At 38.3% G+C, this 72,089-nt stretch overlaps 1 long non-coding RNA gene across 1 annotated transcript; it reads left to right on the forward strand.

Annotated features, from left to right (window-relative positions):
* The first annotated feature begins 11,054 nt into the window (after positions 1 to 11,054).
* Positions 11,055 to 29,040, forward strand: LOC125459626 (uncharacterized). The gene is made up of 3 exons (XR_007249064.1): positions 11,055 to 11,155; positions 18,028 to 18,051; positions 28,995 to 29,040. It is a non-coding gene; the product is annotated as an uncharacterized LOC125459626 (long non-coding RNA).
* Positions 29,041 to 72,089: the final 43,049 nt, after the last annotated feature.

A 72,089-nucleotide genomic window follows, 5' to 3' on the forward strand; every position in this document is an offset into this window, starting at 1 on the left:
AATAAGGATTTTTCAGAATTATCACGTAAGTCAAAATAATGTGTACAAAGCAATTTCTATCAATTGCTTTCAAATTCTGTTGCAGCTCTTTTCTTGGTCCTACCCTCACAAATCAAAAGGTTAATTACTTATTTGGATAGTGAATTATTATTTAAATTAGAAGGATGTGCGTTACTACATATACTAATGGAAAATAAATGTAAGGGTCTATAGTATTATTTTATCAATATAAATCAAAGGATGCAATATTATTTTTTCCTTCCTAGGTTTAAAACTATACACCCAAATCATCGTAATGTTACTACAAAAACGAACAGTTTTCCAAAAATAATCTCTCTATTAACAAAACAATTTTGTGCTTGACTTTGTGATTTCTACATTGAAATTGTTTTTTTAACAGAGGTTGCTATCTTCATAATGGGCCCTCTGTAATAGCTAATGAAGGTAATGAAATATGACATGCAGTTTGGCCCCTGACCATGGAATGCTCCCCCCTCCCTCAGTATCTTGAACAAAGCCGAAACAGATGTAGCTACTTTGCGGTTTAGCGCTGACGTATGCTACTAGGCCAGGTCATTAAGTTCCGAGATATTAAAATCTGCACAGTGCAAATGTGCAATTCTCTGACAAGAGACTGTCCCAATAGTTTCTCAATACAGAGGAAAATCAAGTTAATGACATGTCATGGCCAAATCAAGAGGCCTATAATGACGCACAATTCTGGGGGTTTGTTATTAACACAGCTGCATTGGTAGTCTCAGAATGGCTTGAGCATATACTGCATCTACATTAAAAGATACCAATAAGACATGACATAGATATTCAATTGATAAGGTTCATGATACATGAAAAATACAACAAAACACAGTGTTTTAAGGCACTACCTTTTAATTTCATTCAGTACTGCAACACAAATATACTTTTGTGCACTGGAATGAAAAAGGTTCTAAATGTTTAATGTTACACACCATGCTTCAACTCAACCCTTCTGCTGGAGGATAAAAAATATCATACCTCTAATCACAACACACACGCAGTATTGCTCGCGTACCTATGTGGGTTTCTGCATGCACTTGTTCTTCTGCAATGTACATGACACATCTCATAAATAAATTATGATAAGACATTGCATGGTAAACCATCAATTTACATTTTTGCTAATTTAAACTGTACTTTAAAGTACGATGGATACTCGCTGAAAGAATTGAATGCTGCACAGGGGATGACCACAAAGCAGGATATAAAACAGTTAGAAGACTGTATATAAATTATTTCATGTTTCTGTCACCTCCTCAGCTCCTGGAGCACAAGGCCACATTAAATTTATTCTTTCAAGTGCTTTTTGGGCCCCAGAAAGGCCTGCTATGAAATAATCAATCTATTAAATAAATCATTCCATGTGTTAGTGATTGACATTATTGCAAGAACATTAGAAAATCTCAGGATTTATTCTTTTTTGAAACTGTTTATTGCTAAAGAGATGATTTACTGATCCTAAAATGATGCATTATGAATGAAATCATAAACAGGTTGAAAGGCAAGATAGTCTGTGCAAGCATTTTTAAGTTGCTTTGATATATTTTTGCAGAAATGCATATCAGTACCAATGAAATAATAGCTAAATGACTATGCAAGTAATATGCCAACTTTATTCCATTCCCACTAACAGTTTCTTTATAAATTCTTCACTTTAATTGTGGTCATTTAAGGCTTACATTTTAAAGGCTCTTTAACCTGCAGCAACAAACATTGTAAAGATATGATACTGAAATATCAGCCCGAGAACTGCAAAACATTTTTCAATTCAGTCAATTTTACTTAATGGAAAAGCTGAATGTTGCAACTGTATTACTAGAAGTGCAAGTTCCAACCAAAATTACATATTTTACTCTTTGACTAGATTGTATTAATCATAACCACACAAAACATCATGCACCCTGTGGCTGTTGTGGTAGTTTTAACTTTCTCACAAGAGAAGCAGCCATCAACAGTATTTTAAGTTTATATTTTGTGAAGTGAGCCAAGAACTTCATTACCATCAAGATACCAATGTATATCCTTTTTCATAAATATATATCCTGTGGAAAAAAGCTCCTCTAATTGGACGAGATTTGACTGCTTGATGAAACAAAATCACAGCTATTACATTGAGGTTTTCTGCACAGTTTTCAAATACTGAATGCTGTAAATAACAAAAGGTTGCTATTTCGCTATGAATGCTGTCTGAGGCTATTGCAGCATCAGAGCTGTAATAATATAGAACCAAGAATCCTCCACCAACCCCTTACAGTGAGAAAGCCCCAATCTTCCAGAATTAACCATATTTTTGGCTGCTCACGAGTGTCACATCATTCGTAGGATGTACCAAAAAGTCAGATTACATTTCAATACAAGGATTTTTTTTCATATCTTCTTGCCATTTCTATAGTTTGATTTTTCTTGCTAGAATTTTATGTTTATTTTGAATCGCTCTTTGCCTGAATAATTACATCCTGATTTTAAGCAAATTTGTTTTTCTTCAGATACATCTGAAGTGTCCAGATATCTTTTGATTTTTCATCCATATTAGAATGTACTAATCCTGTAACTTTGATAAATAAAATAAAAAAATGCATCTTCGCAAAGCCTAAAGGATAAATCACCATCATATCAAAATATTAATTTTGTGGTATTTGGTCTATAAATTGTTCAAACACAGAACATTATAATTCAGCATGCTGAGAGTAAGACAGCAGTTTTGTGCATTGTGATCTTAACGCATGCATATTTGATGTATGCTTGTATCCAACAGCTATCCTTTCCATTTTTGGTTGTGCACTAATATTGAACGGATACAGCCAGAAATGTGACAGCCAATGTTTTTCAGAGAGAAGTTTATTCCATTCTGATGCTGGTACTTTTACACATTTAAACTGTGGTTTACTGCATTTCTGAGTAGAAAATTGCTTGGTATTTAAAGCCTCTGACCTATAACCTGCATAGTATACAATCTCACATCCATACTAATATCAGAGGGCATGATATTCAGCGAAGATATTGCTTGCAAGCTTAAAAAAAGTAAAAACATATACAAACCTGTAATAGCTTCAGATCAGGAAGGAAACTGCTAACAATGTAATACATAGCTGGATAATAAAACAGGCAAAGGAGATAAATATCTCAACCAAATGCTGGCATTAAAAATAAGCAGTTCAATTGTACAATTTAAATCAGCACTCATTAGTTTGCATTCTATTTGTTTAAATTCTGCATGTGATAATTTATTTACAGTCATCTACTTTTGTAAATTTAAAAAAAAACTGTTGTTTTGCTTGTGAATATAAAAGAATTACTCAGGGAAATGAGGATTTCTTTTATAATAAGGTCAGTCTTCACCATAATTCCTGCAAGTATACACTAATGATAGTGCAAATATGCATGAAACGGAGAGATCACATTTTTTTTAAAATGTGATAAGCTTATTCAGAAGAAATAGTTTTGTTTATTCAACTAATATTTGTATATATTTACACACAAATAAAATACATATATCTAAAATGTGTGTTTGTGTATATTAGTTGCTTCTGCACACCAGTTCTATTTTGCATAATAACGAACAAGAGTACGAAAAGGGTTTGGAAATCAAATCATGAAAATGGCCCTAAGGGTGGCACAAACTATTTCTAATTGTTTGCTTATTGACACCAATTTATCACAGGGCACTTACTGAATAAAGGTTTCTGCAATACATGACACTTCGTTATGTCAGTTTTTACCTCCTGTTACAGCCCACATTCGAAAGAAGTGCTGAAAACTCTCAGACCAGAAATGAGCAGCCTATTAAGATTTGAAAAGCTGTCATCCAAACAGAAAAGACTTGCGTCAGCCACAGAGGATATATTTTAACTGCCTGTCCACAAAACTTTAATAATGCTGTCTTGCTCTAATCTGTGCGAGAAAGACAATTTTACTTCTTCTATTAACCTGAAGTGATTACAATGACTTGATGGTGTTGCCTTATTTCATGGAATATTAAGTTCAAATTCTGCTCACTGTAAGAATGATAAAAGTAACTAGTACACTGTGCCCCTTCCCAAGAAAAGAATAGCCCCAAGCGACAGAAATATTTTATTCTCGTTGCGAGTATGATGTAGTCAAATTAGCTTTAATGAATTAGGAGAAGTACATCTGGTTACTGTATACTTTTATATCAGATACAATATTTAACGCTTTGTTTGGAAATCCACATTCAAATGGAAAGGAGTCATTTCAATGCTGCAAATTTCATGCATCGCATTAAGACACTGCTTCAAATAAAAGGACATATAGTAAAATTGACCACTAGTGTCACTACTGCTTCGATTCACACTTACTTTGCAGAACTACAGGCTTGTAGTGTAATGCATTTGCATTTTACTGGTGTTGTTTTTGTGAAATGTACTTTAATGGCTTTTTTCAGAGAAGAAGCTGGTACCTATAATAAACAAACAAAATGATGCTACATGTTAATTATTGCACGAAAGAGTAATACCTTAATATATAAAATAAAGGCAATATTATTTTGGTGATAATATGCACATTAAACTGATGATTTGATATTTCTTAATCATTTACAAAGCTAATTTCTCTTACTGACCAAATAGACAATTGGAGCCTACTGTAAATAGGTGCATTCTTTGAATGCAATAATGTCCAGGACTCAACCGCAGTTACATTTCTGAGGCAACCTCTAACCAATTACAGCATTTATTTTAAGAAATATATCAATGTGCAATATAAAAAAGCAGGGTGCTTTTAGACATACACATTAAGCAACGCGCATTCAATACAGCATCCTACATTCTACTGGGTGTGCTTCATATTGAACAAAATAGTTCAAAAACTGTATTTCAATTACTAAACAAAATGAATTGGAGAAAAATTAAGGGCAGAATCTGGCAAATATAAGATTAATATAGAATTATAAAAACAACTGAAAGAAAGAGATAGATTGAGTGTTGGAATTCTTTGATGTCTGGATTCCAATTATACCCCTGACTGAGTTCAAAGAAAATATGAAGAAGGTATATTTTAGAAGGCACTATACGCATGTTTGGTCTCAGCACTAGTCTTTTTTACCCTCATTTCTTTATGATTCCTAGGGCTGGCACTTCTTCCTCCAAATACTCTAATTTGATCCACTCTTTAGAAAAAAAATACAAATGCTTTTTCAGCTGTCATATTTTCTTCACAGGCCATTCTCTAGATCCATGAAAAAAAATGGGATGAATGCGACCACTGTATACAAACTTATTAATTTTCAGACTAATTAGAACGAGCGCAACAAATGTGAGCCATTAAATACAGTGCAATTTATTCCATCCACAATGAAATTTTTGTAACTTCAGTCCTGAAATGAAGTATATAAATTAAAATGTAAAAATTACTTTGATTAAAATATATTTTTTCAATTTAGAGTGCACATTGCATCAATAAAAAAAATCAAACTAAATCGATGAGTGATTAAATAGTCTCACAAAATATAAAACTGAAGAACTAAAATGTTGTATCAAATACCCATGTTATAAATGTCACATTACAGCACAATACACAAAGCTTTTAACAGAAATGTTTTATCTCGTGATGTCCACTTTAATTTTTAAGTATTATAACTTAGCAAAAATTAGACTTTAAATATATTTTACCTAAAAATAAATACTATGCAACACCAATTCTAAAGCGAATCTGTAGTTGTCAGATAATAAACCACTATTCTGCTGCAAAGACACTATTGTACTTCTTTTCTTAAAATTGCTAAATTAATTTATTTTTGCCAGTCGATGTCTAGTATAACAAACAATTTAATACAAGTAAAAATTTGAATATTCTTAAATGATATAGATGCACTATAACCATTTAGGAACAAATGTCAGTGCCTCCATTTTGTAAGATGCCTCTCTATTGCAAGTTAAATAAAGGAAACATTATTTTATATTCATTGTTAAAGATAGCCTTTCCTTAAATATTTATTAGGGTTTGCCTGATTGTTTACAAAAAAACCCTGCCAACTAGAATAAAACCTCATGCAGGTAGTGAGAAATATATCAGATAGGCATTAAACAAAAGAATGATTGCAGCAGCCAAGTTTAGTAACAAGAGAAGTAGAAAAAAGCACTGCGGAGTAGATAACAAGAACATGCGTTTTCTTTGAGAATAAAGCATGCCATGCAGAAGCAAGTGATGAAATTATTGCTAGGTAAATAGGACAATTCCTACTAATACCAAAGACATCCAGTGTATATCGCAAAATGCTAACTGACCGTTTATCGAGAATTTCTGATTTAATGATGGAAAAACTTAGACAGAAAAATCTATCACATAAAAATTACTTTAACTTAACGAGTGGGAAAGATAGATGCTTTTTTACCCTCATCCCATAATCCAGTAACACATTCTGTACATAGATTGTTTGAAATCGTATACATACCAAAATAAAATTAACAGCAACCTCAACTATGATAGAATTCTTTATTTTCATTGTATATGCCAGATATTTTTAGTACTTTCATTTAGAAATAAATCAACACATTAGGTGAATGTGAAAAATGTTAATCTAAATTCTACAAACCTAAGTGTCACGACAAGCATATATGCTGCATTGAGCATAACAAGACGAAAGGGGTTATTGACACTCTGTTGTCTCAAACCACTCTGAATACATTTCACATTTCATCAGTTTTGTCTTTCCTGCCACGGGTGAAGGCGATCAGAGCAGACACCCATTAGATTTTTCATACAATTTTTTCATGACACGTTGGCAGGATGATGGCAATTTTGAAATCTTACCAAATGAGAAAATGTCAAGAATTGAACTGACATCAATAGTCGTCAAGGAGACAGGCAATATAAAAATAAAGCTTACTTAATTCATAAGTAATCAACATTTCTTTTATAGTAGTAAAAAAATTAGAGATTATTTTGAAAAAAAAATCTATCTTCATTTACCAAAATGCAGCACATTAACTGAGCTATTCTTTGTTTCATTTACATCTAATGTAAATATGATTCTTCAGGGATTCGATAACCAAACGTAATGCTCGCAAAAATGCATAGTATAGGACATTAGACAAAAAGGCATTGCTTTTCCGGGTTAAGCAAATCTAAATTTGTGATTCTGTTTAAAAAATCTGAAAAGAATTAAAAGTAATGCCTGCATATTACCATAAAAACCATTAAATAAAAGGTTGTAATAGCAAGAAAAAAGGCACAAATTTTGAACACAAACACAATTAGCTGGACCCTGGGAAAAAAATAAACCTCATAAAAATGTATTGGAAAAACAGTTAATTTCTGAAAAAGTCAAAGGCACTATGAAGCTGTCTCTGTATTTGAAATAATAGTCTAATGTATGTATCATACATATGCATTGATACATTCAACTACAAAATCTTTCAAGGATAATAGTCAGAATGCTCCTTTGTTTGCATGAGTCAAATACAATATCCTTCTGTATTTATTGCTGTTTTAGGATTAAAACTATAAACAAAGAACATTTACAATAGAGCAAATATGCCACTGCCTTCTTCTGGTTTAAAAACTAAGAAAAATACCAATATATCACTAGATTCCAATAAAAAAATCCTTTGTCTAAAAAGCTCTCATTTTACACAATAGTGAGATACTCAAAGCCTTAAAATCAGATTTGACAAAGCAGAGAAGATAGACTGCAATGCCATCTACAGGCATTAACTTGCAAAAGCAGCCGTTTAAAATCATGAACTCAGGTCTTTGAAAATTTAATCTTATTTGCTCACAAAACAAAAGTGTGGGATGTAGTTATTTATAATTATATGGTAAAGACATCCATTAATTATATGCAATTTAATATTTCCTTATATTGTATTTCTTACTTCTCGGAAATGTGAACAGAATGGTTTCAATGGGAGTGTAGTTGTTAGTTGAACACTGTTTATGATGGAAATACAAAGCATTGTATATATCAATGTTTGATAAATAAATTGATTTCGCATTTAACAGTCTGCTGAAATTTATTATTTAGCACAAAATATTATGAGCCTAAATCAAGCTCATTGATTCAACTGAAGGAACAGGATTTTGTGCATTCATTTTCAACATTGCTGGTGCTCTTCAGCTTTGAAACAATCATTAAATACGAATTTCCAAAGGCATACAAGTACCTTACAAATATATGTTAACGTTCACTGACAAAACCCAGGGTCAAAAGAGTTAAGTCATTATACTGTAACTGAGGAAGGCAAAGAGGTTGCAGGAAGAAAAATCTGGAAGGTATTCAGTTGGGGTTGGCCGAGCCAGACTAGTAGTCAGTATTAATTTCCTTTCAGTTATTTTTTACGTAGTACCATTTTTGTACTCAAGAAAAGGCTTATCCTATGTTATTCCATGGTAATATAGTAATCATGGTCATGGAAACGCAAGTGACTACTAGTGTGCAAGATGCAGAGTTTAATAAAACTCAAAAGCTATGAGAAACATTAATGATCCAGGAAGCCACTTCTGCTACATCCATCATTGACACAGACAAATGAAGACTTTGACAGCATTAAGGAATTACTTCTGATCTTGTCAGTAATTTGTAAGTTATAATTAATATTATAAAAATCTATGAAAACTGCACAGTATGAGTTGATTTTTTATACAGCCATATTAAAAAGAAAATTACTATATACTCCACGAATTGTTCATGGTTAAAGCATGCATGAACATGTACTAAACATGCAAAACAATGGAATAAAATTTGAAACTAGTCTAGGAATATATTTTAGTTGACAACTGTGCTCCAATATACAACTGAATGATATTGAAAGGTTTGTTCATTTAAATGTTAATGATTACAGGTGATTAGATTTAGAAATAAGCTCCTGAAAGGGGAAATGAATAGGTTTACATGTGCATATGTGGCATATTGTAAATGAAGAGGCATCAGGTTTATTAAAGTTGCCTCTGTTTTTCTAGAAGTTATTCCTCCTGCTATTTTTGTGCATCTGTTTACATTAATGCTCTTGCAGACAATTTTTTTTGTCACTAACCTGAATTGTTTAGTCAAGATGTAACTTTAAACTTTCTGCAGTAGCATGTTTTCAGTTCAGCCCAATTTTACAGTAAAAATGGTCCACCCCATGGGTGATCAACAATAAACGTGTGGAACTTCCAATCTTATTGACAAAGAGTAAAAATAAGAAACAAAACAGCAATTTGCGTTAAGCAGCTTAACTTCAAAAATATTCATTGAAGATTGTGGAGAAGACAAAGCTTTAGAAAGCAAATAAGGATCTTTCAGCCTGACCAAAACCAACAAACTCTAATGTTGTAATTATTGAAAAAAACTTACCAAAACATAGCAACTACATATCAATGCTGGATAGTCTGAAATACTATTTTTCTGTGCGCACGATGCATACAGCTGCTGAAAATTATCAAGCCATTCTGTCAGTTGAAAATGTCACACACATAAGTAATAAATTTAAAAACGATGTACAGGTGAACTACAACATTGTCTTAATACAAGTCAGTGGCTTGATTAGCCATTAAAGATAACACACAACAGAAACACTCTGATTTTCTGTTTATGCTCAAATCAATGCTTCATGCATTTTGTCATAAATAAACATCAAGCAAAATTGTAAATAGCTATATTATTATATTGAATTGATTCAGGTTTCTGATCTGCTTTTCCAATTATAAATAATTCTTCACAAAATCCTTGTTACCAAAGTCTTTTGGGAACATAATTAAAAATATTCAATGTCATAAATTGTGCACAATTGGTTAAAAAGTGTAAATTGCGTAGTTTATGCTACTTGCAACAATTGTTCAAGAATAAGCATTCATCACATTATGTATTTTGCTAACTATTAAAGCCTGCACATGTGAAAATAAACTAGTTAATCAGTAATAGGCCTCAATTAACTCACTGCAGTCAATTCATTTCATCGCAACAATATTTTAATTTAATTTTAGCTATTTAATATTTTACAGTGATGACACCATGAACGCGATCATCTGTGCCATGATAAACAATAACAACCTTACTGAAATTTCCTAATATTTAACTATTGTATTTTATATAATAGCAGCTCCATTACTTAATTGTTTAAAACAAGTTGCCACTAACAGCCAACTACTAAATCAGTCAATAATTTGAAAAAGCCCAAATGATCATGTGGAGTTTTAAACAGATAAGGATTATACAGAACAATTGCTATCACCTTTATAGTAAAGTAACTATAGATTCATTCTAAAGAAAATGTCTTCACTGCATAGCAACTGTAAAAGACATAACCAGTCATGTTTTTAATAGTGAGCATACATGAATATAAGAATTATGTCAAGTTCATGTAGAGACAAACACTAAATCAATATACCACAATAAGGTCTTTAAATGAATAAAATACATGGTGGAAAGTATTTTACTACACTGCATCTGAGGCATCCAAATCGCTTATGATCGAAAACTGAAAGTACGGGACTACTCAGAAATAACCACCATGGATTTATGATTACGGAAGGTCAATATCGGTTATTGATTTGTAAATTACTAATGAAATCAGATTAGTACTTCCTTCTATATAGTATATATCCCTCAATTGATGTAACATGTTTTCACTTTTTTATCTCATAACAGTGTGATGTTTGCTGTTGGTAACAGGGGAATTACTGATGAATTTTATAGTTAACCAATAATAAACCACAAAGTTAAAAACATCCACTGCTATTAAGAAGAGCAACTTGGGCGGGGGGATGGGAGGGAGTTCATGGAAGATCATACTGCAATGCATGCATTAATCTAATGTCACTTTTTAAGGCTAAAGTATTGCGTTTTCACATACTGATATAGCTAGTGAAATTCCTAAGAAATCTAAAATTACTATCTGAAGTTCTGATAAAGACACACTCTCATCATCGACACCTCCGGGCAAGGCCATCTAATAGGGACAAATTGCCAATGACTGCCCAAGCAACTACCACAGACTGCTGATTTGTGGATTGATACTGATGTTTAATGATCCCCTTGGGTGGATCAATAGTAATAATCCTCTTTTCTGCCTTTCTTTGATGTGGAGGTGGCACTACAGACTAGGGTTTCGGTGGGAGCTCAGTCACAATTGTAAGCTTGCAGTGTGTTGCAAAGCAAACATTCTACAAGTTAAAACACGAGGTAAGGAAAAAAGAGTTTCATTCTTTACACAAAAACTTATTTTACTTGATTTATGACATATAAAAATGAATAAATATCTGACATTATATCTGTGTAAAACGAGGAATTTCTCCTGTTTTTGTAAATTTTGCTTTTTTTAAATGGTAGGCAATGCTTTATCTTTTAAAATTATTTTATCAGAAAAAACAGGTAAGAATTAAAATTTGGGAATTTTAAAATTCAACAAAAATAACAATAATTTTGAAATTTAAATTGAATTTTGCCAACTCTGAACAAATATGTATATCGGGAGCTGGGCAGAACCTTTGTACAATCCAGACTTTAATTACAAACACACGTCTGTTTTAGACACTCGTGGCAGTATTATAACTTAGCTTTGGATTTGTTAAATATAAACTCTATAGATTTATCCATACTTATAAATTTAAAAAAAAACAATAATAGAAGTATAAATATTTCTTAATGCAGCATCTTTTGTTCACATAAATACAATTGTAGCTTCTATAAAATTCAGCAATGAATGTCAAGTTAAGCTTCGTGTGTAATGAAACTCCACGTAAATTGGATCAGGTTTAAAAATTATGATGAAGTGCAAACAAATAAAACTGAAAAGTACTCTCATTTTTTAAAAAATCAGCCTTAATAAAGAATGCATTCCGACAGCCCCTGGCACTAATCAACCTTATACAGTAAATCAAAAATCCTCTCCTGCTTACTTGCATAAGCGATCACATTCAATTCATTACATCATTATGTCATATCCATACTAATCTCTGCCCTCACACCTCCGTCGCTTTGACATGCAAATGAGCTAGAAAAGCGCACATTAAAAAAACAGTGCAATCATGTCATGATTCTGAGCTTCAAGCCCCCCTCTGCACACAGGGCTTGTGATCAGAAGAAACAACAGCAATCTGTTGAGGATCAGACGCTGAGGCAAGGAGGTGGGGAGATGGATACACACATACACGTGTCACAAACGCAGCCTCTGTGCCTACTTTGCATATTCACATGATTTCCATGCTCATCTCCTTTGGCAGTGAAGTACAAGTTTTTTAAAGTCTCTCACTCTGAAGGCATAAATAAAACGAGGTAAGGGATAGAACTGCCTTACCTCAGCTTGTTTGCCTTGTGTTCTTGCCTTGGAATTCCCTGTGGCTGCTTTGAATTTTGAGCTCCATCCTTCAAGGTTTTGCTTTCCCCTCCTCTCCCTGAGTTGTGACTGGTATATAAAAAATAAAAAGACAACTACATGTTAAGCCAGCAGGCAAGACATCATGAAGCCTTGGATAGGGGGAGGGAAGAGAGGAGGGGTGGGTCACAGTTAAACGCTTTACAAAGGAAAACCTGAAGGCTTTCACAACTTGTAAGAGTCACTTTTCCAGACGGTGCTCTGAGGAGTTGGTGGTTTGGGGCTAGAACCACAATGCAAACATAAGCCTGGGGTTAGAAAAACTAAAAGCAAAAATCACATACGCACATATATATTCAAAACTGGGTTCTCTCGGTACAAAAATAACCAGTAAATAAATAAATAGTCTACGGTACAAATTCAGACCAAAATGTCACGTAAAGGGGTAGACTTGGGATTGATTGAACATGCTGTAAGTGAAAGAGTTTAATCAGATGTCTAGAGACTCTCTTCAGTGCAACTGAATTTGATGAAAGCATTTATGACAGTGGCAACAGCTACAACCAAAAACCATAGCTTAAAATATTCTCATTTTTCAAAGGAAACTAAATTTTATTTTTGATTAAAATGTAATTCCAAAATAAGATATCCAAGGGATGATGTTACTCATGTTTAAAAGAAGTCAACCATGTTGAGAGTAAACCAAATTTTAAAACAAAAAAATTGTTAATTTTAACAAATATGTAAGCAGGGGAAAAACTTGGCTTAATTCACCCAAAATGTACATGCAAATGCGTAATTTCTTCCAAATCAAAGAGGCAATGTGGAGAAAAATAAAGCAAGATGCAAGCTACTGTCCCTTATTTCCTTTTTCTGTTGATGTACTTCTTTTTATCTACTATGCCCAGAACAGCATCACATGGTGCTACAGATAGTGAGCAAGGACTATGGGTTGCTGTGTTGAGGGGGTGGGTGGGGGAGGGGGTATTGCAGTTGGAGTTTAGAGTAGAGAATGAGGAAAAAAACCATACATGCACAGGCAAAAACACACATGCACTTAGAGACACAAAGGGGGGTGGGGGGGGGGGGGGAGACTAAATTTGCATGCTGGACTGATCTGACAGAATCTTCAGCTTGCTTTCCCCTGGTTTTAGCCTGAAGACGCATGACCCTGCTGTGGCAAGCAGCAGTTGTGGAGGTGACCTCATGCTAACCAGCCTGTTAGAACTAATAAGGTACACCCATAAGCGACACCACTGACATTATGCTCTCCTGCAGAATTTGTCAATTTATTCACTAGCAGGATCTAAATTCACTCTTTCTTGCAGCATTATATATCATTACACTCCAAGACAATTTGGCCACAATACACTTCTGTAAGCTAATTATCAACAGCATCAAACAGAGATTGCAAATGGCTGGTTCAAATGGAGGACAGTCCAAAGACGCTCTGAGATAATTTTAATTCTTCTAATTTCAACACGAGTAGTTTCAACGATAGCTATTTTTCCGCTGACAGCATGTCAGCAAACATTTACATTATTTTTTGTTTCTTCCTTTCCCTCGCTCTACTGAAATCCTCCATTTTGTGATCATCGCAGCTTCCTATTTGCATGCTCTGAGATGGTGGCAAGCAGGGGAAAGAAAAAGACAGTATGAGGAGTGAATGTCAAAGCCCACTTCTGGCATTTGCTCATTTAAATTCAATCATGCAACCTTGCAGGAGCTGAAAAATAGATGGCCTGCATTATGAATTTCTGATCAGCAGACTGATAGGTTATGAGAGAGGACAGTAATCCTATTGAACAGGCTTTCTCCAAGCTAGGGCGTGAGACAGCTGCCCTTCAGAGATTGTTATTTTTCCTTACCCTCCTATTATTTTAGCATTTTAGCCCATATTTTACTGAATGCGACATGAATTATAGCTTCTTATATTTGCATGGAAGCTTCATTGATGTGCCGACATTCATCACGAACACCATTTTAAAATTAACTACATGCCTTTTTTTGTTTACACTTTAAAAGCTCAATATATTTCAAACTCAACTATTCTTTATGGTTTTTATTGCTAAAGATAGGAAAATAAATGTTAGTAAATGCTAATGTATATTTGAAGATTCATTTAATTTGAATCATAATTTTTTCTCACACAAGCCAATGACATTAATTCATAAAGTGATCAAAATACACATTTTCAACAAACTCAGCAGAATACATAAAATCGAAGAGAAAAAGAAAAAAAATAAAAACAAGTTAGAAAATATTTCCCATGTTTAATATGTAGTACAATGTTGCAAGCCTACTCTTAAATTGAAGCGCTAAGCTTTGCCTGTTCAATGCATTTTACTTATATTCTGCTATTAGACAAAGGATTAAGGCAAATCTATAAATCCTAAAACACACAAATAAAATAGATTAAAATGCAAAAAGCTATAAAGACATTAATGGAAAGCAGAAATATTTCAATCAAATAATCTTTTTTATCGCTAGGTACAAAGTAAAATGCATTAAATTAAAAATAAATGATAGTCATGGCTTAGAATATTTTTAATACAAATAATGAAATCAGTCACCATGCAGTTTTCTTCATATTAAACTTGATAATGGCCCATCTTTGGGATTTTCAAGTTTACAATCTATAAAACATTTCTTTTAAAACATAATTTAAATCTCTGTCAACTCTATAGAAAATTCCACATCATGTGAATAAAATCTGGTCAAGCCAGTAATTATTTATGGCATTTGCAAGATATGAATTAAAGAACTGTTCCAAAGACATCAGCAATGTGCGTCAGCAGCATTCTATTTTGGCCATGGTGCTACCACAAATGGAGGGTTCGCACAGCCAAATTGACCGCAAGATTCCCCTCCCAGTGTTGCTGTGAATACAAGGGTGAAGTCATCTGCCATCATATTCTGGACCCCTGTTTCATTCTCTGCGTGATTAAAAATAAAGCTAAGAGAAAAATGAGCTTTTTTCACCTTTGCAAATTATTACTGAATGGATTTTTCTCGTTAAACTTAGTAGGACCTTATAAACCATTCATAGATGCAGCTGCAAATGAAAACATAAATATAACAATGCAATTTGCAAATGAAGAAATATTTCTGTAATTTGATCTGGTGTTATATCTGTATTTTGAATGTTAATAGAAAAAGCATAATCTATCAATTTTCTTCACATTCCTTATGAAGGAGATTGTTGTTTGTAGGGAAATGAGTCCACAGGCCCAGAGGCCTTTCCATATCTTGTTTTTAATTCAAACGTGAGAACAGACTGGGCTATTTGGTCATAAGAAGCATCACAAACCAACCTATCACCAGACACTGCACACATGCACACTTCCAGCCACAGTGCAAGCAGTAGAGACTCCAGCAATTTTGCTTCCCTTAACAGAGACAAGCTGAAGCCAATTGTAATACCGTCCTACTGCTTTCATTGAAAGGAAAACATGTGGCTTTAGATGATTCCTCTTGGGCAGTTTGAGGAAGCATTTTTGAAAATCTCATCTTTTAATTTGACAGGGTCATAGAATTGTGAACAACATTTTTTAAAGGCATTTGGCAACTTACCTTGTACTCAAGACTAATGAGGACATAGCTGTAAATGCAAAGCATTAAGTTCTGCACCTGTCTGATCAGCTGATTAGAAAGTGGCACAGGGAGGGGTCATGTAGAGAGAATACTATTTCTGCTATCCCGTTGGGCATACTTTACATTTGGCAAAAGGTCAATGGTTTCCAAAAACAATCTAAGTTTCTATTGACTGTTACGTTCCTGTTAGCTGAATTATTTTAGATGTCAATGAAGGTGGCCATTAAGCAGGAAATATTGCCATAACAGAGGTAACTTATTTTAGAATATTTAATTCAACACAATGCAACATCAAATTTAAGTAATCCGTTAAATCTGACACATCAACATAATGTTTTTGACACGCGAAGCTAGCTGCCCTTGCATCCATCAGTTGCATGTACTGCGTAGCACAGTATCCTAGTCTACACTCAATATTTCAAAATTTAAATACTTCACAAATCAGAAGACTTGATGTGAAGAACTTCCACAATCTTCAGCCCAGTGCACAAATGAAGTAATTTTGTCTCAGCTCAGCTGGGATTTTAAGTGGTCATGGGACACTGGTGTTAACAGAGTATCATTACACTTGCAGGCACTGCACTAAACCTTACACCAGGAGACTATTTGGTAGCATGCATCTTTCTTAACAAGATGCAAAATAAGAAACACATTTGCGTGTTATTAAACCCCGCTCATAAGTGGTTGCAGGGCTCCTTTTTTGCTAAATATCGGGAGGACCCAGGGGATTGGTGTATGGTAACTAGAGATGAATTTCAGACAGGGAACCTTTTAAACCAGCAGTGAAGGAATCTGAAGCATCAGACCATGAACATCAGTTTTAAATGCTTTCTCCTTGCCAAAGGAGTAAACACTTAGTAAAAGAGGGGGGAGAAATGAGAGCGCTGACATGGATTGGATAAATACACTGGATGGATTGAGGACATTAAGCACGGTTTTAAATCTGGCAGTACATTAAAGGCTTACACTTCTTTTAAGATGGCACACAAGCCCACTTTATGCAATATGGAAAAGATTAAGGATATTAATTCATCTACCACCTAATCAATTATAGGTTATATACTGGACTTCTGTTTCTGCACAGTATTCATCATCAGATTTACACTGGGCTGTCTGTCTTGTTCCACAGATTTCTTATATACTGGCACATGAGGTACACAATAGTAATATGATATATTTAAAAAGGTTTCATATGCCGTTAAAGCTCGCAAGCAGTCCATCTTATCTCAGCACTACTTAAGCACCTTTTCCTTGACATGGTTGATTACTGAAGCACTTTGGAACCACTTTGGAATCTTTGCACCAACTAAGTAAAACAAAACTACATATTGTCAACAATCTACATGGTAATTTAACACATTTCTCACCAATTTTCTAAAATCTACTAACTGGGCATTAAATCTAGAGTGCATTGCAGTAGCAACACAAGCAATTTATTCTTTCCAGGTATGGGACTATGTTATTTACAGCTCAGCATCTTTTCTGTCTGAGACTTTAGCATGAGAAATTCCACTTTGTAGCCAGCTGCATACAATTGTTGCAAAAGGTTACAGTGTGTATTAAATTCTTTCTGTGTGACAACACAATTATTTTACTCTTGTGAGTATCCTGTGCGCTGTCAATGTAAACAAAGCTGTAAACTTTACGTCCTTCTGAACTTGAGGATAAAATGTTTTCCATTAGGGATCAAAATACAATCAATTCGGGGTTGTTTCAAAATTAACTAAAATCTCCGATTACACCTACATTCACCAATATGATTTGCGTGTGCAGACAGTAGACTATTGAAAATGCATCAATTATTTTACCCAAAGATGATTTTACTTTAATCATCACAGCAAGTAATGTCCCATGAATCACACTTAAACCTGCTCCTTACTTAAATACTAACAAACATAATAGTCTATTTTTGTTAAGATAATTATTTATTTCACTCTGACACACTTTAACCCAAAATTCTGTTTTATTAAATACTTCAGCCATTTCAACAATAACATTTAGGATAGGAAACATTAGGTATCACAGTTCTTCACGGTTATGCTTTGGCTGTATTCACAATATATTTGGGAGGCAACCCAGAAAAAAAAACAGCGTTTTTTCAGACACATTTTATTATTTATTTTTAATTTCAAATTTTTCTTTTCAGTGGCTTCAGGAACATGAAGAAACTGTAAGTTAAACAATAGTTATTAAGATAATTACAATATAATACATATTTATACTGATTCTACCTACTTACAGCATCAATTTGGGATACCTTAAAATTCCATAGACCCTAAAATGCCAATTTAAAGTGTTTTTTTCTCATCTGGATGACACATTTACCATAGTAATCAAATGGAATAATCATTCATGGCTAACACCTTAACTGCAAGATCAAGCCTAAAAATCCTATTTTCACGCATAAATATTCCACATTAACACATAAAGTCACTAATGCCTTGTAATGTACTATTCTCTGAAATTCACATACATTTGTCTCATAAACATGTAGTAGTTATGTTGTTTCAATCAATGTACTTCAAAATAATGGCTACTGCATAACTGTCCCTGATGATAAGTATAAAATATTAAGGACTGCTGAAATATATGATGATGAGATTTGACCATATTCTCTCAAATACTTAGTTACTAGAAGATGGCAGCAAGCTCATTAAATTACAATATGCATGATATGAAGTTTAAACAGAAAATACAAACAAAAATTATAGTTATTGTATTAGACAGAAAGAACAGCACTAATGTTTTTTTAATGTAATATTTAAATTACTGCTGGCTAATGCAGGGTGCTCTGTTCATTTCCATTGCTACCAAGGGTTCAAGGGGAAAAAAAATTAAAGTAAATTTTTTTTATAATCAAGGTACAACTGCCCAATGCAGCAAGTGGCACTCATCTGAATAGCCTCTGCCCCTATTATGTCTGTCTTTTATTCTCTGGGCTATTGAATTCAATATACAAAAACTCCATCATACAGCAATATAATTTCTCTGTCTGGATAAGGAAGGATTCTGGGTAATTGGTTGGCTGCAGTTCACTCATTGTTCACAGCTGCCATCAGGAGATTCATAGAGCGTCTGGAGAGATTTCCCCCTCGTGCTTATTCCACCCTAGGAAAAAAGTCATTTGTCTGATTTATTTATGATGCAATGAAGGTATGCTGAATGGATCAGGATAACCTAACACTGGTCAAACTGTCTGTCAGTAAAGATAAAGTACACTCATACTCCAATAGGCACACCGTTTTTAACCATCTCCATGCAAAAGCCATTGCCATGTGCATTGTTGTTTCACACATAAGTGCCACCTTATAAAACAAAAACAAAATGGATTTGCACAGCTTGGTGTGCTCCTGTTGTGCTGTGTTGCATTTATTTTAAATATACCTGCTGCATCTTTGACATCCAGTTCAGTTCTTTGTTGGTTTTATGATTCTGCAAACTGGTCAGCAAGTGTAGATTATTAAAGTAATTACCAGCCTCTTTCTCTGCTGCTCTAAATAGCCTTTAACATTACAAGTTAACTGCTTTCTGTCATAATGCAAACATTATTTTCATAGTCTATCAGGCACCATTCGCAAAGCATAAGAAACAGCGATTATTTGTAGGCAAGACTAGCCCCTGCAGGCACAATTTGCTACTGCAATCACAGAGACACCAAATGCTTTGATATTCTGTTTCTGTAGGAAAAGTCCATGGAGAGGGGTTGTTTTTCAAAGCTAGTGCTTCATAAACTAGTTACACTTTCACCAAAAATGAACACACTGCATTCTAGCAGAATTTAAAACTATCATGTATTGAATGACTAAAACATTTCATCCCTGCTTGTGGTAAAGTATCAATTCAGTCCTGAGGTACTATCCCACTCAATGTACAGTGATGGGATTAATATCAGAAATGTACAGAATAGTGATGTCAGATTCACACGGCTAAATGATGAGATCTGTAAAGTATCAGATACTCCAACCTCATGTGACGATAATGTGTACAGCTTAAGCAATAAATAAGGTTTTCTGCAGAAAGTACCATGAACTCAAACAGCATCCTTTTGGGGTGCAGTAGACCCAAACACACAAAAAAGCAGCAGAATAGCTAATGAGAAGCAACAAAGTTGTCAGTTGAAGTGAACCTTGAGGTCCAGAGGAACAGGCATAACTTTTTGCCAAAAACTCGACAGGATATCGGGGATATTGTGCAGCAGCAAGAGGTTGGATATGGACCCCCGGGGACAAGATAGCAGTGAGCAGAAACCTGAAGCAGCAAGCAGAGCCAGTCAAAAGTGCAGAAATAGCACTGTGGCTCAGGAGAAGCATGTAACCCAGCCCAGCAACCCTGTAATCATCTAAGGCAACAGAAGGGCAATCCCAGACCCAGGAATTGAAAAATTGAAGGAAAAGTCCAAAGATGCGCAGGTTAGGTGGATTGGCCAAGCCAAGTTGTCCCATAGTGTCAAGGGGTGTGCAGGCTAGTTGGATTAGCCTGGGAATAGGGTGGGTGTGCATGGGATGCTCTTTGGAGGGGCAGTGTGGACCAGATGAATCAAATTGCCTGTTTCTACACTGTAGGGATTCTATGATTCTTTGATTCTAAGTTTAACAAGGTACAGTATGCTTCAGGATGAGATAAGAAGGGTTAGAGCAACCAGATCAATGCATTACTTTGCACAATGTGCACAATTGTTAATGATGTATTTGCGAGACAGAGTACAGTCTCATGTGGGGAGGTATTAAAGTCATTTGACGTATATTTCAGGTGTTCACCAAAATCCAACTTTTGAACTGGGCAAAACTTAACAGGCCTTTGGGAATTATGGATTTATTCATTAGTGATCTTTGTAGGCTGGTAGAGAATTGTGCTGAAGAAACTGTGCTCATGATTGATGAGCGGAAAAAGTCAAGGTTGCAGTTAAGATCTTATCAGATGCATTGCCAGCCACAAAAGATTTAACTTTAGGGATTGTTAAAACAACGTAATTTTGGAAACAGAGTCAGGTTACTCATTCAATGGGACAATGTTGGTCCAAAGAAAAATTTGAGTGAGGCAGTTTAGTTTGTAATCCACAAAGGAGAAAGTTGATTGACTTGGCAGGAACAAGAAATACACACATGAACAATGTCCAGCAGGGGGAGCAAAGGGGCAAAATTGTGTAGAAATTGGTCATTTTAAAGCAGTCTGTTGTTCCTCCAATGCAGATAACATGCAGTCAAAGACCATGTTCAAGAGGTTAAAAAAATACCTCAGGAACAGAGAAAAACCTTCTTAGGAGAAATTAATGATAAGATGAACAAATACGCGAGTGTCAAACTGGAAGTAATTGGATACCCAGAAGGACTTAAGTTCGACATGGAATCACTATTCCAGTGGTATGATCAGATCAAATTAAGTGGGTAAAATAATTAAATTGTAATGATCATTTGTGAAATCTCGAGGTCCAAGGGGAACTTACTTTAAAGTAAAAGGCCAGCTCATGTTGAAGCTCAGATATAAAAAAAGAAGAATCTTGGAATCTCTGCATGTTGTTCACAATTAAGAACATTTTCTAGTCAGAAGAAGAGCATGCTTAAAACAAAGATTAATCCGCAAGGCTGATGATACTGATGATGCAAATAAAATGAATTTCGTAATGAATTCCTGAAATCATTATCAGGGCTAGAGAATTGCAAACATCACAGCCTTGTTCAAGTAAAATCATAAGGATAATTACAGACCAGTCAGTTTGATTTCAGTAAAGGAGAAGCTTCTAGAAACAATTATTTGGGACAGAAGTCATATTCACAGAGATAAAGGTGGGTTAATTTGGAACAGTCATGGATTTCTAAAGGGGAGTATGCATTTACTAAATTTGCTGTAGTTTTTTGAAGAATAAATAGGAAAGTTCAATGAGGGTAACACTGTTGAAGGGATTTGCAGAAGGTCTTCAATGCAGTGCCACACAACAGACTTGTGAGGAAAGTTATAGTTTATGGTATAAAAGGGACAGTAGTAAAGTGGATACAAAATTGGCTGAGTGACAGAAAATAGAGTAATGGGCAGTACGGTTGGTATTGAGATCCTTGCTTTTCCTGATGTATACATTCATGATGTGGATGTTGGTGTGCAGGGGGATCAATTTCAAAGATGGCAAATTACACGAAACTTGAAAGAATTGTATACTATGAGGATGCTGTGGAACTTCAAAGGAACTTCGACAAAATAGAGAAGTGGGCAGACAGGTGGCAGAAGAAGTTAAAAGCAAAGGGGTGTAAGGTAGAAAGCATATGTAAAGGCAATATATAGTAGGGGGTACAATTCTAAAGACAGTGTATGAGTAGAGGGACTAGGGTGTATATATATACACACAGATAATTTAAAGTGGTTGGTTAGTTGGAAAAAGTAGTTAATAAAGCATATACTATTCTCAGTATTATTAATGGGGCATACAATACAACAGCAAGGAGGTGACATTGAACATTTGTATGAAAAAAACTTATTGGATTTCAGCTGGAGTATTATGCACAGGGGCAGCACAATGACTCAGTGGTTAGCATTGCTGACACAGTGCCAGGGATCCAGGTTCGATTCCAAACTTGTGGAACTGTCTGTAGGAGTTTGCATGTTCTCCCTGTACCTGCATGGACTTCCTTCAGTGCTCTAGTTTCCTCCAGGTTAGGTGGATTGGCCATGCTAAATTGCCATAGTATCCAGGGCTGTTCAGCCTGTGAAATGCAGGGTTACAGAGATAGGGTAGGGTGACTAGATCTGGATGAGAACCTCTTTGGAAGGTTGGTGTGGAGTTGATGGGCTAAATGGCCTGCTTCCACACTGTTCTATGATGATCCACAGTTGTAGGTATGAGTGTACGCACTGGGGAGAGTGCAGAAGTGATTTGCAAGAATGGTTCCAGGGATGAAAAACTTCAGTTATCAAGATAGATTGAAGAAATTGGGTTAAGAAAGCTAAGAGGAGATTTGATCAAGGTCTTTAAAATCATGATCAGACTAGGTAGATGGGGAAAAGCTTTTCCCCTTACAAAAGGAATGAGAACAATGGAACATAGAATTTGAATGATGTGAAAAAGAAGCAAGGGTGATGTAAGAGAAAGCTTTTTCATGGAGTCAGTTGTTCGGGTATGGAACTCACTGCCTGGAAATTTAGTGGAGGTTGGTTCAATTGAGGAATTGGATGATTATTTAAGGTTCTTGAGCAGATTTGAAGCTCGGGTTGTGGATCCTATGGTTGGTTGGTTTGCAGTTCTTGCATGCACACAAACCTACATCAACCCTACTCCAGCTGCTAACAAGAACCAAACACCCCTTACCCACTATGGATTGAACCAACGCATTATACAAAGTTCCATGCAAGGACTACAACAAACATTCCATTGGACAGACAGGAAGGAAACTGGCTACAAGAGTACATGAACACCAACAAACAACAAAAAGACACAATCGATACTCGTTCATCTCCATACACACAGACAAGGAGTTTGATTGGGACAACGTCAAGATCCTGGGAGAAGCGAAACAGAGACAAGCACGGGCATTTCTAATGTCCTGGTTCTCCATCGAGAAGGCCATCAATAAAGACAGAATTAGATCTTAAATACACAGCACTGCAAATAAAAATCAGAAGAAATGAGGTAATCACTCCAATTGATCCCAGCGTTTAAATCAGGCGGGAAAACACAACAGCGTTTCATTGGAGGCTGCACTGATGATGGTCCCTAGCAGGGAAATGAAATGGCTGCAAACTAACGAACCAGCTCAGCGAGCGAACCATCCATGGATGTTCATTTGGATAGTAGTCGTCTGCAAAGGTATGGGAAAAAGCATTAGATTGGCACTAGATAGCAATGCTTGCTTGAAGAGCTAGTACAGGCACAATGGGTCAAATGGTCTCTTTTTGAACTGTAAACATTCCAGTGATTCTGACTGGGGAAATTAAAGGTTAAATGTCATAATGTCTTCCAAAATGGTGCTAAACTAGTTTGCTTATTCACTCAGAGAAAGATCCTCCAATCATCCTTGATAACAGATAGAGAAAGTATGCTACATAAAGGAATTCTCTCACCAGTCACCATTGTCAACAACATGGTCTTCACGTTATCATTATAAAACCAAACAGTTCTGTGAGAATTGGTGCGGATTCAACAAAGCTGTGCAACATCAGATCTGCTCAATGATCTCAGAAGATGAAAGTCTAGAGCACCCTGTTCCTCAAACTGAATGCTAACAGTGGATTTTGTAAATTATCTCAGAATGAAGACTTTAGAAAGTTGAATACAACCATCACTTCTTCTTCGTAGCATTGTTTTAAAAGGCTACATTTTGGAACTGTTTCTTCCAGAATTTTTCGGTGAATGGTGTCTAACACATTGAAAAGCATGGATGGTATATTTTGCCACATGCATGATGGTTTGATGCACAGACCCATATAGGAGGAATGTGACCAAAGTGTCAGAACAATAATAAAAATGCTATAAAGTACAGGTATAACACTTAAATGAAAAGTGTGTGTTTTCAAACCTTAAGCTTAAATTTCTTGAACACGGCATTCAATCAAATGGAATGACAGTTCATTAAAAGAGAAGTAGGAAAAGTTTCCACCAGTTAGGAATGCCAGAACTTCAAAAAAGTCTCAGTGTTATCAAGCAAGAGGGCAAATCTTGACAGAATTTGGCAAAGTCCTTGAGATAAACCTTAAGGTGGGGGCAACAATGGTTTTGGAGTTTTGACCAGGAAAGTGTTTTTGAAAAAAATCATACAACTCCAGGTGTCTTCAGAAAGTTTTGGGCAGATGTTCCACCCAAAGGATTGAGGATATTTGGATTAGGTACTCCTTAAGGTGCAGAAAGATGGAAAGCATAGACTAGCCTACAGTGCTTCTAAATTGTGACAGAACTTAAACGGCAATTAATAGTTGATTAGGTGTATGATAGGTTTTCAAATTATGTGACAGAATCACGTTTATAGTCATACAGCACAGAAACAGATCTTGCAGTCCAACACATCCATGCTGACCAAGTTTCCCAAACTAAATTAGTCCAACTTGGCTGTATTCATGTGCCTGTCCAAATGTCTTTTAACTGTTGTATCTGCATCCCACCACTTCCTCTGGCAGTTTATTCCACCCTCAAACTACCCTCATGTGAAAAAGTTTCCCCTCAGGTCCCTTTTAAATCACTTCTCACCTTAAAATTGCCCCCTAGTTTTGAACTCCTCTACCCTTGGGAAAAGACCTTTGCTATTCACCTTATCTGTGCCGCTCATGATTTCATAAATCTCTGTAGGGTCACCCCTCAACCTCCTACGCTCCAGTGAAAAAAGTCCCAATTATCCAGCCTAATAACTCAAAACCTCCAGTCCCAGCAATATCCCGGCAAATCTTTTGAGCCTTCCCCAATGTAATAATATCCTTGCTATAGCGGGGTGACTAGAACTATGCACAGTACTCCAAAATTTGGCTCAGCAATGTCCTGTACAACCTCAACATGATGTCCTAACTCATGCAGTCAATTGTCTGAGCATTGAAGGCACTCATCTTAAATGCCTTCTTAACCATCCTGTCTACAAGTGACAACTTTCAAAGGAATATATACTTGAACCCCTTGACCTCTCTGTGTCACAGCACGACCCAAGATTATTTGGGTGTTCTTCTGAACTCAAAATAAATCATTAAGATGTTACGTGTGATTCAGTAATTTATATTAAGACTCATAAAGCAAGATTACAAGAGAAGTATGAAACAACAGCAGACTGTCAGGGATACTACCAAACTGAAGAAGACAAGAGTATTTAGACATTATCAAGGAGTTTGGAGATCACATATCAGAAATTACTAAGCACTGACTAGCTAGGGAAAGAAAATTGCAAAGAAATGCTAGGGATAAGAAAAGCTCAAGAACAGGATGAAGAATTTCCTCAAATCTAGAAAATTATCCAGAACAATGGATATACAGTAATCTGTACCCACAATCCAACTACAACTTTTAACAGCGTAAACATCTCACCATCGATGATTAGTCATTGCTAGTTTTTAATGAGAAATTAGTAATACAAAGAACTCCATGACTTGACATTCTCAAAAGAATTCCAAAGCAACACAAAAGTGCAACAATCAGTCTGGTGACCAGATATCACTCTCTAATTTGGTAACTGCATTCCTTGTTTTGTAAACAGCCAAGACAGAAATAAACCGCTATTACCTTTACTTTTTATGTCAAGGATGTAGGAGCACCAGCAAATGGATTTATTTGCATTCACAGGAAAAAAATCATCATTGATGTGATTGACTAGTTTTCATGATGGATTTAAGTCAACATATTGCAGCATCTCACAATAGAAGCAGCAATACAGCCAGTCAAAATAATTTACTTAACGCATGGGGTTTCCAGATATTGTAGCAATAGATAATGGTCCACAGTTTAAATTGTAGCAGTTTAAGAGATTTACAAACGAATACAACTTCATTCATGTTACCAATTCACCTGAATATTCTCAAGCAACTGGAGAAGCTGAGACAGGAATGCAAAAAATAAAAGTGCTACTGGAGATAAATTAAGTCCTAAATCTTGTTGTATTGAATTACCAATCCCTACCACTGCAGAATTGCTTATCACCAGACTTATTGATGGGTAGGAGATTGAGAATGCAACTTCCATCTGTAGTTCATATGTTAAAACTAAACAGCACTGAGAATGACCATAATAGATTGAAACAATAAGAAGAATTGCAAAGAGTCAAATAAGCTTTAAAGACTCTATAAAAGGTACAGAGTGCAAGAATCCCTTGGCATAGAGTATTGCTAAAAGATCCAACAGAGAGAATGTGTAACAGTGGAAAAGAAAACACCACAATCATGATCATCTTTGAATAAATCAGACCATAAAGAGAAACTGCAATGCACTGACATCATTAAACAAAAAACCAATAGAAATGTGTGGACTTATTACTCTGAAGAAAGGTAAAAGGAAATCCCCACAACTCACCAAGAAAATTTCCACACTAACTGATGGACAAACACAGAATATCTGCAACTTCAAAAAGAAAACCAAACCAAAGAGATTGGTTAAAGTAGAATAAAACTAATCCTGTGAAGTCTGAGACTCTGCAGGAAGACAATAAAGCATTAAAATAATGAGGATTAAAAACTTGCAGGAGATGTAGAGTAAGGGAATTAATACCGGACGTATACAAGGTGATGTCAGAATGGCATGTTGAAACAGAGAGCTGGAAGGCTCTAGCATCACGTAAAGAGAATGAGTGTGGAGAAGAAACTGCCAACAACCAGATTGCAGAAAGTACCATGGACTCAAGCAGTATACTTTTGTGACAATTGCTAGCCCCAAATATACAACATGGGATACAACTCTATTTCACTGCCACTGATATATTAGTTTGATTTAGGTCAAAAGTAATATTTGAAATCAATTTACAAACTATAAAAAAAAATGGATTTGTGAAAAAACAACAATGAACATTAAAAGGTATGAGCAGAAATTTTCATCCAGGGATGAAAACTAGAAATTGGGACAGTTTCCATGCCCGCTGACATTGCCACAGATGTCATACCAGCTCCCCTCCCCCTCAACACACACACACACACACACACACACACACACACACACACACACACACACACACACACAGAGAGGCCCCAATAGACATTCAGCAGCAGGTAGCAGCTGCAGGGACGTGAACTAAGGAAGTATCACTCCAGTGCAGGTCAATTTCAACTGCACATGACTGTGGCTGCCAGGTGCTTGCTGTACTGTCCCTTTGTCGAATCATACTTTCAGAGAAACATGGAATGAGTCAGGAGAGCCTAACAGCTGAAATACAGCTTAGGCAAATACCTCAGTTTGCTGGATACCCTCCTGGATGCAAGGGGGAGAAGAAGGATCCTTCACGCTGTGGGAGGTAAGAGTAGGCAGGCATGTGTGGTAGAGAAAGCATCATGTGTAAGATTTGGGTAACTGACAATTAACAAGAATGTGGTGTAAACGAACTGGTTTCTAAGTCAGATAAGGCTTACAGACCTAAATAACTGTGAGTGCAGCCCCATGTGTCAGGACCAATCTCAAAATGCAGGTTGTTTGCGAGCATGGGAGAAGTATGTGTCCAGCTCACTTACTGACAAGTCAGAATGGCTCACAGCTTTAGCACTGCTGAGGAGCTACCAGCACTGAAGCATGCAGGTTCTAATTAGCACAAGAAGCTGGCATTGGTCACGGACACCTGCGATAGGGTTAGGGTTAGGGTACCATGTCACACACTCTGTTATCCTCACAGAGAAATGGACACATAATGCCTACAAGAGAGCCCAGACTCATACAGGAATTTCCTATCTTGGAGTGATCAGAGCCATGGAGAAGGAAGTCATGAACACACTAGGACTGTCGACAATGAGGAATATATATTGGTGAAATGGGTATCCATTGTGGTGATGGTGATTAGAGAATTAAATGCATTTATTATTGGGATTGTACTCTACCCACCCAAAGGTTTACCAAAGAGTTATATTCAGAAGATTCACCACTGAATCTGCTCTCTAAGGCTGATTCTCATGGCCTCTTTTGGTGCCTCCCACAGGTGCTGAAGTTCAGGCAATAAGACTAACTCCCGAAACATCACTGGGCCAAGCAGAAAAGCAGCAGACCTCAGAAGAAACACTGACAGACCTTACAAGCTTACCCTCCATTAGCACAGGCACGGGTACCTTGGCAGTCCCCACATGCAGTTAACAATGGTGGGTGACCATCATCAAATTTACTGTGCAAGAGAACGTGCCAGAGGCAGAGGAAGTGATTAGATAATTCAATTACAGTCAACAGCTCATAAAACTTTCCAATTAATCAACCAGACCTCAGAACTTCTGACTCAAAAGTTATCTTGGCTGAAGCAGGGGCGAATTTCAAGCTTTGTATATGGATATTGTCCAAAATTACCCTTGTGTTAGAGTGAAATAGAGTTCACCTTTTTAGCAATTAGGTAAATTACTTATGATTCATCTTGAATCTTTTCCACATTTACTTAATCATTTGCTACTTGGCAGAAATAATAATCTGGCAAACACATTGTCTAAATTAGTTGCATCTTCTAATCACAATACTGTCATAACTCACTTTCTTGAATGCAGATGGAATCATTGCCATACCGTTTCATGGTGAAGTATAAAGAAGGCACAACTATTTCAACTTCTGAAGAAGGGTCCAGACCCAAAATGTCAGTTTTCCTGCTCCTCTGATGCTGCTTGTCTGCTGTGTTCATCCAGCTCTACACCTTGTTATCTCACAACTAGTTTATTTACTTCTTAACCTATTTCTGCTTCCAATGCATGGTACAGGAATCCATCTAGCTGATGTAAAATCTCCCAGAAGGGAAAAAAAACAGTAAAACCTTCTGGTCAAGCATAACTTGCATAGTCCAAAATGGTACTCCAATAATGTTCATTTCCAAGTGTCACTGGGTTTTTGCTGGTTTTCCTTCTGGGCTAACAGCTGCTAAGTCTGGTCACCTCCCTGAAAAGTAAAACTCTTATCTTCGACAGGTTGCAATAGACTTGGCATTGCCAGATGAATGCTTCACACAAACAGGACTAGGACCTGCTTCCTCCACTGCCCAAGTGAAACTGGCTAAAGGGAAGAACTGATGCAGGACTTCTTGATGTCCTGATCGATAGCTTTCTTTTGTCTTGCCTGTATTTGGTGCTGATCAGATACTTGAATGCATGGCTCTTAGTATACAGAAAGCTTCCATTATGTCATCTCTGAGCCTGTGTATCAGACTCCAATAGATGAATGTACAGCCATCACTTTAAGCAGTATCCCTTATACATTCAAATCTGTCATTAGGGTTTGGAGGATGAGGGCGAAGGGATAGGGAAGAGCTCCAGTAGCCTGCTGTGGTAAAAGGTGAAGCTGTCCTGGTACATATACACACACGTGGAAGGAGCTCATCTTGTGATTGCAGCCCAGCTAAAGTTAAGAAAGTGGAAGGTCTTCTTGTGAATGAACCTCATCAGCAAGTAAGTCAGTCTTGATGGTGACGTGGATACAATCAAGGATGTATTGTACTGGGGGAATCTAGTGATGGAGGTGAGGTCTATGAGGTTCCATCTGTGTGGAATTGAATGTACTGTCCAGCTCACACAGCTGGAGAACTAGTGACCTATGAGATGCAGTGGGAGTGCCCTGTTTACAATATGCCACCAAGGTCCACAGCTCAGCCAAAAGCAAGACATTTAACGACCACAGTAATGTTGACATAGGAATATAAGAATGTAATGGAAGGGCAGCACCATTCACAAATGTAGTCTTTGGACTGGCTCATTTTGCTTTGGTGCTCATGTTTACCAAGCTCTCAACTACAGCTGCAAGTTGTTGTTCATATGTAACAACAACTGCACCCTTATACACCACTTCAATGGATAGGCTAAACCAAGAAATTATGGCTCTTGGGACCTCTCCTTGGAGAGTTAGTGATTAGCCTATCCTGGTATGCCATGACTAATTCCAGTGGACTGGGCAACTGAGATGAGTCTAAACTCCTGGTTACCCACTGTATTTGAATCTATCTGCAGCTGTCCCCACTTGTGTTGCTATTGGATCAAGACAGATCAGAACAAGAGGGACTGAAAATGCACAACTCATCCTCCCTGCAATCCAATTCATACACAAATCATCTTCATCAGCTTTCTATCATGTCACCCTTCATCTATCTGTCACATGTCCTGCGGCAATGAGTAAGTGACTGAACTGAGCTGTCGCTGTGATTCTGCTTTTTGGCTTCTCAGGCCATGAGGTCTTTTTCACAGAAAGTAGCAGAAGTAGAATTTTGAACTCCAGCGACTGAGCAGTTTTCTGCACCATGTTGTGCATGTCACCAGTTTTAGGAAGGGGCTAGAAAACATGCCCAGAATATTTCTGCTTCACCTCCAGTAGAGCCACAGCTAATAGGAATCCCACCAACATGGCCATAAATAAGACAGTCACAAAAAAGAAAGTAAAGGTGGTAACAGTGACCATTGATGCTTCTCACGGAGAATGGACTTGATTTTGTCTGTAGGAGGATGGTTAGTTACATGGTTCAGGTCACCACCTTCAGCAACATTCACTTACCTGGAAAATGTCAGTTCAAAATTGATGCAAACTACACATTGTATGAGAGTGACTGTGGAAAGGTAGATTGGCACAAAGCTGGCGTAGGCTTTGCGCCACAAACATCTTACCAGTTACTTGCCTTGCCAAAGATATTATGGATTATCTAACAGTGCTAAAACCAACCCCTACACCGCAACAAGTAAGCAAAATTCATAAGTATGTACGTACCTACCAGGATCAACCATGATGCAATCAAGGCTAATGTCTCATGAACCCTCATACTTAATCATTCCCATGTCAAAGGTAAATAGGCTAATGATTCATGGTGACTTCAACAAAAGAGATGGTGCAGATCAACCAGGGGTGAATAGGGGTAATCAAACAAAAATATGATTTGCAATTTTAACATCACTGGTCTTTTCTTGAGATAATGGGAACTGCAGATGCTGGAGAATCCGAGATAACAAGGTGTGGAGCTGGATGAACACAGCAGGCCAAGAAGCATCTTAGCAGCAGGAAAGCTGATGTTTTGGGCCTAGAAGAGTCTAGGCCCAAAACTTCAGCTTTCCTGCTCCTAAGATGCTGCTTGGTCTTTTCTTGATGTGTATTGATCTGAGCTCTTAATATCCAACAGTTTTCTGCCACCCAGATAGCAATAACATACCCAGAACACTGCCTCATTGCTACAGTGCCACCCAATCAAATGTTACATTACCAGACAGAGGGACAGGCAGTACATGCCTGCAATTAAAACCATATGCAGCAATAACTACCAGACTTGTAATTTCAAAACTAAACGTCAAGATCTATTCCCGCGCCTCACCCAGGGCATGAAGGACCAGAGACAGCCCAAAGTGCCAATGCTCAAACAGAAACATGTTTCAGAAAAGCTCAAGAGTTGGCCATGCATAGCAAATGCGGACACAAACTGCACTGAGGATGTCTCGGTGACTCTTGGGGATCTCGTGTATGTTATGCAAATGAAAATATTCTAACAATGACTCTTCAGGGATTCATTAACACTGTGGCTTTGTTTTTTGAAAACAACAAAACACATTCAAAGTTTAAAAACTGGTAATATAACAGAGCAACTGATTTCTGTTTGTGCAAATTGCACACACCAGGCAGACTGGTGGAGGCAAAACAAGACATGTATACTGAAGTCCTTCAACTGTGTAATCTCTTTGAGTCAAGGCTAACACAGTAGTGCTTTCCACTGACCTAGAAGCGCATAGTTGTATACCTTATAAGTATCGAGATTGATTTGATGAAATAAGGTACTGCAAAAACTACTGAAGGACAATCATTACCTGGATAGGGTTTACCTCAATGATGAGTAATCGCTACCTAACCATGATGCCTCCTGAAACATCCATCGCAATACAAGTTCAGAGAAATGCAGATACTTGGCTGAATCAGAAAGCAAACAACGTTCAACAATAAACAGACACCAAGAACATACAAGGTTTTATATTTGTTTGAATGTGTTTACAGCTCCAATCTACTGGTTCACTATCAATCCTCAATGCTGACAGATCAACACCACTGCTAGAAAAAAGCCCAAATTCATGACATTTAAACTTATCCTCAATCAACCGCCATCCAGCAAATCCTGCTGCCAAAGGCTGCCATCAACTGCTGTCTTGATGATCCTTTCATACTGTTAGAAATCATGATTGCTGTCAACCTTCTGTCTAACAAAAATTCCCTGGAGCTGATGTTATCGCAGCTGAAGTTTATGAAGCCGGAGGTCAGTTCCTAGTCAAGCAGCTCATTGAACTCTTCTAGTCTATCAGGGAGCAAGAATTATATCCTTCAAGAATACAAAAATACTGTCTTTGTTAACCTTTACAGACAGAAAGGAACTCAACAATCTGCAACAATCATAGAGTCATAAACGTCTACAGCATAGTAAAAGATCTTTCTCTATACCAGTCTATAGTCTATACCAGTTAAAAACAACCATCTAACGATTCTAAATCCATTTTCCAGCACTTGGCACATGCCTTGCATGCCTTGGCATCACAAGTTCTTCTCTGAATACTTATTAAATCTTATGAGGGTGTCAGCCTCAACCGCTCTTAATAGGCAGCAAGTTCTAGATTCTCACCATCCTTTGGATGAAAATATTTTTTCCTCATATCTCCACTGAACCTCCTGTTCCTTACTTTAAATAAATAGCCCCTGGTTATTGATTGCTCCATCAAGGGAAAATGATTTTTCCTGTCTACCCTATCTATTCTCCTCTCTAATTTTATACTTCTCTATCACTTGCCTACTCAATCTCTTCTGCTCCAAGGAAAACAAACACAGTTTATCCAACACAAACAAAAATAGAAATTGCTGGAAAAGCTCAGCAGGTTTCCTGGCATCTGTGGAGAGAAATCAGAGCTACTTGACCCAAAATGTAAACCCTGATTTCTCTCCACAGATACTACTAGACTTGCTGAGCTTTTCCACCAATTTCTGTTTTTATTTCTGATTTGCAATATCTGCGGTTCTTTAAGTTTTTGCTTAGTCTGTCCAATCTCTCTTCATGACTAAAACCCTCCAGCCCTGGCAACGTCATGGTAAATCTTCACTGCACTCTCTCCAGGGCAATCGCATCCCTCCTATAATATGGATTGAGAACTGCACACAACACTCTACATGTGACCAAACTAACATTTTACACAGTTACAACATCACCTCCCTGCTCTTAAATCATAGAGGAATCTCACCATGGAGAAATTCTCTTCAATGCCAGGATTTTCCTTTGAATCATTTGGCCAATATCTCAAACAGGATCTGTTGTCAGAGTCAGTGCATTTTCAGAAAAGGTCAACGAGCCATTGGTTATGGTTTTTACCGTCAGACAGCTCCAGGAGAAATACTGAGACCATGGATCTTTATTGCATGATTGTTGACTTGACAATAGCTTTTGTCACAATTTACCATGTGGCCCTTTGGAAGACAATGGAAACATTTGGTTGCTCAGAAGAGCTCATCGATGTGGTTCAACAGGACCATGACAGGTTCTTACACATGTCCTAGGTGATGGAAGTTCTCTGATTCATTCCCAGTTAATATTGTTGTGAATCAGTCCCTGTCCACTATTTAAAAGGCACATGTCAGAAGAGTGTTGGAATACTCCCCACTTGCCTAGGTGAGTGCAGTTTCAACAGCACTTAATAACAGAACATGATCAAGGACAAAGCATCCCATTTGATTGGCCACATCCACAAATATCCAAGCCTTCCACAACTAACGATCATTAGCAGCAGTGGGCACTATCTCCAAGATGCACTGCAGAAATTCACCAAAGATCCTTAGACAGCACCTTCCAAACCCATGAGCACTTCCATCTATAAGGACAAGGGCAGCAGATAAATGGGAACGCCACTGCCTGAAAGTTACCCGCCAAGCCGTTCATCATGTTGACTTGGAAATATATCACCCTTCCTTCACTGTTGCTGGGCGAAAGTCATGGAATTTTGCTCTCTAACAGCAGTGTGGGTCAACCTACAGTGCACAGATTGTAATAGTTCATGAAGGGAGATCACCATCACCTTCTCAAAGGCAAGGGGTGGGTAATAAATGCTGGCCAGCTGACGATGCCCAAATCCCATACCCCACTACCAACAAATTCTACACTGAGGGTACAGCCATTTTCTTCTCCTCGTGTCTGTTCCCTCCTCATCCTCTAGTATCCATACTTCTGACAGGGTATGTTTTTCCTTATCATCTCTGATACCATTGTGAGCTGCAACCTTCTTTATGCTTTGACAGCCATGAGAGATGATGGCCTCATAGTGTTATCACTAGACTGTTAATCTAGAGACCCAGGTAATGCTCTGGGGACCCGGGTTTGAATTCTGCCACAGTAGACAGTGGAATATGAATTCAATAATAAAAAAAATCTTGAATTAAGAGTCTAATGATGACCATGAATCAATTATTGGAAAATTCCATCTGGTTCACTAAAGCCCTTTAGAGAAGGAAACTGCCATCCTTACCTTCTCCGGCAGATGTGACTCCAGATCCTCATCTGTGGTTGACCCTTTGCAATTAGGCCTATGACATAATTTTTTAAAAAGCCATGAACTGCTGTTTGGTGGCATTTTCCCTTCTCATGTGTCTCCATGGTGTCAGCAGGACAATGACAACACAAGTATTTTCTGCCCAAAATCTACACAACCTGTGATGATCTAATGTTACCAGTTTCCAAATGGCTAAGCCCATTATACACCACCCTTTTGTGGGCTTAAACATGGTATGGACATCAATAATGCGTGCTTGCCACCGTTCCAGACAGTGCACGTAGATATGCACCACTCTCAAAATAAGAAAATGACCCTTACGTAGCTCTCAGTGAACTCCTTAAGAATATTTTTTTTTTCATAATAGAACATGGCAGGATCTCAGGGCTGTTCACCCCAACTGTGGTAATACTTGCTGGTGTTCTGGGATTAATGTCAGGAAACAGGCACACCAGTGAGTGCTGGAATTTTGTTGCCAGCCCTCATCCATTCCCAATCTTGGCTAGACCTGGGAATAGGGCAGCCATGTCTCTCCTTTTGTCAGTTGCCAGCAATTAATCCATGCTTATTTTTTTTTGCCAGAAATGAAGTGGATCAAACTAAAAAGGTTGCCTGAAATATTACTTTGTCAGTCCCTCACCACAATCACTAATTGACTGGGAACATTTTGTTTCAGCTGTAAGTCAAAAATTCAAAGCTGGAAAATCATTTACAGATATAACAAAAAAATTACTGAGTTAGAATGTGATTTTTTTGTTAAAGGTGCATTCTTTGACTGCTTAAGTACTTTGGAAAATGTGGCAAATAATTTGTGTATATTTACAACTTCATTAATTATAACCCTAATTGATGATCACGAGTACAGACTGATACACCCGTCAGTTTACATGAACTCAACTTTATAGAAGTAAAATACTCATCTGAGAAGGATTGGAATTCAAACCAAAGAAAGATGCATTTATATAAAAAAATTACATCTCACTATCAGCCAGCAGCTGAGTGGCTTGAGCCTAATATAACTCATTGAAGTTGATCTTTCCATTAATTATTGGGTATTCATTTACTTCAAAGTATAAGAAGATGCTCTTTATATTCGTTCAGGGATTATTGATGTTGCTGGCTGAGTCAGCACTTGTTGCATATCCCTAGTTGCCTTTGAATGGATGGAGGTGAGCTGCCTTCTTGAAACACTGCAGTCTATTTGATGTAGGTAGACCCACAAAGGAGGGAGTTCCAGGATTTTGACTCAGATATCATAGATGTGGATTGTACTTGCTAGCTTCCTTGGACATATGATTGATGTACTGGCCACCTAATATTGTGATTATGGGAGGATGGTTCACTGGCAGGAAAGGATTTCCATTAGACATTGGACTTGAGAAGTGTGCCTGCAAAACCTAAACAGGCTGTATTCAATTTGGACTTAGCAACAACTAATGTAGATGTTGTGACAAGGAGTCTTCTGGTGCAGTGGTGATTCTTCTAGTCCACAAGATTTAAAGTTTTACTTCTTTGGATGGCAAAGGAATGTACGTTTCTAACATGGTCAAACAGATTGCGTAGCAACTTGTAAATTCTTTCAATAAATACCATTGGCTATCTGATTCTCAGCTGGCACATTGAAGCCACAGTTAAATTAAACAATATAGATGTGAAAGACCATCAGACATAGGAGTAGAAACAGGTCATTCAGCCCATCAAGCCAGCTCCACAATTCAATGAGAGCATGGCTAATCTGATAACCCAGAACTCCACTTCCCATAGTAACGTCCATAGTAACCTCAACTGTTGTGGGAATTAAACCCACATCATTGGTGTTACTCTGCATCACAAACCAGCCATCTAGCCAACCAAGCTAATTCTCCCTGGTGTAAGCACTGTGAAGAAGTGCTGGGGATTTTATTTTTCCATATGTTTCTAAATCTTTAAACTTCTGTTACATGTATAACAGAGATTTAGGTTAATGTAGTGTAAAGAGGAAGCAAAGCAAAAAAAAAAGACAATTTGGCTTATTCTATTTTATCTTCATTTCTTTTTGCATAATAAACTTGTTTTATTGTTAAGTCAATTCCCATAACAGTTGAGGTTACTATGGATGCTTTAAGATTAATTAGCTACTGAAGGTTAATGGGAAATGGGAGTTCTGGGTTATCAAATTAACAATGATCTTAGTGAATTGTGAAACTGACTTGATGAGTTGAATGGCCTGTTTTTACTCCTGTGTCTTATGGTCTTTCATATCTATATTGCTTAATATAACTGTGGCTTCAGTGCCGTACCTTGAGAATCTGATAGCCAATGGTTGAAAGAATTTACAAGTTGCCACTCAATCTGACCATGTTCTAGACACACATTCCTTTGCCATCAAGTCCTGGAATACAACTTTAAAGCTTCTGGATTAGAAGTACTACCACAGCACCAGAAAATTCCTTGTTCCAACCGTGCTAAACACTGATCCACCATACCACCCTTTTTTTTGGTGAATTCCACAGGATCCTCATTCACAACTTCTCTTTAAGTGATGGAAATTCGACCAGGCCTTCAGAAAGCTTGTGCCAATTTCTCATGACTTAGCGTTCATTTTTCTTGTTGATGTTTTTAGGGCATTTTGCTTGGTAGATGGTATTGCACAAACAGTTTGTTTTGAGAAAGACAGAGGGGCCGTAATTTTTAGGGAGGAATTTTTGAAGTTCAGAATGCAGGAAATTGTTGGCATAAAGTTCCCATATTAGGTGACAGATAAGGATCCCATAGAATCCGAGGCAATGAGTTAGCTAGTTTTGTCATCAGCCTTGTGAAACCTGAAGTTAAATTTATGTGATTTTATCAGACTCCCTACAGTGTAGGAGCAGGCCGTTCAGCCCATTGAGTCCACAACGAACCTCTGACGAGCATCCCACCCAGACCCATCCCTATATTTCCCACTCTAGAAACTATGGGCAATTTAGCATGGCTAATCTACCTAACATGCACATCTTTGGACTGTGAGAAGAAACTGGAGCACCCAGAGAAAACCCACATAAACACAGGGAGAACATGCAAACTCCACACAGACAGTCGCCCGAGGCTGGTATCAAACCTGGGTCCCTGGCGCTGTGAGGCAGCAGTCCTAACCACTGAGCCACCATGCCACCCATGTTGCTGAAGGGCAGGATCTAGGTATCATGTAGAAGGGTGCAATGGACAACATTCACTTGAAGCTGATGACTGGAAACATTAACTCTGTTTTTCTCTCCACCGATGCTGTGAGACATGTCAAGTTTCTGCAGCAATTTCTGTTTTTGTTCCTTTGATGTTGTGCAGAAGTTGTTCTGAGGGACTGAGCATGCGAACCAGACTCTCACCACCATTGCCAACATTGACTTCTGGTTTGCAAAGTCACTATCACACAGGAACATTGGTGGTCAGATCAGGAGTAAAAAATTACGAGGGGACATAGGGCATGGTTAGGTCCTGGAGCCTTAGAAGCAATTACATTGGATTGAAATGATAAACCAGGACAGGAGGTTATCTATTTATGAAGTGATGGGTGAGAATTGACAAGGCCAGCCATTACCAAGTGGACAATGGAAAAAACATTGAGAAAGACCATATAATGAGCCATGTCAAAGTTTGCCAGCAAATTGAAGAGAAATAGTCCACAGGAGTCAAGTAAGCCATCACTTTTGACTTTGGGACTCTATCGCTACAGTGTTTGGGGCAGAAACCAGATTGGTGGGGTGATGTGAAACAGATTAGAAAGGTCGCACCACTTCAGAGGAAATGGAAGTTAAAGATGAAGGGGTACAGGGTGGAGTTTCTTAAGGAGAATGCATCAGATTTGAAAAGGACTTTCTTCATTGAATTAGAAAAAGATCAGAAATCATTTGGAGAAACGCTTCAAAGGAAATATTTTACAGGGATGTGAGCAAAGGGCAAACAGTGGATTTATCAGTAGCTCTATCAAAGAACTGGCGCTAGCAGGATGAGCTGAATGGCCTGCTGAGTGAAATCATTTTAGCTTGTGTTTTGTGCTGAGCTGTATTTTCTGCTTCTTTATTAAGCAGCAAACAGAATAACTTACTTTGCTGTATTAGGCATATCATCAGATAGATATTCACTGGACAGCTTTCATATTAAAATGCAGAAAAATAATGATACTGCAAAGAAAATTAATGCTATATTCACATTGTTGATAGTCTTACTCCTGGAGCAATTGAAAAAGCCAACTTTCTTTATACAGCTGTCTTGTGCAGGATGTGAACAACAAATTTAACAGTCAAAATGCAAAAAGTCCGAGAAATGTCAGCATGTACTTTTCATAAACATCTAACTGAAAAATATTATTAAAATTTCACTGAAGAAAAGTGTCCTTTTCAAAATTATTACTTTTCTGATCACTCTACTGTTTGTAGAGGTTATAATCACAATAATCTTATTCTTATGAGTGGGACTAATGATGACACACATACTGTTTAAACACCTCATTAAATGAAGTTCAGATGATAATTACTTACTGTTTTCGTAAATATAAAACTATATGCTGAGGGCCTCAAAAGATAACATGTAGCTACTCAGTTGAAACGTTCATCAGAAATGCAATTTCAGTTGCTCCAACTTCTGAATTCATTCATCAAGATAGAACAAATTTAAATCTATACCAGTTTCAGTTATCAAACTCCTCAACTGAAAATATGAACAAAGCATGCATAGTTCCTGCCCTGAATGATGCTTGTATGCTGCTTTGCACAAGAAATTGAAAATGGTTTTGACTGTCTTATGTGGCAAAGCTTGCTATTGCAGAATTGTTGAACAAATAGCTTAGGCTGCATGATTCTAATATTTAGATAGAAAGGGCCAAATATAACTCGTGCTGCAGTGGTCTTATGAATTGACTATTTATACTCACAGTGAAGGTCAGCAACAAATTTATGTACACTGAGATGTAAGAATCACACTTTTTAACAAAATATTCACTTGATTGGTTGCTGTCAACAAGATTACAGTTGTGTTGCTATATGGAATTGTCCTGGGTTTGACAAAGGAAAATTGTCCATGGGTACTAATCACTACATTGTGGGCATAACTGGAGGAATGTCTTTGAGGATGTTGACTGAGGATGGTAATAAGGACTTGCATGCATTGCCAGCTATTCAACCCTGACAGCCATAACATTGACCCATGCTAACTGCCAAATATCCCTCTCTTCAGGACAGAGTCGCACATAACGCAAGGTGGCAGCAGTTAACCCAAAGGGATCAGGCACACTTGTGTGTACACACCCGCTCCATGGTGGAGGTTATACTGGCCATCATTAGAGTGGCCATTGCTGACTCAATGTCAAAATGTGGGCTATGACTATTGTGGACAGAAGTGTACTCATAGCTAATCTTCCTCTTCCCCACACAGAGTTCCACAATCTCTTTTAAATTTGCAAGGTGCAGACATGTAACTATAACCCAATTACATTTCCCCTCTCCTCACAAGCTGTCATTTGTGGTTTTCTCCAAATGCCCAAGGACTGTCACCTGGCCAGATAGTGTTGATTGCACAACAGAACAGAGAGAAAGAAATACCACCTCCTGATTTGTCTAGTCACCAGCTCAGATACTGAAGCATTAATTTAGAGAACATCACATAAATAAGACTTGCATATAGAGTCACTGGGCATTGGGCAGGCAGGCCAGAGGACAAAGATAACACAAGTGGCAGCTCACTACAACAACGAGTGAGCGGACTTCCATCGGCAATCTCCCCTCCCCCCACAGCATCCCAAAACCAGCCCAGCTCGTCCCCGCCTCCCTAACCTGTTCTTCCTCTCACCTATCCCCTCCTCCCACCTCAAGCCGCACCTCCATTTCCTACCTACTAACTCATCTTGCCATCTTGACCTATCCCCTCCCTACCTCCCCACCTGTACTCTCCTCTCCACCTATCTTCTCGATGCATCTTTCGTCCACCTCCTCCTCTCTCCCTAGTTATTTCAGAATCCTCTCCCCACCCCAATTTTCTGATGAAGGGTCTAGGCCCGAAACATCAGCTTTTGTGCTCTTAAGATGCTGCTTGGCCTGCTGTGTTCATCCAGCTCCACACTTTGTTATCTCACATTTAAATAGGACCTTGCATTATTAAGAAATGCCTTAGCATTGATCACCAGGCTATATACTTGTATTGTCTTACAAGCATGTGCCTCAAAGTCCTGATGAAGGATGTAAACCTGACATATCGACTTTCCTGCTCCTCTGATGCTGCCTGACTTCTGTGTTCCTCCAGTTTCACACTATATTGGCTCTGACTCCAGCATCTGCAGTTCTTGCTATCTGAGTGGCCGAAAGACCTCCTGTCCCCCTCAGAAATTACAAATTGGAGCAGAAGTAGTCCATTCAACACTTCAAGCTACCCTGCCATTCAATACGGTCACAGCTGATCTATTTGTGCTCAGAATTACGCAGTCCCATCTACTCCCAATAACCTTCAATTCTCTTGCCTAACAAAAACTTATCTACCCCCACCACAAAAACGTTCAATGATTCCACCTCCATTTCTCCTGAGACAGGGAACTCCAAGACTTATAATCTTCTAAGCGAAAAAAATTCTTTTCATCTCTGTCCTGAAAAAGACAACTCCAAATTTTAAAACAGCACCCCCTGGTTCAGGACTCACACAGGGTAAAAACATCTTTTCCACATCTATCTTGTCAAGCCCATTCAGGATGTTATACATTTCAATCAAATCGCCCCTTGCACTTCTGAACTCCAGTGAAAACAAAACCAGCCTGTGCAACCTATCCTCATAAAACAACCCTCCTGTTTAAGGTGTCAATCTTGTAAACCATCTTTGAGCTACTTTCAAAGCATTTAAATCCTTCCTTTAATAAGAAGATCAAAACTGCACACAGTATCTGACACATTGTCTCACCAATGCCCTGTATATCTAAAGCATAACATCCTCATTATTATGTTCTAATCCTCCCTTTGCAACGGATCGCATTCCATCAGTCATCCTGATCATATGCTGTACGTGGATACCAACTTTTGAGTCACACACACACTGTAAAACCTACTCTACATCTCAAAATTCTGAAGTCATTCTCCATTTCAACAATACACTGCTTTTTCATTCTTCCTGTCAAAGTCTGTCACATTTTGTAAATTATACTCTAGTTGTCAGATTTTTGTCTGATTGTTTAACCTCTCTCTATCAGTGTACATCCTTATGCCTTCTTCACAACGCACTTGCTTGCCTATCTTTAGGTTGTCCACAAGAATAGCCACCAAGCACATGATTCCTTCATCTAAATCATTGATATAAATCATAAAGAGTCGAGGCCCCAGCAGAGACTCCAGCAGGACCCCATTGTTACAGGTGCAACATGTTTCCTCCTCTCCATGATCAAGGCTAGCCAATCTTCAGGAGGTCATGGTGACTCTAATGGATGCTTCTATTCACAGTCAGAAACAGTTGATGCGGACTTCCAGCACATGCTACAACAATAATTAAAACTTTCCTTTCCTTTCAAAGGTGCAGGCTAGCTTTCACTGATTTGGTAAAGATGCAACCCACCCCATTCACTAAGTTGTGCAGCAATGCATCACAATTTCATGCTGACTTGAAGATATGGTCATTGTAATAAGTAGTCAGTATGAAATTTACAGCTATATTAGATGCAACAGATATGGGGTTATCACTAAGATATAAAAAAATCCATTCAGCAAAATAATTCAAGAGATGAGTGTTTCTCTTTTGTTAGTATATTAATGTTTGTCTTCCATTAGCAACTAAAATTAAAATCAAGCCTTTTAGCATAATGTCCACAACAAACACAAGATTGTTCATCAATACTTTGATGAACGATCTAGTTTAAAATGTAATTTTCCATGTAAAATGCATTACTGACAAGTTTTTTTCAAAATCAGCCTGAATAATTCTTGAAAGATATAGCCAACTCCTGGAGTTTTACAAGCAAACAATAAAACCGAAGAACTGAATTTTTTTTTGCTGTCTACTCTGCTGTTACTGGGCACGATCAGTGTGGCAGTAAAATCCAGAGTTCATGCTGGAGGCCAGCTTTTTAAAAGGGGCCCTCAAGTTAGGTGGTCAGCTGATTCATTTTGAATCCTACTGTGTCATGGAACCCTGATATCAATGTTATGTGAATCAATATTTACCTCCACTGTTTCCTGAACACTCCAACAAATTATGGGCAGTATACAGTGTGATAGAGATACGTACCTACTCTAACTTAAATGACTAAAAACACGAGGCAAACGTTTTGTTTGCAGTGTTAGGATGTACAATCTTGTTGTAAGGGTTTGAATGGAGGCTTGGGCCAGCAGAGATTTCAGATATTACTATATATTAACAGAAACCAGTTTGATGCTTACTTGCAAACTATTTACAATATCACAATATACACACAAGTCCATTCAAATTCTCTTACTATGTCATCTCTGACATCACAATGGGAGGAGTTTCTGACACACTGCAGACATTAACCCTTTCTGTTCATTGTATGCTATCTCAGTATTTTTGCTTATTACGATGGACAACCTTCACAAAAGTGTTAGTGGCAAAATTCATTTTTTTGAAAACGGCACTTCTTGTCCATTCTATTCTGTCTGTCAGAGAAAGAGTTGCAGCAGGAGGTGAAAGGATCACTGGGAGCTGTTGAGCCAAGGAGTCCATTTCAAACAGTTGGCAAACATCTCAGTTTTTCTCATAGAGTGTAAAGGCCCAAAGTTACATCCGTTCACTTCCCAGGAAAGCAGTATTTAAGATTGTGCACTTCTCCTGGAACTGTACAGACCTAATTTGCCTCCAAAAATAAGTTTCATAACCAGGCATGGACCAATCTTTGCAGTCAAAGTTACTGCTCTTTCCAATCTATAAAAGGAGACATTGTTAGAGATGTTTAATAAGCTATACTTGCATTAAGTGGATGTCCAATGCCATGAAGAATGTGTAGTAGTGAGTCAGCTGTGACTAGAAATATGACCTCTACAATTAGAGCCAGAAAAGTTGATAGTACAGGGGGAAACTCAGGGCTGAACTCACACCCAAAGAGTTCTGAAGAGGAATCAAACCGTGGCAATTTTGGTAGTCCATTGAACTGTTTCTGACATCATAGCCAGGTTTTTGATGTATCAGCACTCATTTATTGTGAATCATTTATTGTGGCATTAGGGTCTCAGAGAAAGGGGCCATCTCTGTGACTCTACCTTTTTTGGCCCATCATCTTTAAGCAAACGACCATCACAGAATCAGAACACTTAGGGAACATGGCTGTCAACATTGAGCAGCACTCCACAAACACACTTTATCTGCACCAATTTGCCTCTTAACATATGAATGTGTCATGCGGGTGTTTTCTTTAACTCAATTTATTGCTCTCCTTTACTGCCTTGACCAATAGCTCTCAAATTCATTTCTTCTCATGGAAAGGACTAATAATGTATTGATATTGAAAGAAAGATGAAGTTCTAATTCATTCTCCATAGAAAACTAATAACGGATAACTCCCCTCCAACAAAGCAGCATAAAAGATTCCCATAATTACAAGTCAAAATGTTGGTGAGTGCTAGACAACAATGTGAAAGGCATCAAACATCTTGCTGTGAACAGGAAAGATAAAATGAAGCCTGTCTCAAACTCCATTCAAGGTGAAATTAATAATTAATTGGTAAAGCATGAACGTGGAATGATTGTTATCAATATTTTAATACTTTTACTGTTAATTTTATTCACCTCATCACGTTTTGTCTAGAGAAAGGCAAATGTGATTTATGGATTTAAAAGGGGGACCCTCATGAATGTACTTTCAGACCCAGATATGTCACTAAATTCCTTGTGTATTGAATTCCCCTTTAATGTACAATGTGAGATTATTCCAACATTCTCAACATGCTTTTCTTAGAAGTACGAAAAGTAATGAGCTCCTCAACAGCGATTGAAAAGTTCATTGCAGTTACTGTTGCTTAAAATAGGGTATTTGTTTACAGTTCGGCAGGTGATTGCATCTACCTGCTGCTCAGATTGCCCACCTCATGGTAGGATAAATTTCTAACTGGAAAAGCAAGAATAAAATTATTTAACAGGAAGAAAGCAAGAGCAGGGAACAAAGTGAATTACTTTGTTCAATATTGAGTTCAATCATTTTAGGGCCTAAACTCTCCCATGTCCTAGTCCTGTAGCCCACATACTTGTTATCGCAGTCTGCCATTACAGGCAACCTATTGTTTGTCACTAATAGTCCACATCAACAACTATTGACCCCCACCCCAAACCCCAGCCAGATTATCATCAATTCCTTTGTCTATCCAACTGCTCTCGTCTCTTTTTGGGCTCTATACCAACTATTATTTACTGTTCACCCGCTCACCCCTCCCCCTTCCTATCTTCTGCATTTAAACTGACATATTCCTAGCTACCATCAGTTCTGAGGAAGGGTCACTGGACCTGAAACATTAACTCTGATAATTCTTCACAGAAGCTGTCAGACCTGCTGAGCTTTGCCAGCAACTTATGTTTTTGATGCTGAAAGTGAATTACTTATTTGGAGCTAGCCAGTGCTGAAAAAAAATGAGCCAAATGTCCTCATTATGCACAGTAAAAATTCTGTGATTTTGTGAGCTTGATATAAAACTACACAGAATCCTACATACCCAATGGAGATGCTCAAATATTCCTTATGCTAATGAAATTTGCCATTCTGTTCCACTAGTTGTCCCATTTTGGAGTGCAATTTACAAAAAGCCAGATTTATCAAAGAGCACATTGTGTTTGTATTCATTAAAATAATCTCCATGTGGAAATTGGCACCAGTTTGCCAGATATCCTTCCTTGTGTATATTGTTTGTCCAGCCCTCGCATGTCAATATTCTTAAAAACAAACACAAGATATACTGGAAATTCTACATTTGAGGTATACAGTAGGAAAAATGCATGAACCATAGATTGACCCCTTTCACCTTGATCCACTAGATTGTTACAGAAGAAGGCTCTGAGCATTTTGAAGCACAAATTATATTAACACAGAACATTACGGCACAGCACAGGCCCTTCGGCCCTCGATGTTGTGCCGACCTGTCATACCGATCTCAAGTCCATCTAACCTACACTATTCCACGTACGTCCATATGCTTGTCCAATGACGACTTAAATGTACCTAAAGTTGGCGAATCTACTACCGTTGCAGGCAAAGCATTCCATTCCCTTACTACTCTGAGTAAAGAAATTAATGGACAATCAATAGTTTGTGTGGAAAATGAGATGGCAGGGCAGTACACTGAGTGCAATATTTGCAGCTCAGCTGGCATGCAAGTTGTAATAAAAAGGTTTGTGTGTGTTGAATTTTGGAAGGAGGAATGCCTCCCAATGCTGCTTTAAGGGAATGTCTTTGACCATTCGTGATTCTTCCTGGAGTTAAAATGGGCTTTCTCTACTCAATGTCCTTGTCTTCGGCAGAAGAATTGATAGTTATTGATTGCTATCACTAGTCAACAGAGACAATATCTTAATATCATGTGAATAGTAGAATAGTGAAATAGAAACTGTATTGGAACTTAATAGTGTTTTGACCAGCAATTCTTGCTTCCTGTGTAGCTATGGGCAGAATCTGCGATAGAGTTAGGGTTAGGGTTAGTCTCAAACAACGTGGACATCGGTGAGAAGGTTGGAAAATGGGATGAAGATGGCAGTGTTGCAATTCTTGCTGATGAGTAAAATGTCTAGTTCTCGACACTGACCCCTACCACTACCTGGACTACACATCCTCACACCCTGCTTCCTTTAAAGACTCCATGCCATTCTCTCAGTTCCTCCGTCTCTGTTGTATATGTTCAGATGAGGCCAACTTCAAGAAGGGAGCCTCCAAAATGTCCACCCTCTTCCTCAACCGAGGATTCCCCAACACCATTATTGACAGGGCCCTCAACTGGGTCCGACCCATCTGCCGCATTTCCGTCCTCACCCCTTCTCTTCCATCCCACAACAGCAATAGGGTTCTGCTTGTCTTTACCTACTATCCCACCAGCATCCACATCCAGAAGATCATCAGCTGCCATTTCTGCCACCTCCACCATCACCAGACACATATTACACTCCCCTCTATTGTCCAGCTTCTGCAGGGACTGCTCCCTCTGGGACATCCTGGTCCACACTTCCTTCACCCCCAACACCTCCCCACAGCCCTATGGCACCTTCCCCTGTAACCAGCAAAAGTGCATCACTTGCCCATTTACCTCCTCCCTCCCCAGTACCTAAGGGCCCAAACATCCTTTCCAGGTGACACACTTCACCTGCACTTCCCAGAATCTAGTCTATTGTATTTACTGCTCACAGTATGGTCTCCTCTGCATTGGGGAAATGAAACGTAGTCTGGGTGACCACTTCCCAAAACATCTATGTTCTGCTCTCAAAAAAGACTCTGAACTACCTGTTGCCTGCCACTTTACCACACACCACTCTGTTCCCTGGCCAACATCTCTGCCTCAGGCTTGCTGCTGTGTTCCAGTAAAGCCCAACGCAGGAGAAGGGCATGGATGATTATAAATTTAGAGAGAGGTTTGCTGATATTCTAGAGTATGTCAATGTTAAGAAGGAAGTGGCATTGGGAGGAACAACACCTCATTTTCTGCCTGGGAAACCCTGCAGTCGTCCACACCCAATATTGAGTTCAATAATTTTAGGGCCTAAACTCTCCCCTGTCCCAGCACACCCCACACATCAGGCTTTGTTACCACACACCCTGCCACTACACACCCCCTGTTGTTCGTCACTTATAGCCCCCATTAACAACTATTCACCCTCCATGTCAGATTGTAATCAATTCCTTGGTCTGTCTAACGGTACTCTCTCTTTAGGCTCTATCCTATTGTTTACTCCCTACCCCACACCCCTCCCTATTTTCTGCATATGAACTGATGTTTTCCCAGCTACCAGCAGCTCTGAGGAAGAACACCGGACCCAAAACATTAACTCTGATTTTTTCCTCACAGATGCTGCCAGACCTGCTGAGATTTTCCAGCAACTTACATTTTAGATCCTCATTTACAGCATCTGCAGTTCTTTCAGTTTTTGTCTGATTCTCCAATTACCTGTTGAATGGAGAGTTGTGAATCTCGCGAGTAAACAGTGAGATACCTACTTGCGGCCATTAACATGTCATTATTACATAATCTGCCTTATTTATTCACTGTTTTCCATTCTACCAATGGATTATAAAGAAACTCGAGGGTAGCTGAAATTCCCAATTTGAAAATCAAAGCAGTTACCTGGCAATTCTAGCTCACTCCCTTCTCTTCCAGATAATCATCTTCGACAAAAGTTACCAACTCCTTGGGGAATGCTTCAAGGGCAGTGACTACCCACAATCTCACTGTCCCTGTTAACAAAAGTTAGCATTGGACATCTATCAACTCCACTGCACCTTCATGACACATCTCCTTTCCAATTACTCATCTCTGCAGGCTCCATCCCTGCCCCTTCAACTTGTCTGTCTCCTCTCCATCTATCTTCTCCTCCATCCTCCTTCAATCCGCCTCCCCCTCTCTTGCTATTTATTTCAGAACCGTCTCCCCATCCCCCTTTTCTGATGGAGGGTCTAGGCGTGAAACGCCAGCATTTTTGCTCCTAAGGTGCTGCTTGGCCTGCTGTGTTCATCTAGCTCCACACCTTTGTTATCTAAGATTCTGGTACATCTCTTCTACACCTTCTCCAAAACCTCCACATCCTTCTTGTAGTGTGGGAACTAGAACTGCACATAGTACACCTGAAGGCAAGCGTGTTGTATGCATTCTTTACCATCTTATCTAATTGTGTTGCCACTTTCAGGGAGCTGGACCCCACAATCCCTTTGTATATCAATACTTCTAAGGGTTTGCCCTTCACAATATAGCTTCCGCTTGCATTTGATTTCCCATAATGCATTATCTCACACTTGCCCAGATTAAACTCCAAATGCCATTTCTCCACTCAACTTTCCAGCTGATCTATATCTTGCTGCATGTCTGGTTTTCATTTCTCACTCTCCACAAATTTTCATGTCATCTGCAAACTTGCTAATCAGAGCACTGACATTTTCATCATATCACAAACAAAGACGATCCTAGCACTGATCCCACCACTGAACACCACTGGTCATAGACGTCCAGTCAGAAAAACACACTACACAATTACCTTCTGTCTTCTATGGCCCAGCCAATCTTGTTTCCAACTTACAAACTCATCATGGGTTCCATGTGATTTGATCTTCTGGACTGTCCTACATGAGTCACCTTATCAAATGATCTGGTAAAGCCCATGTGGAGTCATGCTCTACACTCAGTCATTTTTGTCACTTCCTCAAAAAACTCAGTCAAGTTTGAGAGATAGGACCTCCCCTGTCTCAACCCTTGCTGACTATCCCTATTAAGTCCATTCTTTGCCAAATACAAATGAATCCTGTCCCTAAGCACCTTCTTCAATAATTTCCCTAGCGTTGATATAAGGTTCACTGGTCTATAGTTTCCTGGATTATTCCTGTTGCTCTTCTTAAACAAAGGAACAACATTAGCTATTCTTCAGTCGACTGGGACCTTTTCTATGTCTGTAAAAGATACAAAGATCTGTCAAGGTCAAGCAACCTCTTCCCTAGCCTCCTTCAGTCACCTGGGTTAAAACTCTGGGGAGTTATCTACCTTAATGTTTTTCAAGACTCCCAACACCACTTCCTTCTTAACATTGACATACTCGAGAATATCAACAAACCCCTCTCTAAATTTATAAACATCCATGCCTTTCTCCTTCGTGAGTACTGATGCAAAGTACACATATACCACTCCCTTCGATTCCACACATAAATTCGTTTTTTGTCCTTGAATGTGCCTTTCCATTCCCTAATTACTCTCTTTCTCTTAACAGACATATACAATACCTTGGGATTGTCCTTGATCTGGCTTGCCAAGAACATTTCATAGCCCTTCTAGCCCTCTTAATTTCTTTTTTAAGCTTTTTTCTGCTTCCTTTGTACAATTCAAGAGCTTTATTTGGTTTCTGTTTCCTGAACCTTACACAGGCTTCCTTTTTCCTTTTTGACTGAAGTTGCAAGATCTGTCATCATCCAGGTAACCACACTGACTTCCATGTTAAGAATTTCCACCATCCAGTTTCCAGAATGGAAAACTGCAAATAAATGGGCAAGATTGGGTAATAACAACATGTTAATGGCTGCAAATAGATATTGTGCTGCTTACTAGTGAGATTCCCGCTTCTCCATTCAACAGTTAATTGGAGGGTCAAATGTTTTGCTCTCAGTCTCCTCACTGACAATTTCATCCCATTTTTACAACTTTCGCACTGATGGCCACATTGAATGGAGCTCTGAAGATTCTGTCCATATCCACCTCAATTTGCCTTTTTGCACATTTTCTCTCATTCAGACCTTGGAGGCTCAGTTTTTTTCTTTCCTTGAAAAATGTTTGTTTTTTATATCCTTGCCATGACATGAGTGGTGAATGGAGCTCCCGCCTGACAGTGCTTGACCTTGTGCATACCTTAGGCATTGGGATTCCTAGTATTGTTAGTTTAACTTGAAATAATTTTTAATTTCCAGTTTAATCAGACATCTCACTATTCATCAAACTCTACTTTGTGATGCACGCACTTCTAACATGCAGAAATTTGATTTGAACTATATACTTGCTGTTAAGATTTCTCACTGTTTCTCTGTTAAACCTTTTGCTCATTGCTCTAACTAAATACTCTGGGCCAAAACCTTTTCCATCTAACTCAACTCCATTATTGTTTCTTACCTCTGTGTTAAACCTAACAATGATGTTTGTGATTGCCGTTTGTTTTCCACTTTTCACATCAGTTATTTTTCTCACATGACCTGCCAGAATTAAATCAAACAGTTCAAGAATTGGACTGTGCTGAATACATTCTAAAAGGCATTCCTAGCTTTGAAAACATACATTATTTCTATAGCAGTTCATTGTGGGGTTGTTAAAACTCACACAACATTATTACCTTAGTGTTCTTCCATACCTCCCCAGTTGTCTCTGGATCTTCAGTTATTTCTGCTTCATCCAAACAATGTAGTAGCACAAAATGTATCCTCAAAATAACATCATTCCTTACCCTAATGGATCTTCTTATATAATGCATCACCTGGGAAATGCTAACATTCTAATTCAGCGATACAATAATTTACCACACTGCTGTCCACATTTTGTCTAATTTTCACTATTGAAAATTTTGTAAACTTGGAACATTAAATTCCAAATCCCGTCCAATCTTGCTAACATCTTTAGTGACAATATCAAAACTGCCTAATATAGCTGCTAGCTCTCCAATTTTGTTTTGAAGACATTGTGCACTCACATATATTTCACTTCATCCAGACTCCAAATTTGGTCTGGGGGTGACCCTTAGTAGTTGTCCTAATTTTCTTATTTTTTCTTAAATACCCTCAATGCATATTTGTGTCTGCTATTACTTCATGATATCTTTCTTCCTTTCTGATAATATTCTCATGACTTATCTCAGACAAACTTCTTTTTATATTCCTAATTAATTTATACTGTTTTGACTATTTCAAGTCTTACCTTGCCATACTGACATATGCATTTAGATCACTCCTCCCTAATCTTCTCCACACTCTATTTAGTCTCTCCACATGTTGTAATTTCTGTTCAGGTGAAGCTGCCATTCAATTTACTCCATTACCATAAGAATGTAAACCATTCCTCCAATGCCAGCCTCTGACACAAACATTTTTTATGATCTTGTGTTAAAGGCTTAAAATCCTCGACAAAAATATCATAATGCATCTGGCACCCCTTAGACAGTCACTCCCTCCATCACTGATGCACAATGGCAGCAGTGTGCAACATCTAAAAGATGCTTTGCAGCACTGAAAAAGGCTTCTTCAACAACATCTTTCAAAGCTGCAACCTCTACCACTGAGACAGACAAAGTGCAGCAGAAGGATGTGAACACTGTCACTTGCCAGTCCCCCACAAGACACACTGACTTGGAACTATGGTGTTGTTCCTTCGATATCACTGGGTCGACATCCGGGAAATCCCTTCAGGACTGCACTATGGCTGTACCTGCAGAAAAAGGATTGTGGCATTTCAAGAGGTAGCTCACAATCACCTTCTCAAGGATAATTTGAGATAAACAATACATGCTGTCCAAGCCAATGATGCCTATATCACATAAAAGAATGTTAAAATATCACTATCTAACCTTTTATCTGTTATCCCTTTCCAGAAGTTTGTTCACCCTCCCTTCAGCCTGACAATATCATTTTGGACTCAAAGTTATTGGAGGTAAAAAACAAAGACATGATAATCAAAGTGCTTTTATGATGCTATATCTGTAGTTCATTTTTCTAGGATGCATTGGATAACTCTACTTTGAGCCCCAGTTACTCTCCAACTCATACTTGGCTCTGATTAAGGGGTCTAATTTTACAATCCCCTGGACCGTTCTGAGTCCTGTTACTTGTCACTGTGAATTATCACTTACTTCACTCTGTTTGTCCTATTCCTTTGTCCTGAACTGCCTTCACTGCTTCCTGTGTGAATACTGAATACTGGGCGTAATTTTCTGCTCCCTTGAGCAGCATGAGCAATGGCAAGAAGGTTGGAAAAATACTGAAAATGAAAAAAATGAGAACCTCGACATCTAGAAAATGCTTCATGATTTTCCCCTTAAGATTTAAACAGCAAGAATTGAATCTTACTAATGAGAAATGTCTACTTTAATTTCATGAACTTGCATCTTATTACTAGCCCAACTCACCTCAGTTCTAAGGAGTTCCCAACTGCCCTATCCTACCATGAGAAACAGTCGCCATTCCTGATATGATTTTCCCAGGAGTTACCTGGTGGTGGCGGTCTGCCACATTGCATGCATCTGCCAGGTTACTTAGTGTGCTGGGGTAGGCATGTATCTCTTGCATCTACACAGGATGCATCTTAAAGCATTTAGCTTCCTTTCTTAGCTCTTGCTACTCACTTTAAGCCTACTTGAACACTGCTAGCCTCTGTGGCTTGAATTTTTTTTCGTACATAGGGAAGGGCAGGCTACTTGTCAGTTTTGAGCATTGATTAGTCACAGGGCTAGTCATTTTGCTGTTTGACAATGTGACTCCTCAATGTCACACCTACAGTATGTTTCAGCAGCTTTCACAGACTGCATGTACTTCAACTAAATGGCTATGTTTGAAACTCTGTCGGGTCTAATATTCAGAGACAAAGAGGTCCTATGGGTGTTTGGGAATGCCACTTCAATTTGTCAAGGAGCTTGCTCAATTCAAGGGGCAAACTCTCTGCTGGTTGGAGTCATATCTGGCACATTGGATGAACGCGATCATGGTTGATGAAGGTCAGTCATCTCAGCTCCAGGACATCTGTACAGGAGTTCCGCAAGGTACTGTCCTCAGTCAAACCATCTTCAGCTGCTTCATCAATGACCATCATAAGCCCAGAAGTTGAAAGGTTCGCCAGTGATTTCACAATGTTTAGCAACATTCGCAGTTCTTCAGATACTGAATCAGTCCATATTCAAATTCAACAAGAACTGGACAATATCCAGACTTTGGCTGACAACTGACAAATAACATTGGTGCCACACGAATGTCAAGCAATGACCATGTCCTCTAAGGGACAATCTAACCACCACCTCTTGACATTCAATGGTGTTACTGTCACTGAATCCTCCACTATCAACATCCTTGGCTTTACCATTGACCAGAAACTCAACTGGACTCGCCAGATAAACACAGTGGCAAGAGACAGCAGGTCAGACAGGCTAGGTATGCTGCTTTATTTTAAATCACAAGCTTTAGAGCACTGCTCCTTCATCAGGTGAATTCAAAGGAACAGCGCTGAGAAAGTTTGTGATTTCTAATAAACCTGTTGGATTATAACCTGGTGTTGTGAGATTTCTGATCTTGTCCACCCCAGTCTAACACTGATATCTCCACACCATAGGAATACTGCAGCAAACAATTCACCTCCTGAATCCCCAGAACCTGTCCCAGAGCCACATACAAGGCAGATGTCAGGAGGGTGATGGAATACTCCCCACCGGGAAGTAAAAAATGCCAAAATTCTGCCGCAGGGAAGAATCTTCAAACAGTCTTGGCATTGAAATGTACACTTAGTTTTTTTTGTGGTTGAATGTACAACTAAGCATAAATGAGAGAATGGGGTAAGAGGACTGAGGCATGAATCTATAATGGTACCGGTACTAAATTGGATTGAATCAATTAAATTCTCTCTCCCTTACGCTCTCAAAGCTGTCTGGCCAATATTAGACTGAACTTTTCAGTGTGGTCTATGAAGTTGCTTGAGATCCCACCCAGTTTCGTTGTGATTTATTTATTGTTGTGTGATATGGTCTCCCTTGGCAAATGGTCTTCAGATTTGACTAGGGGAGTGCAAACAGTTGTGTATCCACCAGCTTGTAGAGTCTGAATGTAAATGATAATGATTGAGCAATGTTACCTTACAATTATAGTGCATGACTACGTTTCTACTAATTTATAATTTGAGTCATAAGTTATTCTTTGTATTATCATGGGGCGATGCGTAAGAATTATTCATGCCAGCTTACCCCAGAATAAGCTTCTCCGAAGCCGAAATACAGATTACGAAAGCATACATTGTGGGAATGCATTTTTCAACCAGATACAATGAGTAGAAAACTGTACTGCAGCCTTGGTTTGGAAACTTTTTCCAGGCCAGCCATTTATTTCCCAACCTGAATGCGGAAGCATTGGGTCGTAGTAATAGTAGTAACTGTCAAATATCGTCAAATGCTACAGTGATTTCACACTTCTGAGAAATATGGTTAAAATTCTCTTGTGGATGCAATTATGTCACAAAGGCTTGTGAAGACATAGAAGGATCCTGCAGTATGATTTCAGAGAATCTTCAAACAAAATTGCCTTGTCAGCTTCTAGGCGTACAGTCCAGTCTGCTGCTCCTTTCACAGTGAATGATGAGCCATGGCAATTTGGGGAAACAGAATATTGAAGTTGTTTTTATTGAGACAAAAGCATTTGCTTTTGTTGCAAACTGTAGTGCAAATGGAGTGGCCATAATTTAAAAATAATAACATTTTGTCTGTATTTGTAACTTTTTTTCTGTTTCTTTGTCTTGCTGGCTTTGTTATACAATCACAAGGAATTAAAATCTCCATCCACTGCTCTTCTGAAGTATGTGCCAGATTCAATATTTTGCATCAAAAATTTACATTCATGCAGATTAATTGTTTTAAATTAAGTTTAAAATCTACTTACCCAAAACTAATGTTAAAATATCAACACTGTTTATTTTTAACTGCCCTGTGCAGTAAATGAAGTATTGCATAAATTGATTGTTTCTCAACTGTCAATAAAGAAAGTATGAGGCGATCAAATTCTGCATCGCAAATTTTCAACATGCCTACTTATTTCCACAATTACTGTTAAATAATTTGGTCAGAACTGATGTTAACTATCAGTGGCTTTGGACACACCATTCTCTTGATTACGATTTTCAAATATGTTTGCTTCTGTAACAGTTTTAAAAACCTTATTCGAACACTGCCTTTTTCATGCTTGCTCTGCGAGCAATAAAATATTGCTGCATAATATCTGAAGCAGTTCAGGTAGTGCTGTCTGCAAATTCTGTGCAGCAGTACCACTCAGACTGCAGCAGATTAAAGGTAGCACACACCAGTACCTTCTCAAATATAATTAGTAATGGACGATACATGCTGGCAAGACTCCATACACAAATGAAAAAAAAAGTGACACTATGCATTATAATTTGTTTGGATGAAACAGTTTTAACCATACAATGAGTCATTGATATATGAAAATTACTCTAGCAATTTATAACTCACATCTCAAACCAGTTTTGAAAATAAGCTAATGTTAATAAAGCCCTTCAAAATATAATTCACTACTGTTTTTGCATTCAGTTCACTGCTAACTAAGCTTAATGAATTAAATGCATGCTAACTCTCTTAGGCATGCGACACTTGTGAATTTGGTATCTGAATTTTCTCGCATTCAAAATGTTGCATTATGCCTCAGAGTTTTCCTTGGTGCACATAAAAATTGAAGCAGGCGTGCATTTTCCACTTTAAATGTCTGTTTAGAATTTGTCAGACCTACTGTGTTATTGCATGTGTTTTAAGACAATTTTAAGCACCATACAAATAGCTACATAACACATTTAAAACCGATCAGAATATTCTTTTATTTTGAAAATGCTTTAGATTATGGCAGATTTCCAATGTTGTTTTCTGTTCCTTCGATTGTATATAAGCAGCAGGGGGCAATCTAACTCAGAAAACCTGCTGTGAGAATGTTCCAGGCTGCCAGTAATGATAACAGCCTAAACTCTATTACAACGTGTCTCGAGGCGCTTTGCAACATACGTAATATTTCAAGGCACTTCTCATTGTCTGCTCTTCTGAAATGTACACCGAATTCAGTTTTTTGCTTGTAAATTTTCAGTTCATGCAGATTACTGATCTTGGAACAACTTTAAAGTTTATCTATGCAAAGGTAACATTAAAAAATCAATATTCTGCGTTTCTTTTACATTTCTCTGCAGTAAATTATGAGGTTCTGTGTAAAATCAGTGACAATCTTGTAGCGGACTTGTAAATGAAATTCCAAAAATTGGTGAACCATGCACACTAAAACTTAAGATAATAGTTCAGATTTTGCTACGATCCACCTCATGTACAGTCATCCACATTATCTTGACAGACTCTGTTTTGACATCAGCTTGAATTCAACAACCTTTACAACACATCTACAGTGTCTGTATGCAAGATAAGCAGCAGGGAATTTGTTCAACCAATGAGAACGAATGATCTTCACTGACACGACAAATAACAGGAAATATAAATTATATTTAAATCATTACACAAGAACCAAAATATTGGGAATACAGATGGGATGTTGGAAAATATATAAATGACCTGAAATGTCAAATTATCCACAAGTTTCTTTTAATATCTGCAAGATAGATTTTTATCTAACAGTCTGAGATTCCACTCTGCTTAACTAGTTTTTAAGGCTAGAGTGGCATTTCAGTAGTAATTATCATTTAGAAAACTGATTATAAAAAAACCAAATTTTCCTGAACGACCAAACCCCAGCTTTTTCAACTATTGAGAAAAAAAATGGATAATTACCTGAAATTCACTCCATGACAGTGAAATGCAGATTTCACTGGTGAAAACTATAACAGCACATTGTGGAAAAGCAGGGATCCCTTGTAGCAACTTCTGTGCACTTAATTATGCGAGAGCCCATGCCAGATGTTGCTGTGAGTTTTACCCAGAAAGAGTTGTCCGGTTATTATTAGCGTAGCAAAATCAGACCATTGTTTTCAGAAAGTACACGAGTCAAAAGTGTTTGCCTAATTAATCAAACCCCTTCTACTTATTATTATTCCAGTTTATCAAGTATGAAACTAGTTGACTATGGCTTAGAAAGGGTGGATGCTGAGAAGTTGTTTCCGTTAGGCGGAGAGACTAGAACCCGTGGGCACAGCCTTAGAATTAGAGGACGTAAATTTAAAATGGAAGTGAGCAGACATTTCTGCAGCCAGACAGTGGTGGGCCTGTGGAATTCATTGCCACAGAGTGCAGTGGAGGCCAGGATGTTAGATGTCTTCAAGGCAGAGATTGATAAATTCTTGATCTCATAAGGAATCAAGGGCTATGGGGAGAGTGCAGGGAAATGTAGTTGAAATGCGCATCAGCTATGATTTAAATGGCGGAGTGGACTCAACGGGCCGAATGGCCTTACTTCCACTCCTATGTCTTATGGTCTTATGGTCTTATGATAAATGATGAATTATATTGGAGATTCTGGTATGTTAGCCTCACACTGCTGTTGAGTGTGACTGGTCTGCTTTTCTTTCAGGTCGGTAGTAACATTCAAATAGCATGCTAATAACAGTCCATAGGGCATTTCTTAAGTTAAAATGTTTTGTTCCAGACAGCGTATACTTTATTAACTTATTAACATCCCTGGAATAGTTGCCGAGCCCAAAAAAAAGTTGCTTGCCTCCCATTCAACTCCACTATCTCCTTCTCCTCCCTCACTGGGGTGCAAGTCATAGAAGGTCAAGAAACAACTGCATTGCTACCTGTCTCAAAATACCCCCATACAGAAACTACTTATAGATCCCGTTTTCTAAAAGTCAGAAGTTGTTTGAAGAAAAATTGTTCGGCAGTCAGATTGGAAAATATCTTCACTTGTTCTATTTTTCAATGTATTTATAAGGCTATAAAGACAGTGTAGGAAAGTGGGACTAATGTAGATTCATTAGTTTTTGTCAGTGTAGACCTGATGGGCTGAACAGTCTATTCTGTATGATTCTATAATCATCTAACTTGGATAGAGATGACAAAATGTGATGTGCAGCTCTGAAGGGTCTAGAGAATCTTTGTGACCATATCAAGCATTTAACTTTTATAATTATAAATGTAAAAATAAGTTTGTTTTTATTTATCTTTTTATAAATCAAAAAGAAATATTTTCCGCCTAGCCCTGTGAGAATGACTGAAAAGGAGCATCAGGACTTTCAGATGAAGGATCACTTTAGACAGAGCTGCATGACAATATATGTTGAATGATTTTGTTTTAAAAAGCAAAAATTGATAATCCCTCCTTCAACTGACAAACAAAAGACTCAATAACCAACTGCATCCTCTCCATAAGTGTTTATTTCACTCACCCATTCTTTTCTGTTTACTACTGCTTTTGGGGCTGTCTCAATCCAAGAAATACTAAAACAATCCTTTTCTTTCTTCCCCATGTGTCAAACAACTTACAGTCGAAATTTATCTGGAAGGCAACATGCTTTACATTTTCAAAGCAGTTAGAAAAACGAAAATGCCACACATAAAGATAAGCTATTACTGTTGGAGAAAACTCATCTTACAGCATCTCTGATTTCCTGAAGAGTGACAGTTTTCTGTCTTAGAGGATGTTCTACAAGTCCACTGAAATGCACAATGAAAGGACTTTCTGCTAAGATTCAATTTAGAACGTCTATATTGCTGAAAAGAGAGGCACGTTTCTGAATCTTCCCATGTTGCACTCACCTGAATAAACGCAAGAAGTTATACCATTGATGAATGGGGTGCTAATTGTGGGTGGCACAGTGGCTCAGTGGTTAGCACTGCAGCCTCACAGCACCAGGGACCCAGGTTCGCTTCCAACCTCGGGCAACTGTCTGTGTGGAGTTTGCACATTCCCCCTGCATCTGTGTGGGTTTCCTCCCACAGTCCAAAGATGTGTGGGCTAGGTGGATTGGCTGTGTTAAATTGCCTGTAGTGTTCAGCGGTGTGAGGGTTATAGGGGGATAGGTCTGGGTGGGATGCTCCAAAGTAAGTTGTGGACTTGTTGGGCCAAAGGTTCTGTTTTCACACTGTAGGGAATCTAATCTAATTGGTTTCCAGAATTAACTTGCCACCAATCCATACCTTTTTCTCTTGTTGTGAAAAGTGCTGTGATCATTTGAAATTTGGCATTCTTGAATTTGGCCCGATGAGTACAAGATGGATGGCTTCAGCATCTTGTCTCTTTTCAGGAAAACTGAATTTAGTTTCTTTACTTGTTCAATTTTTACAGTTGTTCAGCTTATAACTATCTGCCTTTCAGAGTATTAAATTTATATGCAAAATTGTATCGACTGCTTACTAACACTACATCTGCAACTGGTGTAGGAGGGTCAAAATTTCCAATCTAACAATGCACAGACAGTTTTCTGGGGGCTTCAAATTCTCCAGAATTATATGTCACATGAACTAAATTAAACTGCTACCTCTTCTCCCCCATTTTAATATTGTTGCCATTAACTCCTTATTATATTAGCCATATTTTCCTTCTTCCAGCATTTTACATCACTGCCTCCTAAAATTATTATTTTCTCTGACTCATAAAATGCACAGTCACCTGCTGTTTAGTGTGAATTTTAAAAAATTATCCACTGGACCAAAACAGCATGGATATGCTCTCCATGACCTTAACTATAAGAAAAATCAGATTTCTGCTTATGCAAGTAGGCACCCTTCAATTTGTAGCTGTTTTCCAACTGCAACCACTGCTGACTGAGCTGTTGCTCCTCTCCTACAGAGAGGGAAGAAAATTTTGGGGTAAGTTTTGTTGGGGTGGAATGACTAAATAAATCACTTGACACCCAGATTCCACTTCTAGCATCAAAGAGTTTATTTAAGTTACACCAGCAGGAAGAAACCTATGGGGGTCATAAGGTTCTTCAATGAATAAAAGAAAGACATAAACTTTTATACATTTGCTTTGAGCCAAACTTTGGCAATTACAGACTAATAATATTATGAATTAATTACATACACACCCAAACAAATTATTCATGTGCACGTGTAGTCAGTCTTATGGGTAACCCTCGGTCTCCTTTTATCTCATCATGTTTCCCAGACAACTTTATCTCTATCCTTGGGGCTTTCACTATGCACACTGTATTTAACCAAGTTCCAAAACTGCCGACTTCTGCACCTCTAATTCAATCTTCCCTGCTAGTAGTGTGAGGCCTTCCCTTGCTGTCTAAGGCAGTCTTCTCCATAGGATTTTTGGGAGAATCTCTTTAATACCTGTTGTGATTTTTTTGACGTTATATGTCAAAATCTATATCTAATTTAAAAATCTATAACTATAATTACCTGAAAATCTTAACTAAAGTAAATCTATTTGTGATGGATCTCAGACCTTAACTCAATTAAGTATGGAATTCTTTTATCAGCATACTCAAGGGTGTCCTTATCCAGCTGTCTCTGTATAAGCAACTGCAACTATGTGTCTGTCACAGGACTATTTGCGAATTATCTTAATTTTGTTACCTTGGATATATTGTGTCTGCAGAGCTACTGTTGTTCTGATCAATGATTTACTTCAATATAAACTACACCAAACAAGCTATTCTAAGTCACCTAAAAGCTACCTTTGGCCATCTTATGCTGCCATGGAGAGCCGCAACAGTTCCATAGGATCTATTCTTAAAGCAACTTAATCATATTTCATTTGGAACTGTAAAGTGGAAGCATACTCTAATGTTTAAAATGAAACAGAAGCTAATAACAGCAGCCTTTGAATGGCCTTGAATATTCAATAAATACATATCCCTCCATGAACCTTTTCACACGCAATGCTTCACTGCTCACCTTATTGGTTATGCATCCCAACTCCAAAGTGTTTTCACATAATCTTGCAGTCAGTAGGGGCAGCAGGGCTCTAATGCTGCAGGGCTCTAATCCCAGTAATGCTGGGACCTTCAGGTTTTCATTCTGTAGGTACTATATTTAAACAACAGCTTTGCACCATTTCAAACATTGCAAACCAGGAACTTGTCCATCATATGTTGCTGAGCAATGCCAAATTACACGGCTATGAGAGACAAGTTAGTACGCTGCGTCACAGCTGGCAAACTGGAGGCCCTGATGGATGAACTGGAAAGGAGGGCACTTCTCCTTCCCCACTAAAAGGCAAGGTACAGCAGCGATGTGGGGAGTATCCAACCAAGTACAAAATGAGTAAGCACTGAGAAAGCAAGGTAAAAACCTCGAGGTGCTCTCTGTTCTTACGTAATAGACGCGGGCTCCTACACACAAGGTGGCCTGCCAGCAACTTTGCAATGTTAGGTGCTGTTGAATTCCTAAGTGGAGTGATGAAGTGTGGAATTGTACAATAAGTTAATCTGTGATGTGCCATGATGTGGTAGGGCTGCTGATTTGTTATATTCAGTCATGGTGTACGAAGGATGCAGGTGGCTACTGCCCGTGGAGAATGCCCCAAGGCGTGGGGAAATGCTGGTCAAGAAGAAGGCCCAGAGAAAATACTGGCGAGCTGCAGTTGCCAAGTTATTGCTCTCTTTCAAATAGTGCCATCCAATATCCCACCAGTAACTGGGAAAGTAGCAACCTGTATTTCAATGAGTTGAGATGATGTAATAAGATGTTAATACCTGCTAAATAGGGTCTTTGCCACTTCCTAGCAAGATCGTCATCTTGTTGTTAAAAAGCTTAAAGAGAAAATTGGACAGTTTTTCCTCTGCATTGAGAATCCCATTTTTCATTCTTGCCATATTCAGCAAACTTTCTTGCTGTTGTCCAAATCTTGCAGGGATTGGAAAAATTCTGCCCAATACTGTGGTTTGATTTAAGTAGATCAGTCCATTGAAGATAGACTTGTATTCAACAATGCAACTGAAGTTAAATGGTGAGCAAGAAGTTTGAAAGAACAGGGGTACATAGACAGGTCATTATCAATGTGCACATGGAAATAAATCCACTAAACACATGTATCATATACTTGGATTCAAAACAAATTGAATAATCGTAATCCTACTAACATTTATATTTACATTCCTGAAACCAGACCATGGCAAAGAGTGAGAGATAATCTAATCCCCAAAGTTAGGAAAATGTTTCAATTAAGTCACCTCTCAGTCTTCTTTCTCAAGTCCCTCAGCCTTTCCTCGTAAGACCTTCCCTCCATACCAGGCAACATCCTAGTAAATCTCCTCTGCATCCTTTCCAAAGCTTCCACATTCTTCTTATAATGCGTGGACCAGAACTGTACACAATACTCCAAGTGCGGCCGCACCAGAGTTTTGTACAGCTTCACCATAACCTCTTGGTTCCGGAACTCGATCCCACTATTAATAAAAGGTAAAACACTGTATGCCTTCTTAACAGCCCTGTCAAGCTGGGTGGCAACTTTCAAGGATCTGTGTACATGGACACCGAGATCTCTCTGCTCATCTACACTACCAAGAATCTTACCATTAGCCCAGTACTTTGCCTTCTGTTTACTTCTACCAAAGTGCATCACCTCACACTTGTCTGCATTAAACTCCATTTTCCACCTCTCAGCCCAGCTCTGCAGCTTATCTATGCCTCTCTGCAACCTACTGCATCCTTCGTCACTATCCACAACTCCACCGACCTTAGTGTCGTCTGCAAATTTACCAACCCATCCTTCTACGCCCTCATTCAGGTCATTTATAAAAATGACAAACAGCAGTGAACCCAACACCGACCCTTGCGGTACACCACTAGTAACTGGTCTCCAGGATGAACATTTCCCATCAACTACCACCCTCTGTCTTCTTTCAGCAAGCCAATTTCTGATCCAAACTGCTATATCTCCTACAATTCCATTCCTCCGCATTTTGTACAATAATTGTGGGGAACCTTAACGAACGCCTTGCTGAAATCCATATACACCACATCAACTGGTTTACTCTCATCTACCTGTTTGGTCATCTTCTCAAAGAACTCAATAAGGTTTGTGAGGCACGACCTTCCCTTCACAAAACCGTGCTGACTATCCCTAATCAATTTATTCTTTTCTAGATGATTATAAATCCTATCCCTTATAACCTTTGCCAACACTTTACCAACAACTGAAATAAGGCTCACTGGTCTATAATTACCAGGGTTGTCTCTACTCCCCTTCTTGAACAGGGGAACCACATTTGCTATCCTCCAGTTGTCTGGCACTATTCCTGTAGATAATGACGAGTTAAAGATCAATGCCAAAGGCTCGGCAATCTCCTCCCTGGCTTCCCAAAGGATCCTAGGATAAATCCCATCTGGCCCAGGGGACTTATCTATCTTCACCCTCTGTAGGATTTCTAATACCTCTTCCTTGTGAACCTCATCTCATCTAGTCTAGTAGCCTGTATCTCAGTATTCTCCTCGACAACATTGTCATTTTCTAGAGTGAATACTGTTGAAAAATATTCACTTAGTGCTTCCCCTATTTCCTCTGACTCCACACACAACTTCCCACTACTATTCTTGATTGGCCCTAATCTTACTTTCGTCATTCTTTTATTCCTTAAATACCTATAGAAAGCCTTAGGGTTTACCCTGATCCTATCCGCCATCAACTTCTCATGTCTCCTCCTGGCTCTTCTGAGCTCTCTCTTTAGGTCTTTCCTGACTACCTCTTAGCCCTCAAGCGCCCTAACTGAGCCTTCACATCTCATCCTAACATAAGCCTTCTTCTTCCTCTTGACCAGAGATTCCACCTCCTTCGTAAACCACGGCTCCTGCGCTCTACAGCTTCCTCCCTGCCTGACAGGTACATACTTATCTAGGACACACAGGAGCTTTTCCTTGAAAAAGCTGCACATTTCTAATGTGCCCATCCCCTGCAGTTTCCTTCCCATCCTATGCTCCCTAAATCTTGCCTAATCGCATCATAATTGCCTTTCCCCCAGCTATAACTCTTGCTCAGTGGTATACACCTATCCCTTTCCATCACTAAAGTACACATAACAGAACTGTGATCGCTATCACCAAAGTGCTCACCTACTTCCAAATCTAACACCTGGCCGGGCTCATTATCCAGTACCAAATCTAATGTGGCTTTGCCCCTTGTTGGCCTATCTACATACTGTGTCAGGAAGCCCTCCTGCACACACTGGACAAAAATTGACCCATCTATAGTACTTGCACTATAGTGTTCCCAGTCAATATTTGGAAAGTTGAAGTCCCCCATGGCAACTACCCTGTCTCTCTCACTCCTATCGAGAATCATCTTTGCTATCCTTTCCTCTACATGTCTGGAACTATTCGGAGGCCTATGGAAAACTCCAAACAGGGTGACCTCTCCTTCCCTGTTTCTAACCTCAGCCCATACTACCTCAGTTGACGAGTCCCCAAACATCCTTTCTGCAACTGTAATACTGTCATTGACCAACAATGCCACACCTCCCCCTCTTTTACCATCTTCTCTGTTCTTACTGAAACATCTAAATCCCAGAACCTGCAACAACCATTCCTGTCCCTGCTCTATCCATGTCTCAGAAATGGCCACAACATCAAAATCCCAGGTACTAACCCATACTGCAAGTTCACCCACCTTATTCCGGATGCTCCTGGCATTGAAGTAGACACACTTCAAACCAACTTCTTGCTTGCCGGTGCCATCTTGTGTCCCTGAAACTTTATTTCGGACCTCCCTACTCTCAACCTTTTCTATACTCGAACTACAATTTTGGCTCCCATCCCCCTGCTGAATTAGTTTAAACCCACCCGAATAGCCTTAGCAAATTTCCCCCCCAAGATATCGGTACCCCTCTGGTTCAGGTGAAGACCATCTTGCTTGTAGAGGTCCCACCTACCCCAGAAAGAGCCCCAATTATCCAAGAATCCAAAACCCTCCCTCCTGCACCATCCCTGTAGCCACATGTTCAACTCCTCTCTCTCCCTATTCCTCCCCTCACTAGCATATGGCACGGGCTTCCTCGCCTCACTAGCAAAATGTGGCATTATTTGCTCAATTCATTTCTTGCTTTCATTCTAGGGGAGCTTTGGCAACAAAGTGATGTCTTCTCCACATTAGGGACCCAATATAGCAACTTAGTTTTCCTTTTTTTGTTCATTTTACACATTTAGTAGATTTTAAGTATTACAATTCAGTTGATAATTGGTATTTCAAGCCTTAAATGTGAACGGTCCCATGTTCCAACTGACAACTAAACTATCAAGTTGCAATTCCTTGCCCAATTAGAGACAGTTTCTTTATGCTTAGATACTTTCTTCTAAATACAAATGAGAAGAGAAATGATTGCATTACAAATGAAGAAACGTTGATTGTCTGATAATTAAACCATAAAAGGTGACATATAGATAGGGTTAGTGATCAGCAGAATGCTAACACTCTGGGCTCTCAAATATTTATCTGAACGTATTAATGAAATATATACAAATGCAATTTTGTTTTAAGAAAAGATTATATGTTGGATCACTTCTAAATTATTCTTGCAAACAAACAGCATATAATCTTTACGGCTCAGCAATCATTTTCAGAAATAACTCAAATAAGAAGAGATGGTATTCTATATAGAATCCCTCGATTAAATCAATGAAGGGGGAAAATAAAGAGAGGACAAAAAAGTGATAGTGACACTTTTAATTCCACAATTGAGCTCTTACAACGAGACACTGTAACCAGTAAAATTCGCATCATGACGAGAATAGTCAGAAAGAAGTGCCATTTTTCTGAAGAGCAAGTTTAAAGTTAAATTTACAGCAGAATGCCATCTCTATTTTACATAATGTGAATAAAACAAGCTAAGTCCCCTGTCAAACTTGTCAGCACAGAAGGCAATTATGTGTCAGGATTGCATTTTTTGTTCAGTAAAATTACACCTTATTCTACTAATAGCAAATTATACACAGTAAAGTGACAAAGTTACTCTTACCTCGTGATTCACTGATATTAGCTTCAAAGGAAATTTGTTGTTTTCTTCAGACGCTTCAATAAAAAGAAGGTTCTATAATATGACTTTATAATCCTGATTAACAGTAAAACAAAGGCTTCACAAATTCAATTTTGATTTTAAAACTAATTTTCCCTCCAAATTCAATACCTCTGGAAAGTGCTAGTGATGATGTGACTCTGGTTTCAATCCCCAATTAAATCGCTTGTGTTTCAATATTAATCTTTTCTCAGAACATAAGTTCAAAAGAAATAGGACCAGAAGTAGGTTGTTTGGCCCCTTGAGCCTGTTTCACATTCAATAAGATGGTTGCTGATCTGACCGTAACCTTAACTCTACGATCCTGCCTGTCCCCCAAAACCCTCAGCTCCCTTTTGCACAAAGAATCTTTCTAATTCAGCCTTAAATATATTCACTGACCCAGCCTTTGCTGCAATATGGGATAGAGAATTCCAAAGATTTACAATACCTTGAGAGAATGAATTTCTCTCATCTCGGTTTTAAATGGTGACATATCAGTGTATTCAAAATAGTTAATTCCTATGAGAAAATAAAAATTCTAAAGGAATGACCCACCATTTATGGCTAATGAAGAAGTTAGGGGAAGCATCAAAATTAAGGAAAATGCATGAATCTGCACATTGGTCAGAATATAAAGAATAGTAGCAAATGACTAAATTCAGGAGGAAGAAATTACAGTTTGTGTGGAAACTAGCCAGAAAAAGTAAAAATGGATAGCAAGAATTTCCATAGATATTTAAAAAGAAAAAGTGTAAGTGAAATGAGTATTTGTCCTTTGGAAAGTAAGAATGGGGAGTTAATCGTGTATAGTGAAGGAATGATAGATGAAGTGAATATTTTCTCTTCACTTATAGAAAATATATAAAGATACTTCAGTAATGGCTGTAAATCAGGTGGTAGAATGGAGAGGGAGGAACTTACTAAACCTATAATCATGAAGCAATTTGTACTCAGCAGCTGATGGAACTGCAGGCTGATAAGCTTCCAGGTCCAGATGCATTTAATCCTTGAAATTTAAAAGAGGTAGAAGATGTGTTGGTGTAAATTTTCCAAAAATCCCTAGATTTAGGAAAGGTTCCAGCAAATTGTAAAGTAGAAACAAGAAACCCTCCAATCAAGTAGGTTTTAAATGCTACATGATAGACGTAATAGGGGTGCAGGAGTTATGCAACTGACTAAGGAGAATGTCACAGCTACACTATGAAGGGATATCTTGAACGCCTCATCCATTAAGGCCAAATGGCCTCATCCATTAAGGCCAAATGGCCAAATGGAATATGATGACAAGCTTCCCAATAGTCAGCAGGAGGTAGGCAAACAGACAGGCAGACCGATTATGGATAGATGTGGAAAAAAAATGGGACTCTCTTATTGCCATGAGCTTAGATGATACAGAATTTGTTAAGTGTTTTCAGGAAGATTTCTTGAAATAACATATAGATTGTCCAACGAGGGAGAGAGGCCATATTAAGTCTTGTATTAAGGAATACTTGGCCAAGTGATCAAAGTTTCAGTGGTGAAGCATTTTGGGAACGGTGATCATAATTCCTTAAGTTTTAAGATCATTATGGATAAGGATAAGACTGGTTCTCAGCTGAAAGTAATAAATTAGGTGAAAACAGTATTAGGCAAGAACTGGAGAAATTAGACTTGGGATGGCTTTTGGGGGGTAAATCCATATCTAATAAGTGGAAGTCTTTTAAAGGTCAATTGATCAGTGTTCAGGACTAGCATGTTCCAATGAGGATAAAAGATAAAGATGGCAAGATTTGAGAACCCTGGATGATGGAGATATTGAAAGCTTCATCAAAAAGAAAAAGGAAGCATTGTAGGATTCAGGGAAGTGAAATCAAACAAGGCCCTTGAGGACTATAAAGAAACCAGGAAAGAAGTTAAGCAAGACATTAGGAGGGTTAAAAAGTGTTATGCTTTGGAAAATAGGATTAGGGGGAATCCAAAGACATTTTATATGTATATTAGGAGCAAGATTGTAGCTAGAGAAAGGGTCGGTCCACTCAAGGACAAAGCAGGGAATTTATGCATGAGGTGGTAAGTGAGGAGGACCTTTATAAGTACTTTACATTGGTATTCACCATGGAGAAGGACATGATGATAGAAAGATTAGAGAGGGGTATGTTGATATCCTAGGACATGTCAAAATTAAAAAGGACAAGATGTTGGGTGTCTTGAAAAATATTTAGGTGGGTAAATCCTGAGATCCTAATGGGATCTAGCCCAGGATAATGAAGGACGAAAGGGAAGACATTGTTTGGGCCTTGACAGAGATCTTTGTATCTTCTTTTTCCACAGGTGACACCCCAGAAGATTGGAGAATAGTCAATGTTGTTCCTTTGTTTAAAAAGAGTGACAGGGATGATCCAGGAAATTGTAGGCTGATGAGCATTATGTCAGTGGTAAGAAAATTATTGGACAAGGTTCTTAGGGACAGATTTGGAGAAGAATAGACTTTAGGGTTAGTCAGCATGGCTTAGTATGGTGGAGGTCCAGACTCTCAAATTTAATTGAGTTTTTTAAGGAAGTGATGAAGATGATTAATGAAGGAAGGGTTGTAGACGCTGTCTACATAAAATTTATCGAAGTATGATAGGCTGTGGTTCAGAAGATTACATCACATGGAATCCACAGTGAGTCAGTAAATTGGATATAAAACTGGCTTAATCATAAAAGGCAGACAGTAGGTGTGATGAGATTTTTTTTTCTGACTGGAAGCCTGTGATCAGTGGTGTTTCTCATGGATATATACTGGGACCACTGTTGTTTGTGACACGTAAATATAAATGATTTAGATGAAAATGTAGATGGTCTGAATGGTAAGTTTGCAGATGATACAAAATCTGTTGGAGCTGTGGACAGTGCAGAAGGATATGACAGTGCATAGATAATTCGCAAAGTTGGGCCGAGACACAGCAGACAGAGTTTAATCAGGTAAGTACGAGGTGATGCATTTTGGGAGGTCAAATACAAGAAGAAAGTTTACAGTAAATGGCAGGACCCTTAGGATCATAAACATACAGAGAGATCTTGGGGTGGAAGCCCTTAACTCCTCAAGAATGGTAGCACAAGTGGATAAGGTGATAAAGAAGACGTACAGCATGCTTGCCTTCATGGGTGGGTTATGGGTACAAAAGTTGGCAAGTCATGTTGCAGCTGTATAAGCCTTTAGTTAGGCCACGTTTGAAGTAATTTGTGCAGATGTGGTCACCATGCTATAGGAAGGATTTGGAAGCTTGGGAGACAGTGCAAAAGAGATTTACCTGGATGTTGCCTGGACTGGAGTGTATTAGCTATATGGAGAGGTTGGACAAGCTTGTATTGTTTTTGCTAGAGCATCAGAGACTGAGGGTTTACCAAAAAGAAGTATATAAAATCATAAGAAGCATGGATAGGGTGGATATTCAGAGTCTTTTTTTCCCAAGGTGGAATGTCAAATACTCGGGGTCATAGGTTGAAGGTGAAGGGAGAAAGTTTAAAGGAGATGTGCAAGGCAAGTTTTTAGGCTGATAGGTGCTGAGAATGCACTGCCAGGGGAAGTGGTATAAGCAGATTCAATTGCAACATTTAAGAGGCATTTGGACAGACATATTACCGGTAGGCAATGGAGGGATATGGACCATGTGCCAGCAGATGGGAATAGTTCAGAGTAGTATCATGGCCGACACAGATATGGTGGGCTGAAGGGCCTGTTCCTGTGCTATACTGTTCTATGTTCTGATTTATGTTCTAGGAAGAGAGAGAGGTAGAAAACAGGAAACTATAGACCAGTGCATTTGATGTCTGTCGGGGCAAGGTGTTATAATTGATCAAAGAAGAAGTTATAGCTCAACACTTAGAAAATCAAAGTAATCAGAAAGCATCAAAGAGAAGTCATGTTTAACCAATTGACTAGAGTTTGTTGAAGAAAGGAGAAGACATATGGTATGTCTTCAGGGATAATGGGCACTGCAGATGCTGGAGAATTCCAAGATAATAAAATGTGAGGCTGGATGAACACAGCAGGCCAAGCAGCATCTCAGGAGCACAAAAGCTGACGTTTCGGGCCTAGACCCTTCATCAGAGAGAGGGTCTAGGCCCGAAACATCAGCTTTTGTGCTCCTGAGATGCTGCTTGGCCTGCTGTGTTCATCCAGCCTCACATTTTATTATCTTGGTATGTCTTCAGGCTCTCCTTTCTCATATATCATATTTGAATTTCCAGAAAACATTCAATTAGATGCCAGATCAAAGGTTATTATGGAGAATAAAAGTTCATGGTGAAAGTTTAGCATGTTAATATGGACAGACCATTGGCTGGTTGGCAATGAACAGAGAATATGCATTCATGAGTCTTTGCAAAATTGGCAGGATGTGATGATTAGAGCCCCGTAGCTTTCTGTGCTGCGGCTTCAACTTCTTACAATTTGCAGCAATGACTTAAATGAGGGGATTGAAGGCATTGCAGCTAAAATCACAAACGGCACAAAGATAGGTTGGAAAGTATGCTGTGAAGAAAATATAACAAAGTTGCAGCCAAATATAAGTAGGTTGAGTGAGTAGGTGAAATATCTGGCAGACAGAATACCTTTTGGGAAAATGTAATGTTGTACACTTTGGCAGGGATGGTAGAATTCACCAAAGATCCTTAGATAGGACCTTCCAACACACGATCATTTCAATCTAAAAACGCAAGTGCAGCAAATATGTAGGAACACCACCACCTGCAAGTATCCCTCCAAGTCACTCATCATTCTGGTTTGAAATATAACACCATTCCTTCACGTGGTGTGACTTGATTGGAGTGAAGAAGATCTTGAATGGCCTTAACAAGGATGTGAAATATAGGTTTCCTCATGAAAGTCAGTCAAGAACTAGGGGTCACAAATCAAACATTAGGGGATATTACTTCATAGCAGAAATATTCTGAACTTTTTCTCTCAGAGGATGGTGCCACTTTGGAACTCTTTACATCAGAAAGCAGTGAAGGCAGGATCATTGAAATTTTCAAGACAGTGCTCAATAGATTCTTGTTGGATAGTTGAATCAGAGTTACTGGTGATAAGCAGGAATGTGAGTTCAAAACACAACAAGCCAAAAACTTATTCAATGACAGAGCAAGCTCAAAGAGCTGAATGGTCTACTTCTGCTTCTATTTAGATGTTCACATGTTTGTATGATCTGCCCAATTTTAAACCCATGTCCCGTTGTTCTGGAATCCATCAGGAAGGAAAAAAATCCTCTCAGCACATACCCTGTCAAAAGTTCTCAGAATCTTACATTTGCCAATAAGAACACCACATCTGCTCCTTGTTTATAAGTTCCCAAAGTTAACCCATTTATCCACAGAATTAGTCCAATAAACCTTCTTACCACTTAATGACAGTGTTTTAGGTTGCAAATTAGAAACCTTTGTTGAGGCCATAATGAACACACAAAAATCTCTTCATAAATACCATGCTACTGGTGTTATGTAATGTGATTCTTTCTGCCTTCAGTGTACAGATCATTTTCTACTGTCCTAGTGAATTTAAAGGCTATGTTTTTTGATTGCCATGCGTATCTACATACTACTGTAAATACACATCCAAAGAGATAAGTTAGTGGTGAAGGATAAATCATATATAACCTATTAGTATACAAATGTATGTGGTTTGCATGCGGCATGTCATCTATGAAAAAGATACTTTCTCAGTGCCAAAATCATACAACACAAATGTATAAGATATAAACACAGCAAATCTTCCAACAAAAATAGATGACAGGGCTTTTGTGCTTCCCATTGTGCAATTATGATTTGATTGAGTTAAATTAAATTTAACACCGTATTTAATCTATTGCACAAT

Source organism: Stegostoma tigrinum, chromosome 16, assembly GCF_030684315.1.
Source record: "Stegostoma tigrinum isolate sSteTig4 chromosome 16, sSteTig4.hap1, whole genome shotgun sequence".
Classification (NCBI taxonomy): domain Eukaryota; kingdom Metazoa; phylum Chordata; class Chondrichthyes; order Orectolobiformes; family Stegostomatidae; genus Stegostoma; species Stegostoma tigrinum.